This window comes from Martes martes (genome assembly GCF_963455335.1).
Source record: "Martes martes genome assembly, chromosome: 1".
Lineage (NCBI taxonomy): Eukaryota > Metazoa > Chordata > Mammalia > Carnivora > Mustelidae > Martes > Martes martes.
The window spans coordinates 70,978,186-71,050,274 of NC_137888.1; the positions used below are offsets into that span (position 1 = coordinate 70,978,186).

Consider the following 72,089-nt stretch of genomic DNA (forward strand, 5'->3'; position numbering starts at 1 on the left):
TATACACGTGATAAATAAAGTATCTCTTTGTATGTATTTGGAAAGTTTGGCAAGGTAAGCATGCAAGCTGCAATGTCTTAAATTGTAAATACAGATGTGAGACCTTTACTTCTCATCATTCAAAAGTTTCAGCAGATATTCCTGCTTCCTTGAATCTTCCCCTAGAAAGAATTATACTCTTGGTAACCCCCTATTCCTCCTCCATGCTGTTGCTGTAATATGTTTAAGACATTTACTGATGCCCTTATCACCAAGCATTGCACTGTTTGTTTATATGCGCCTTCCCTACAAGATTGAATTACTTGCGGGCACAGTCCAAGGGTTTTCATCCTTACATCTAATGTCAAGCACGATGACTGACAATACTGAAGGAGTTTAATTTCTTGAATATAGAGCAGCTTTCAAAAAAAAAAAAAAAAGAGACTAACTGCATCACAAATGTTGTAGAAGGTCACACAACCTTATGTTTTACATTTGGTAACTGGCATAATTTCCTAACATATTTTTGTTTAAGCCCTGTTCTCATAACTTATGGAATATTTTCACACACACACACATATCTTCTTGTATTATTACAACAAAAACAGATGAATTCAGCCAAATCCAAACCACATGGTAAGCAGAGACCATCATATTCTGCTTATAAACAATAAATATATACAGTTTGCTTTTATTTTATCTGAAGCATATTCTTAAAGCATCTATTTAATTTAGTAATTTATAAAATTATTGAATTGAATTTCTGAATTAAAAAACACTATGAAGGTTACCAAATTATTTTGCCTTGGAGATTAAATAAACTGGTATGACTGAAATCCCCTTACACAAACTGAAGTGTCCAGGCGTGATGTTTCAACATAATTAATGGTCAGCTGTATTAGCAGAAGTAACTATTTCTACTACCACAACAAACAAACCTTTAAAACTCAGAGCCTTCTGACAATAATGGGTTGTTTCTGACTTCAACAAACAAACAAAATAGGTCTACCTGTATATGGATTTTTGTATCAACTTATCTATAATCTACCAAAACCTGGAATCAAGATGTCCTTCAATAGGTGAATGGATAAACAGACTGTGGTAAATCCAGACAATGGAATATCATTCAGTGCTAAAAAGAAATGAGCTATCAAACATGAAAAGATACAGAGATTCTAATTCTGCCATTCAGAGAAGGAGAGAGAGAGAAAGAGAGAAACCAGAAAACAGACTCTTAACTATTAAAGAACAAACTACAGCTACCAGAGGGGAGGTGGGTGAGGGGATAGATGAAATAGGTGATGGGGATTAAAGAGTACACTTACCATGATGAAAAAAAGAAAATAAAATAATAAAAAAAGAAAATACATGGAGGACCCTTAAATGCATATTACTCCTATTACTAAGAGAAAGAAGCCAATATAAAATATAGGATTCTAACTATTTGACATTCTGGAAAAGAATGAGACTGTCTATTGAGACAATAAAAAGGTCATTAGTTTCCAGGGGTTATGGGGAAGGTAGAGATAAATAAGCAGAGCACGGAGGATATTTAAGGCAGCGAACTATTCTGTATGATACTGCAATGGTGGATACACATTACTGTATAGTTGTCAAAACCTGTAGACTGTACATCACCAAGAATGAGCCTTAATGCAAACTATGGACTTTGGATGATAATGATGTGTCAATGCAGATTCATCAGTTGTAACAAATGTACCACTCTGGTGAGGTGCTGATTGTAGGGGAGGTTGTGCATATGTGGGGACACGGACTATATGGGAACTCTGTACTTTTGAAGAATTTCGAAACTTCTCTTAAAAAGAAAGAAATCTAATACAGGCTCACATTTTATTTTACTTCCATACATGCAGAAGGGGGATGTGCTGAAGAACTTACATTAACCTAATAAAAACCAAAATACAAAGGTTCATATTTTCAAAAAACAGTGATATCCACTTAAATACAATTCTCAATCATAATTAATATTACAAGAGGTTAAAGATAATTTTCACAGGGACTGAAATGCAAATATTCTATAAAATGTCTTCATCAGAAATGCTATTTTTAAAAACAGTTATGAAGTGGAAGAGTATTTGTTTTAATATGGCTGCATGGAAAGAATAAAATATTTTCTAATTTTTATTTCATTGACGAGCACTGAGAAGTGTTATAAGTTATCACTATAAAGAAAAAACCTGGCTTTACAAGGTTTGAAACTTAAAATGTGGAAGAGAAGAATGACAGAATGAGAATTTTGACAAATTTTAACAGAATAAGAATTTTGAATGAGAATTAGGAAGTTAGTAGTGATTTGCATCTACATGTGAATAAATGATTTACCATGGACAGAAACTCTGTAAATAATATGAAAGCTGTAAATAGTCTATTTCTTGTAAGCACCATTCAGGGGGAAAACATAGTTAAACTTTTTTCTTTATGAAGTAAAAAAAGTTTCAGATTTTGAATCTGAGAAAATAAATAGGTCTATCCTTCTAAAAGCAGTACATTTTAACAGTTCCATTAATATGCTGTAATTTATAATCACAATCAAGAACTGGCATTAAAAGAATGCTTTTTAAAATTATGAGTTCTCTACAGAACTAAGAAAGCCAAAGGGCTTTTGTTTTTTCTTGCATAATTTGAGGAAATGGAGCAGGAAATATTTGGCAATTACGTTCTTTCAAAAACCCTACTCTGCAATTTTTAAGAATTATTTTACAATATGTTCTGTGAAGTGTTAATAATCTCTAAGCTTTTAAAAAAGATTTTTAGGCATACAGAGATTCCTTAGTATGCTAATTCTAGAAAAGTGCTACATACAGTACAATTTCTATTATCCATCCCTATTTCCACAGATTTCCAATGTAAAATTTCAAACGTGTATTTATTGAAAAATAATAGCCACTAGAAAGCTTATAATGTACATTGTGAATGATGATGACAGACAGGTTAGTCAGGCATGAAGAAAAAACCAATGAAGTGAGAAAAGAAAAATGCCAGGAAATCAAAGGGAGAAAAAAATAAACAACAGTAATAATACTACAGTAAGCACACTTTTATTTCCTGCTTCTTATCCTCTCCAATTTGTTTTTGTAAATACACTCCATGCATAGTAGCGGTCTATACACACTTGGAGCCAGGCTCCTGAAAAGGCGCTGTGCTCCTTTTACTTAAGTTCACTGCAGAAGTAGAGTCAGGGCATGAGTCCAACATCTGCAGTATGGTTCGCGTGACCGTTCTTCTGGGTTTGCCAGGGATGGTTGCAACTTAACCTTTTTGGCCCTGTGTAAGTAATAGCTCCCCTTTTCACTCTAAAAGTAATTCTAATTTAGGTGACATAGGATCACTCTATGTACTGAAGATTTAACTAAGAAAAGCTTAATACTCAGTCACATCAGAAAGAATAAACATAGCCTTTTTGTTGTAAGGTAGAAAAAAGATTTTTTTAAAAAACTGGATTAAGAATTTTTTTAAAAAGGCTGACAAAACTGAAAAATTTAGAGATATTTTGGCTTTAAGTGTGACTGTAGTTGGCAGCCTTAAAATTGTCATCAGGTGTGTGTGTGTATGTGTGTGTGTGTGTGTTTTGCTGCTCTGCTATCTTTGCTTTGTTGAGTGGTTGGTTTCATTCCCAAGCAGGTCCATGAACTGAGGTGCCAAAATGTCTGTCCAGAACTACACATTCATATCTTTATGATTCCAGCTTCAGCATAGAAAAAAGGCTATTTTTCTTCTTTGGGTTTAACCTTGCTTGGCTTAAACTGGACCTCACATCTATCTTCTAATGAATCCTTGTGGCTAGGAATAATAGTGTGATTGACATATGCCCCAATGTAGGGCCTATCAGTAAGATCAAGATCACACAAACATGCACAGAGAATGAAGAAGACCTATTGCTAAGGAAAATAAACCTGAGGAAATATAAAGGAATTTAAAGATGGGTCACCAGAATGGAAAATGGCTATCTGGCCTTCAAACAACAAATGTTCATTTAAGCAGGTACAAACCCACCTGGCTGAAACTTCAACGGTCATTTAGAATCCAAGGAAAACTTAGGAACATTATTTCTACAGCAACAGTTTATTTAATTTCTTACAATTCTTCCACCATTAATGTGACCCAGTTACTCTCTTGCTCTTCACTTGTTTTTCTCCAAATCCCCTGCTACCGATTAATATACTCAGTTACTCCATACTTCCCAGAATACTGTCTATTCAGTTTAGTAAGTAGTAATGATAAGGTGTCACTCGATGAGAACAAAACCATTTTAGTCAGGAACTACCTTTGACAACAATCTCGAACAGGAAAAATAAGTGGAGCCATGTCGCTTCGAAGAAGAAGGTAGACAGAGAATATTTCCATTTAGATACATAAATATATAGATTATATATAGATATAGCCATCTATTGGTTATCATTCTTTATATATTAACATAATATATCAAAAATGTCTGGAAAGTTATATTCCAAGATGAAAACTTCCAGAGAGAACTCTAGAGTTGAGGATAGCAGTCATTCATGATTGCAAAATTAAAAATTAATCTTCTATCTTTGTGTTATATTAAATATTAATGATGATAATTGGAAACATAGTACAGGTCAGAAAAACAGGAAAGACAAATTGTTTCTTTTTTTTAAAGATTTTATTTATTTATTTGACAGAGAGAGAGGGAACACAAGCAAGGGGAATGGGAGTGGGAGAAGTAGGCTTCCCACTGAGCAGGGAGCCCAATTCAGGGCTCAATCTGAGGACCCTGGGATCATGACCTGAACTAAAAGCAGACACTTAACGACTGAGCCACCCAGGCACCCCAGACAAATTATTTCTAAGGGAATTCAAATTGGCTAATTATATGTACTGGCAAATTCGACTTCAGGAGAGAAAGGTGGAAAGGGATAATAGAAAAGCAATAAAAGATTCTCTAAACTTTACTCATCTTAAAATCAGGAATATGGATAAGGCTATTTCTCATGCCACTTTGGAATCATTGATCCATTATTCTATGATATTTCCTTTTTTAATGCATATTTCTATTTGTTACTACAAATACAATCATGTAAGCTGCTGTGGTCTACACTTTATTCTTATAAATATATACAAACATACATTTGCATTCACCATCCATATTTTTCATTATTTTGATTTTTGATTACAAATGTCAATTATCTTTATTCCATCATTTCCCACCTTGCACATTTAAACTTCTCATATCATTTTTCTAAAAATCTTACTCCATTTGTTAACCTTCCTATTTGCGATGGCCAGGAAAATAGTATCATGAATAGTCTATGATTAGTTGACTGAGGTAAAGAAACATGGACGCTGCTTACAGATGGATGTGTGTGATAGGCAGGCACCACCTGAAAGTAGAAAGCTCTAGTACTACAACCCATTTCGGACACTGCATTGAAGGACAGGGCAGAACTCAACACATTTATTTTTCCTGGAAGGAGAAATGAACAGAGGTGCCAGTCTATTCAGTTTCATAGGCTGTGCGTAATGGTCTGGGTGGTTGGTTCAAGGACTTAGAAGGAAAAATATTAGAAAATTGGTGAAAAGGAGGTCTGGGAAGAGATACGTGGATATATCTCTTTAAGAGCAAAATATACAGATATTTGTCTCCCATGTGAAGGCTCACCAAAGAATTATCTCAGCACATAAGGATTTTAATAATCAAATGACTAAGTTGACCCATATGTGGTTGCCAGTCAGCCATTTTCTCAGCCACACTTGTCATTGCTCAATGGGCTAATGACCAAAGCACCCATGGTAGAATGGATGAGGTTATTCATGGGCTTACCAATATGAACTCCCACCTACAAAACTGATTTGGCTATAGTCACTGTTAAGTGCCTAATCTGTCAGCAGCACAGACCAACACAGAGTCCCCAGTATGGCACCATTTCCTGGGGTGATTAACCAGGTATCTGGTGGCATGTTGATCATATTCCTCAGCTTCTATCATGGAAGGGTAGGATATTTTTATTTCTGAAATAGACACTTTATATGGATTTGTCTTACCTCCATGCAAACTTTATGCGAAAACTACCATGGACTTACAGAATGCTTAGTCCACCATTATGGTATTCCACAGCATTGCTTCTTATCAAGAAGCACTGATCCTACCATTTTCAGGATCCATCATCCTGAAGCAGCTGGCTTGATAGGATGGTAAAATGATATTCGAAGACTCAGTCACAGTGCAAACCAGGTGGCAAAAAGTTGCAGGTCTAGGATAATATCCTCCAAGATGACTTGTACATTCTAAATTAGCAGTCATTCTATGATGTTGTTTTTCCCATAACCAGAACTCATCACCAGAAATCAAGAGGTGGAAATGGGAGTGGATCCAGTCATTACTGTTCACCAGTGATCCACTCACCAGTGATGATTCACCAGCAAAAAATTTTCCTTCTCGTCTTGGTCACCTTTGGTTCTGCTGGTCTAAAGGAGTTCTAAATGAATGAATGCTTCCACTAGGAGACACAGTGGTTTCACTGAATTGGAAGCTAAAGCTGCCACCAGGCGAATTTGGACCCCTTATGCTTTTTAATTCAGAGGAAAAGAAGAGGATTAATGTATTGCGTAGGATGACTGATTCTGATTACCAAGGGGAAATTGGACTGCTACTTCACAATGGAGGTGAGACTATGTCTGAAATATGGGAGATCCCTTAGGACATTACTTCGTACTATTGTCCTGTGGTTAGAGTTGATGGAAAACTATAACAACCTAATTTTTGCAGGACTGCTAAAGTCCCACATTCTTCAGGAATAAAGATTTGGCCAAACTACCAGACAAAGAACTAGAACCCACTGAAGTGATTGCTGAGGACAAAGGGAACATGGAATGGTAGTAAAGAAGGTAGTAATAAATACCAGCTACAACCACATGACGAGATGCAGAAATGAGAACTGTAATAGTTATATTTTCCATATGTTATGTATAAATATAAATATACAAAACATATTAACATATATAAATATACATGATTATCCTAAAAATATGTGTGGCCTGATTCAATTAAAATATTTTAAGAGCAGAACTGAGTCCTACTTGAAGAAAAAAAAAATTCACCTGTAAACAGCAGCTTCTGCCCATGCCTAAAATTCCAGCCTTCCATTTCTGACAGCTTGCTCTACAAATTTCAGACTTTTCTTAGCCAGCCCTCACAATCACATAAACCAATTCTTTGAAAAATTTCTTGTAATGTATATTCCCTACTGGTTCTGCTTCTCTATGTGAATCTGAACTGATACACTATTTTTTCCTAAATGTAGAAAAATACACTAAAATCCCACCACTTCATATCATAAGCTGAGCTAAAGCTCTCTGTAATCCTCATTCTGAATACTGTTATCGACAGAGGTTGCATCATGGATGTACTCTATATTTTTTTTGAGAAAAATGAGTGTTTTTACTAAGTTAGAGATGTGTAAAAACAGCATCTTTAAAAAGGAAAAAACAAGAAATAAAAGCATACCTGGAAAAAATATTTTGTTAATGGTTATGCATTTTAGAGGAAACCATGAGAGTTTTTTTTTTTCCATTTAAAAAATATTAACAGTCGGGGGCACCTGGGTGGCTCAGTGGGTTAAGCCGCAGCCTTCGGCTCAGGTCATGATCTCAGGGTCCTGGGATCGAGCCCCGCATCGGGCTCTCTGCTCAGCAGGGAGCCTGCTTCCCTCTCTCCCTCTCTCTCTGCCTGCCTGTCTGTCTACTGTGATCTCTCTCTGTCAAATAAATAAATAAAATCTTTAAAAAAAATATTAACAGGAAAAAGTTGATAAGCAGGACGTTATTAAAATTATAAACTCTGCTCTGTGAAAGACTAGCAAGAGAATGAGAAGACAAACCACAGACTAGGAAAAAATATTTACCAAAAAAATCTGATAAAGGACTATTTACCCAAAATATACAAAGAACATTTAAAATTCAACAGTAAGAAAATGAACAATCTGATTTCAAAATGAGCAAAAGAACTGAACAGACACCTCACCAAGAAGATATACAGGTGGCACATAAGCATATAAAGATGTTCAAAATTACGTGTCATTAGGGAACTACAAATTAAAACAATAAGATACTGATATACACCTGTTAAAAAGGCTAAAGTCCAAAATACTGACAACAACAAATGCTGACAAGGATGTGGAGCAACATCATTGCTGGTGAGAATTCATTGCTGGTGCGAATTCAAAATGGTACTGCCACTTTGGAAAAGAGTTTGACAGTTTTTTACAAAACTAAACATACATTTACTATATGATCCTTGGTAGTTACCCAAAGTCATTGAAAACTTGTGTCCACATGAAAATCTACATTTGCGTGTTTATAGCAGCTTTATTCATAATTGCCACAAAAGGGAAGCAACCAAGATATCCTTAAGTAGATGAATGGAAAATAAACCATTGTGCCTCCAGAAAATGCAGTATTATTCCCTACTAAAAGGGAACAAGCTCTCAAGACATAAAAAGACATGGAAGAATTTTAAATGCATATTACTAAGTGAAAGAAGCCAAATTGAAAGGTCTATACAATTCCAAATATATGACATTCTGGAAAAGGCAAAACTTTGGAGACAAAAATCAGGTGGTTGCCAGAGTTTAGGAAAGAGGGAAAGATGAATAGATGGAGCATAGAGGATTCTTGGGGCATTCTGAAACTATTCTGTATGATACTGTAATGGTGGATATATGTCATTATACAATTATAAAACTAACAGAATGTACTAGTAGAATATGAGCTATGGACGTTGGGTGATAACAATGTGTCAGTGTAGGTTCATGACTATTACAAGGTACCACTCTGGTGGGGGATGTTTATAGTGTGGAAGATATGCATGTGTTGGGGCAGAATATGAGAAATCTCTGTACTCTCTCTTTAATCTTCCTTTGAAACTAGAACTTATACAAGAACAAGACTATTTTTTAAAGATTTATTTATTTATTCTGAGAGAGAAAGAGAGAGAGAGCATGCACAGTGTGGGGGCAGAGGGAGAAAGAGAGAGAATCTCAAGCAGACTCTCCACTGAATCAGCTCCACATACCAGGGCTTGAGGCAGGGCTGCACACAGGACTGGATCCCATGACCCCAAAATCAAGACCCTGCGATCACAACCTGAGCTAAAACCAAGAGGGGGATGGTTAACCAACTGCATCTCCCAGTGCCCCTTTAATAAGTCCTTTTAAAAAAATCTCTGAGATTTTGCCACTGTCACTAAAAAGTATTCTAAATGTATAAAAAAATTGACTATTATCAAGTTATTAAACTTAAGGGGATAGGTGAAGCTTTTTTTCTAATTATAGCTCCTTCTTAATTAAACAATCAGCAAATGCAAATTCATCTAAATTTGCACCACCTGAGATTTCATTATGAATTAAGGAGCTTTATTATCATGAGACATCAAATTAACCATTTTGATAAACTTGAGACAGAAAAATAATCAAAATATCCACTAGATAAATCACTTATAACTACAAAATCACAAACTGTGACCAATAAAATATAAATGGGCTTCGTTAAAAATATGTTATGAACTCATATTAAATTACTACAATGAAATTGCCTAGTGATCATAGAAGATGGTATTTATATATAACAATATATTTAGATATCAAAAAGGATCTGAAAAATTAAAAAAAACTATCAGGAATCATTCAGTATAAGCAAAAACTGAGTGGAGTTTGCAATGCTGTAAGAATGTGACATTTATAATAAAATGAATCTTTGCTTGAATAGAGAGAGTATATTGAATGTTTTGGTTTAATAACCACAGTGTCAAAAAACTGATTATTTAAAAAAAAAAAAAAGACCTACGAGTAGCAAAGATGTCAGCAGTGAACATTAACACAGCACACAGGAGACAGCTCATTGCAGCTTTACACTAAACATAGGCAAGAGAGTCTATTATTTTTTTTTTACACTTCTAAAATTTTAATCATTTCCAAAGTAAGCCATATCATAATTCACTGCTTCAAGGGCCTCTAACCTACATATATACCTTATTGGAATCAGTTTTCATTCTCAATGAGTGACTGAGTCTTGTGAGTGACTGAGTCTTGTGAATCTCTGATATTCACCTATATCTGCTCTTTTCAGTTGTCAGCAACCTATCCAAGTCCTAAGACCCATAAACCTGCCTGAATTAGTTAGGAAACAATGACATAAGCCTCTAGTTAACACCTTTCTATACTCCTATAAATCATATATGCAATAGTAGCCTGACTTTCATTGTACAATAATGAGTTCCTAACTATGACAGAATAGGGGAGGAAAATTAAAATATCTTTGAAATCAAACTCATTGAACAGAGGTAAATAAGCCTACTCCAAAAATGACTATGATATAAAATTTTCCTTTCAGCCTCTCAAGGGTATTTTCAAAGTTTTTGTACACAACTTTGATAACTCTGGGCTTCAGTGCAAATTACTACAGTTAACTCAACCCTGTATGTCCAATCCATCCTTTTCCCTCAGATGATCACATATGTAAACCCTCTCTTTATTAAAAAAACAAAAAACAAAAAGCAAAACCTTCTTTTTCCAATTCACTTACTGCCAAAGGGAAAGAATGATAGGTTATAAAACACATTATTTAAATATAACAGTTTAATACATTAGCCTTTTTATTTCAATTTAATACCACTCTATTAATCCAAGAAATAATATAATGGGTAGACTCCTGGGCAGAATGACAGTTGGGCCAAAGTAATATTTTTGTACATAGGCCCTCCCATCATGTGAGACATTAGCTCATGTTTTATGATCTCAACAGGAGAAAGTATTTTTCCCCCTTTTCCCTAAACCTCAAATACTTAAAATTTCTCTAGACATAACCTAAGTTAATTGTCCTTAAAGTCTTGAGTGAAAGGCATTCCATTGAAATGTGGAGAAAATACATGAATTTCTTGCCCCAGTATATCAAGTACTACATTATACACGACCACCTTATAAAACAATAATCACTTATTTAGCTCATGAATGTGCCATTTAGGCAGAGCTTAATGATGAGAGCTTGCCTCTGCTCTACATGGCATTAGCCAGGGATGCTCAAAAGATGGCTGGGGATTAGAATCATCTGAAGGATTGCTTGCTCACAGGTCTGGCAGTTAATACAAGCTGGGACTTGGACTGCAGCTGCCCGGAAGAATATCTACACATGGTCTGCCAAAAAAGGGATGGGGATCAAAAAGGAAGCATCCCTCAGAGAGGGAAAGCTAGGAGGAAGCTAGATTGCCTTGGAAGTCACTTCCTGAGCACTCTCCTAGTTGAGGCAGTCACAAAGCCCTGTTACTCTAAACAGAAGAAGCATACACTACAGTTTTTGATGGAGGAATGATTCTAGGGAGTATATAAGATAGGAATTACTGGGGCGCCTGGGAGGCTCAGTGGGTTAAAGCCTCTGCCTTCGGCTCAGGTCATGATCTCAGGGTCCTGGGATCGAGCCCCACATCAGGCTCTCTGCTCAGCAGGGAGCCTGCTTCCCCCTCTCTCTCTGCCTGCCTCTCTGCCTACTTGTGATCTCTCTCTTAAATTAAAAAAAATAAATAAACGAATAAATAAAAATAAAAATAAAGATAGGAAATACTGTTGTGGCTCTTCATCAAAACCAGAACTGACCCTTTGCACTTATTTTTACCAAAAAACAAAGCAGATTGCTATTACTAGTATTTCACATGACAATATGGTGCCCTTTCTGAGTTCAGTCCTGATGCTAAAGAAGGGCATGTTATTTACTGTTGGTGAATTATCAGACAGGAAATGTGAAAGTTCTAGAACACAGATATTGAGAGGGTGTCCTTGCTCTTTTCTTCATTTCTAGCCAAATATTATGTATTTGTGTCCCTGATTAAATAGCTTTTCATATGTTATTATCTGGTTTTAACTAAATGATACCTTACAAACTGGACCAGTGATAAGCTCTAAGCTAACCTTCTTGTTTCCATTCTTGCCTTCTTCCAGTCTACCCTCTACAATAATCTTTATAACACAGATATTTAATTGGAATTTTCAATTAATTGAAATGAAAAAATTTCGATGGCTCTGTACCTTTTATGATGAAATTAACACTCATTAGACTATATATTAAAAATTTCTATCTCAACTTTGGCATCATATCTTTCTTGAGCTTCATTAGTTGTTACTCCTCCATATTTTCCATCCATATAAACTTCATTTGTATCCTAAATTTTCAAAATTTCCCTTCTATAGTCCTCAGCCTTAACAAGGAATTTTCATCCTTTATGACTCAGCTCAGGGTTAACTTTCCCTCATTAAAAAAATTCTTGGGAAAAAAAAATTAAAAAAAAAAAAATTCTTGGGGAGGGGGCGCCTGGGTGGCTCTGTGGGTTAAAGCCTCTGCATTTGGCTCAGGTCATGATTCCAGGGTCCTGGGATCCAGCCCCGCATCGGGCTCTCTGCTCAACGGGGAGCCTGCTTCCTCCTCTCTCTCTCTCTCTGCCTCTCTGCCTACTTGTGATCTCTGTCAAATAAATAAATAAAATCTTCAAAAAAAAAAAAATCTGGGAATTGAAAGAAATAAGTCCACAAATTGAAAGTGCTCAATACATGCTAAAAAACGGATTAATATTAAAGGCTCTCCTTCACCTAAAAGATAAAAGAGGCAAAATTTCTGAACCCTAATGATAATGAATAAATTTTAAAAGGTCCCAGGTACCAAAAATCACTTCTGTAAAATAGGCTATGAATCAGAGTGGCCTTTAACTTACCAATGGCCACACTGGACATGAGAAGACTATACAGAAGAGTCTAAAAAACGTTCTGAGGGAGGGACACCTTGGTGGCTCAGTCTTTTAATAGCTGCCTTTGGCTCAGGCCATGATCCCAGGGTCCTGAGACAAGTCCTGCACTGGGCTCCTTGCTCAGCGGGGAGCCTGCCTCTCCCTCTGCCTCTGCTTGCTGCTATCCCCACCCCCACGGGGCTCGCGCGCGCGAGCTCTCTCTCTCTGATAAATAAACAAAATCTTAAAAAAAAAAAGTCCTGAGGGAAAAATAATGTTCAGCATAGATTTCTAAAATCAGGCTTGTCTTTAACTCACATGTTTGCGGTGAAAAGACAAATATTTTGATATATGAAAGTGGTCAAGAGTTTCAAAAATCACAAATTATTCCTAAAGGAAGACTTTTTCCTCATCACTTTTTGACCAGAAATGAACCCATTTCCCACTTTGTAACATGGCAAATGGTTTGTGTTTAGAAGTCGTCAGCCTATTTTATTACAGGGATGTTGACAAAACTTATCCTTTCAGGAATAAATGAAATAAGATGGGATCGGGAGGGAGACAAACCATAAGAGACTCTTAATCTCACAAAACAGAGTTGTCAGGGGGAGGAGGGTACAGAGAGGGTAGTGGGGGTATGGACATTGAGGAAGGTATGTGCTATGGTGAGTGCTGTGAAGTGTGTAAACCTGGCGATTCACAGACATGTACCCCTGGGGCTAATAATACATTTTATGTTAATAAAAAAAATAAAAAATTATTAAAAAAAAAACTTATCCTTTCAATGTTCAGTGAAATTTCAGAATGACCTCTCGTGGAAAGCTTCTAAGATAAATTAAATCCAACTCTTGATTTTAGAGATGAGAAACTCCAAACCCAAGTAAGTGAATTGAATTTTCTAAGGTCGCACAGCTAAAAATTGGCAAAGAAGGGCTCAGAATCCACATCTGAATCCTTGCTCATTTGTAATAGAATAAACTCACCTTGTACTTTTATGAACACTCAGAGATCCATTAAACAATTTAAATATGTTTATATCTCTCTAACATTAATTCAATATAACACCTTAATTATCTCCAATAACATTTTTTCAATATAGACCTCTATTCCTCTGCCTCAATCCTTAAGGAAATCTACAAATGCCTGCATGACTTGAAACCCAAGCCTCCTTGCTGAATAAAACCGTTGCAGCATAAAGCACAGCTTTTGAGAAGTATTCCCAGACAAAAACACCAGCTGCAGCAGGAGTCACTCTTATTTAAATGTATTCTTGATGTTCAATATAGTTTCCCACAATGATTTCAATTACCATTACACATCTACATTTTTTTAAAAATCATAGTTATGTGACTTCATGTGGGAACTTGTGAAAACTATTAATTTCCCTATTTGCAAAAGTCTGTTAGCTTCACCTCAGGATTCAGTTGGAAAAGTAGTTTGAACTGCTAGCTGTTACAACTCATTGTCATGTTTCCTAGTCACTGAAGCAAAGCTGTCCTAAATGAAGACAAAGTAGAAACATTACTCCTGTCAAATGAAGTTACCGGGATCTGACAGAAGCTGTTATTGCCTTAGCACCAAATTTCAAAGTCTTCTATGCATGATCTGTTTCATTATAGGAACCTACAGTCATGGGATTTTTTTTTTCCCCTCCCATAACTGCTAAAAAGTACTTTGTTTTATTCACCTAGGTATAACGATGGGATTAACAGTCTGAATCCAAAAGATATCATCAACAGTGACATTGCCACTGATGTCAGTGTGGTCAGGACAATAACACTGGCAGCTCAGTCACAGAAGTATCATCGTATTTTGTATGAGAAAAATCAAACCACTGAGCATACAAAAAGATATATCTGCCTTATAAGAGTCAGAAAACTTTTTGTAGTTGGATTAAATGAAAAATGGAAGTTATTTGAAATGGGTTACTGGGTTATTGGGAACTTTCATAACAAGTTGCTAAAAATTAATCTGAAAAGAATCTAATTAAAATGTTATGTGATATAGCAAGAGATAAGCATTTATGAGATATTTTATTTTTCTCTTCAAAAGTAATTAAAATAGGAGCACCTTGGTGGCTCAGTCACTTGATTTCAGCTCAAGTCATGGTCTTGGGGTTGTGGGATCAGGCCTCTAGGCATGGAGTCAGCTTGGGATTCTCTCCTTCTCCCTCTGTCCCTCCTCACCCCCTGGCCTCTGTGTGAGCCCTCTCTCTCTCTAAAAAAATAAAATAAAATAAAATAATTAAAATAGAGTATCAACATTTAAAGTTTTAAAAGCTTTATTTTGTGACTCATATCCTAAATCTAAGCAAACATTGGTAAATTTAATCATCATAATCATCATCATAATCTTTTTTTTAAAAGATTTATTTGAGAGAGAGACATGAGCAGGAAGAAAAGGAGCAACAGAGGGAGAGGGAGAAGCAGACTCCCCACTGAGTGGGGAGCTGATGTGGGGATCAATCCCAGGACCCCAGGATCATGACCTGAGCCAAAAGCAGATGCTTAACCAACTAAGCTGCCTACGCACCACAATCATCATAAATCTTTTAACAGTGCTTTACTTCTTTCATAAAAAAATTTATATTTTAAAATAAAGTTATCTATATTTTCCTTGTGAATTTTGCTTTTGATTTCATAAAGACTAGTCCTTTGTGAATAAATATTCATCAACATTGTGTGACAGTATTTTTGACATTGAATATTGTTTTTAATATTTATGAATTTATCTCATCCTTAATTTGTGTTCATATACTCTATGATTAGAGCCATAGTTTTTTTTTCTAAATAATGAGCCAGATTATAACAAGACATTTATTGAATAATTCATTTATCTCCACTGTCTTAAAATGTTACCTTTATGATGCACTAAATTCATCATAGCTCTGGACAAGATTTTAGACTTTCTATTCTGTGACAAACTGACCTATGTGATGGTGTGCAAATATCACAATAAGTTGTAAGAATATTATAGTATATTTAAACTATATGGTTCAAATTTATCTCTCATTACTCTTTTTTTTTTAGTTCATTCCTTCTTAGAAGTAAACTTTATTTAAAAATACCTTTTGCTTATACTGAGAGTATTTATTATGTATTCCAGTACAGAAATGCGTTATGCCTCTCTTACTAAAATCATCACTTTTGTTGCATTGCAGAATTTTGAACCTTTTTGTATAGTTCAGCATACTTCTTTATAAAGTTCTTTTCTTGGTATTTATTATTTATACATTGCTTATTGTTTCATTTATTTAGTTGCTATTATATATAATATTTCTTTCCCATTTTATTTTCAATAGATCATTCCTCATATAGGAGAAATAGGTTATTATGTAATAATTTATTTAACTAGCATGCTGAATTCACTTAAACATTTCAGAATGTTTTAGTGATTCTCTTTAATTTCCTTGCTGGACAGTATATAATCTACTAGTAATATGCTGCAATTTTCCACAAATTAACAACTCAATTCTTTTTAAAATCTTACTGCTTTACCCAAAATTTCTAGGACACTCTTAAATAAGAATGGTGACAATAGGCATAAATGTCTTTTTCCTGTAAGATCTTTGAAGATGGTAAGTAGAAAGACAGATACATACTGTAATTGTGTGATATAAATTAAATATCCCATGATCCCCTTCAAAAAAAAAAGAAAGACATGGTTTAGCCGTCTATGACTCTAGAAAACAGCATTATGTTTCCTACATAGGAAATATTCAAAAATATTTGTTTAAAGAGTAAGTGACTAAGAAAGCAAAGAAAATTTTAGAAATAAGTACATAATGAATGCATTTTATAACAACTACCTGTTTCACCTCAAGTTATATTTGCTTCTTATACCTTAACTATTTTCCCAATTAGTTCTAGTTCTAGTTCTAGTTACTTTCCTTATTCCTTGCTGATTTCTTTCTCAGGGTTCTGAGTTCTCACCCTGAAGATCATTCTCATATCTGGAGGCCTGAAACTCTTCCAGGCTTCCCTCAAACTGAATGTTCACCTGGTCAATTTTCAAGATAATATCTATGGGACACATTTGGTGGCATCTGCCCAGAACAAAGTGATCTCCTTTCTCTGAGAACTGCCCACAATTGTTCATCTATACTCTTTGTCTCTAGCCAACCTGTCTCTGTCCATCAGACTAGAATTGGATAACAGGTCATTGCCGAACAATAGAGACTCTATCCAAGAATTTGAAAGTGGGACTGAGAGCTTGGCATCCTGAGTGGAAAAGATATAAATTTAAAAGAGACTATATTCTACTTGACTATATTCTACTTGACTTGCCCCATGCAAGTCAGACGCCAAAAAACTAGTTTGAGAGAGAATGAAGCAAAAAAGAAAGACAGTGAGAGGAGATAAAGAAGTTTACCATGATGTCTGGTTTGTTTTTATCTTTTAGCAACTTATTCTTTCAGAGCCTGTTGCTTCATTTCTGCTCTCAATTTGTATAAAACACCTTTTTTTTTTTAAAATAAAATCCCTCTTTTTTTAAGTAGGTAGCTTTTGCTGGCTCCTGTGACTGTCAATCAAAGCATCTTAACGAAGACATAATCAATGTGTCTCCCCCATTCTGAGAAACTCAAATTGTCTCTCCTAAGACACTTGGGTTTTTATATTTATTGATTTGGCTGAGCACAACATCTGGAGCCAGACTGCCTGAGTTTGAATGCTTTCTATACCACTTAAAAATCCCGAGTCTTTGGGTAAGCTACTTGACTTTTCCATGCCTTATTTCAGTCATCTGTAAAATAATGACAATAGCACCTACTTCATAGAGTTAAAAGAACTTAAGCAGGCAATATTCATAAGGCACTTAAAGAGTGCCTCATATGTAGTTTGATAAAACATAAATGTTTGGTAAATAAGAAATGTAGTTTTAGAAACTAACTCACAAGGAAAAAAAAGAGAAACTAACTCACTGAGTTGTGACTGGTGATTGTCTTTACTGAATGCATTTTTTTCCTGCTAGAATAAGATTTCTCTCACCATATGTGATTATATCAACTCTGGTTCCACCTACTATTGTTTTTAATGATTATATTCTCTAGGAAATATAAACTGAAAAATGACCCAAGTAAGAGAGGGAAGCAACAGCCAAATGGCAAGGGAAATATGATTCTCCACCATCAACTTTTCTGTGAACAAGCTGCAAAGGAGGAGAGACAGCCTAAAAGTTGAAAAGCTTTGAGAAACTCTATTCTAAAAACAATGCCAACAGAGAACAGCATCCCAGAAAGTGTACCAATATTTTAATTTCTTCTGGGTTTTCTCATTCTGCCTTAGCCCTCACCTTCCTCTCCTCCTCCCTTCTTTTGTTTCCAATTGACCATATGCTTTTGTGTATGTGTGTATGTGTGTGCGTGCGTGCGTGTGTAATTGCATAGAACACTAGCCCATTTCACTTAGAATATCTTGTTGCTATTGTGAGTATTCTTTATTTCTAAGTATATGCTCTACTTTTGTTCTTTGGGCTTTTTCTTTTCCTTTCTTGTTTCCCTCATATTAAATATTTATTTACATTCTTATATCAGTCAGGTCCTGTCAGGGAATAGGTGGCAGGCACATGCAAAAGTGGTGATTGAAGAGAGTGTCATAAAGGGACCATTTACAGAGATTTGGGTAGACTGAAGGAAGCAAAAGGGAGTGGCAAAGCAGCCAGAAACTAATATCAGCTGGAAGTTAATCACCCCTTGGCACTGAAGGGCAAAGAGGAAGAGTAAACACTGGCTCCCAGTGGGTAGAGGATGATAGTAATGGAATGCAGGTGATACCCCTTAAGATGTCCAGGAGGGGGACAATTGCCTCAAAACCCTCTCTCCTCCTACTCCCCAATATTCTGGTGCCCCACTGGACAACCTTAAGAAAAGACCAGAGGGAATATTTGGTGCCATGGTCTGCCAAATCCCCACCCAGTCACCTGGGTATTGGAAGGGAAAAAATAGGTTGGAGAGTACATCTGAAGGGGGATATGGAAAATAAAAGCATGCCTCTTTAAAAATTCATTTTTAAATGTTTTAATAGGATTTTTAGTAATTTCCCTAATTTTACTCTTTACATATATTTGCAGGCTTTGGATTTAATTTCTCAATCATTTACATTAAACTACTTATGCCATTGCTTCTAGCTTTTGAACTTTAGTTTTTTGGGGGGAATGATATCATCAAGGTGGCAGAAGAGATGGTTTCTAACTTCAGTGGCCCTCGCAGAAAGACCAACTAGCAGCAGCTGTACATAGAGAGGACACCTATGTGAAAATCTCATAACCTGGTGGTGAGGCTGAAGCACCCTCTTTGACCAGGAAAAGATTGGAAAAAAGGAAAGGAGGGAGGGAGGGAGGAAGGAAGGAAGGAGGGAGGGAGAGAGGAAGGAAGGAGACAGACAGCAAGGAAGGAGGGAGGGAGGAAAGGAGAGAGGGAGAGAGGAAGGAAAAAAAGAAAAAAGAAAAGAAAAACCACAAGGGAAGAGTAAGAAGAGTCTGCATTGCCCTTTCCCCTGCTGGCACAGAACGGCATAGAGATGGTCCCCTGGACCTATAATTTCTCCAGTGGGATCAAGAGAGCCCAAAGTGAACATCCAGCTTCTCCAGTACTATAGGATGTTTTCTAGGAGGCTTTAGGGATTACTGGAGGAATAAGTTCTGAGTCTAGATGAGACCATCAAGGATCAGCCAGAGGTAGAGAAAGGAAGGAGCCTGCAGCAACCAGAACAGGGATCTCAGTCAACAAAATTTCTTTTGGTGGCAGCACTTGAGCAGAGATCCCAGCCAGGAGTTCTACCCATTTACAGAGCAGAGCCAGTGCCCTAACTGGCCAGGGAACATAGCCAGCAGTGCAAATGGGCTGTACCAGCCACTGAGCCCACCCTGCAGCTTTCCTAGGTAGGGAGGGAAGCCAGTAGCATTGCCCAGTTGCCCAGGTAGTCTCTGTTTCCACCTGACAAAGGAACCCAATCAACCACCCCAGGAAAGCCTCAGAACCCAGCCCACAATCTTTCCCAGGTAGGATCCAAGCACACAGCTTCACTCAACTACTGAGTATAGCCTCTAATCCATCTAAAAGAGAGTCCAGCCAGTGACCCAGGGAAGCCAAGGAACCCATCCAACAGTCATAGTCTGGCAAGAGCCAAGCCCACAGCACTTCTCAACTAGTGAGCATAGGCTCCAGCTTTGCATGACCAGGGAGTCTAGCCAGCACCTCTCAGAACAACAGAGCACAGCAAGTAGCCTGCCCACTCATAGAGAACCACCTTCCAGCTCACCTGATCAAGAAGCCCTGCCTGTGGCTCCACCTGAACACAGAGTCCAGAGCAGCACCATCAGTCCAGAGATCACTGCCTGGGGCCCTACCTGCTCAGGCTGATTGCAGAGCCCAGACTATAGCCCTGCCCAATCATGTCCAACCAGTGGCACTGCTCTGCTAGGGAACATAGCCTGCAACCCTATCCAACCAGCAGTGATTATAGAGCACAGATAGTAGCCCAGCCTGACAGTGGAGCCAGCCAGCAGCCCCGAATGACCAAGAGCACAGCTCACAGTCCCCCTTGAGGGAGACTGTTAAGGGCTGGATTGTGGGGGGGGGGGGGAGTGGAGAAGGGCTGAATTTTGTCCCACTGCAAATTCACATGCTCAAGTTCTAACCCCTAGTACGTAAGAATGTGACCTTATTTGGAAATAAAGTCATTTGTAGATAAAATTAGTTAAGATGAGATCATACTGGTGTAGGGTAGGACCATGCCCTAATCCACTATGACTGGTGTTCATCTAAAAAGGGGAAATTAGGACACAGATATGCACATAGGAAGAATGCCACATGAAGAAAAAAGCAGAGTTTGGGGTGATGTGGCAGAAGCCAAAGAACACCAAAGATTGCTAGCAAACCAGAAGCTAGAAAAGCCGCACGGAACAGATTGTCCAGCATAGCCCTCAGAAAGAACCAACACTATCAATACCTTGATCTTAGACTTCTAGAATCCACTCTTCCTATAATTTGCTATTTACCAATGTTATATAAATGGAATCATATAGAAGTAGTCTTTGAGAATGATTTTTCTCACTTGGTGTGATTGTTTAAGAACTCATCTGTGTTATTTAACATATCAGTGTTTCATTCCCTTTTATTGAACAGTACTATTCTATTGCATGGATGGACTTTAGGCACAAGCTGACTGCTTTTTCAGATACTCCAGTTTTTGACAATTAGGAATAAAGCAAATATAATGTCTAAAGTTGTCTTGGAGAATTAACCTTTGTCCTTCCTTATCAAGAAGTGAAGAAGCAGGTGCCTGGGTGGATCAGTTGGTTAAGCATCTGCCTTCGGCTCAGGTCATGATCCCAGAGTCCTGGGATCAAGCCCCGGGTTGGGCTCTTTGCTCTATGAGGAGCCTGCTTCTCCCTCTCCCTCTGCCCCTCCCCTTGCTCATGCTCTCTCTCTCTCTTTCTCTCTCTCTCACATAAGTAAATTCTTAAAAAAAAAAAAATAGTATTGAGGAGGGACACCTTTTTAAATTTATATCCTTCTTTTAGGCAATAGGCACAGAGCAAGAAGAATTTCTTGTATATCTTGTATATCACTTGCCTTCAGCTCCAAATAATTCTTGTGCCAAAGACATATTTTGAAGGCATATTTTGAAGTGGTGTATTCTGTTAGCCTTCACTACTATAAACATTCATAAAAAGATTGGGGGGGGGTGGAACATATGTCTTGGGTAAATACCCAGGAGGATACTGTGTATATTTAACAAAATACTGCAAAGGTGGCTATACCATTTTACATTTCCTCAAGAAACTGAAGTTCAAGTTGCTCCAGATTTTCTCTAGCATGTGGTATTGTGAGTTTTTTTTATGCTCTTATCTTAACCATACTAGTGGATATGAAATATTTTCTAAATGTATTTCTAATTTGCATTTCCCTAATGACTAATGATGGTGATCATCTTCCTTTACTTAATTTGTCATCCAAATAACCTTTTTTTAATTCAATGTTTCTGATAGGAAAGATCATGATTTCCAAAGACTTGTCTGTCAAAATGGGTAGATATCTGAAACATTTTGTAAATATAGGATTATTGGCAGATTTGGAGGGATTTAACCTAAATGGAAAATCTCTTACCAAACTGATTCATGTACAATTGTACATAAAATAACAATTCTCATAACAACATGTGAAGTCGGTATTATACTTAAGTTTATTTTACGGATAAGGGAAGTGAAAGATGGAGAAGTTATGCCAGGTCTTGTGGCTAGTTGGTAAGGACATTTAGAGCCATCTACAAAAGTGCTCTCATATATCTGAGCTGTAATCTATACTGTGAGACATCATCTTTGATTTGAATTCTTCCAAAATGAGATATACCTGACCAGAGAGGAACTAAACATTTCCAATTCAGTTCATCCTTCACAGAGCCTTCAATCAACCCACCTGCATTCATAGTAGGAATATCACAAGAAAGAACTCTATCAAAATTAGCATTGTACCTGTAGCATTGTCACTGAGGTGGTTGCCTACCACATTACAAAGTCGTCCATCTATGAAGATCCTCAGAAAGTTTTCTTTGATCTCAACACCATGAATAGCTAAAGTCCCCCTGAATATCCTGTGTGTGTGTGTGTGTGTGTGTGTGTGTGTAACACTGAATCATAAATGATGTGATTTATTATGTTCCTTTATGTTACTAGTTGCTACTACAAGATGTCAAGCCAAATTTGTGACTCACCTATATGGAGAATCTAGTAAAGCTCTATAAAACCATTTGGCAACTTTAATATATCCTGACTTCACTCAACTTTTTTTTTTTTTTTTTCTTTTTTAGACAGGGGATGTGGCAGAGGGAGAGGGAGAAAGAAAATCCCAAACAAGCTCCACACTCAGCAGGGAGCCAATGGGGGGCTCCATCTCATCACCCTGAGATTATAACCTGAGCAAAAATCAAGAGTCAGACACTTAATCAACTGATCCACCCAGGCACCCCCTACTTAACCTATTTTTAACTTTATTTTTCTTTGATCCAGTTCTCTCACCTATTTTTAAGTTAAATCTTATGTTGGTATGTTGTTTGTATTTCCATAAGCCACACAACTGTTTTTTTAGAATTAGAAAAGTCATAAATAAAATGCCTAAGTTAATGAAGAAAGAAATACAGCAAAAATTGTTGCATTTATGTCTATTTGTGCTGCCCATTAAATGTGAAACATTATTCTGCATGTTTGGAATATCTCACAATTAAAATAAAAATAGCTCTTTGCCCTACTGGAGCTTGAAAGGAGGCTGAGGGAGAGGGAAGATGGCAGTGAGGTAAACGAAGAAATGAATGAACAGTAAGGCTTCTGGAACATGACTGGTATGCGGTGCCTCCATTATCTATGTTAATGGATGAAACTAACAAGCTCAAGAAGAGAAAACTGTGGAAGTGCAACCAGTCTAACGGGTCTCTGGCTTAATGGTCCCTAATACAATTGCTTCTTACACATCTTTTTTGTCTACATGTCTTGTTTCTCTCAAATATATTCTGAGTAATTTCTCAAAATTGCAAGCCCAGCAAGTCACTCCTCCACTTAAACCTTTTTAATGTTTCCATATCACTTTGTTGTGGCACTTAAAACTCTCGAAGACAAAGCCTCTGTATAATTCTGTGGCTGTATCCACAATTTGCAACCTTGCAGTTCCCTTTAGTATCATACCTGTAGGAACTTACAGTATAAAATATTCCAATGCATATGGACACCTTACAGAATTTTAAGCTTTGATTTTTATTGCCCTAATTGTCTTGCAAAAGATAAGAGAATGAGCTAATTTACTTTTAGGATGTTAGATACGTTTTGCGTTCCAGGATGTTTAAACAAGGTACTTGATTTCAAACACTTGTGCACAAGGGAAGCAATCAGGCCTATTATCCAAAAATGAAGGAAAATCTGCCTTTTGTGTTTAAGTCAAACTAGAGAGGGTTCCTAGTGGCAATGAGGCCTTCCTGAAGAAAGAGGCTTATCTTGATAAATCAATAGGTAGGGAGGGTAAAAGAGTTCATCTGTGCTTTGAATATTCAAATGAAAACAAACCAGCAATGATGGATTTCCTGGAACTAGAAATACTGGCCTTCAAGCAGTATGTTAAAAGGCTGAAGGACCAGTTTTCAACCATCAAGGCAGTAAGGCACTGGGGAACAACTGCCTCACCATCATTATCGTCCAACACCAGGGGTCTCCTGCTTGGAAAAGAAGGGCCAAACAGATGATCCTCCCATGTAAACTGTGTAAATATCAACAACACCCCCTCCCTTTCCACACACACAGACACACACACACACAAACACACACACGAAAAAAATTAATGTTCTTGGAAGATCTGTTAAGAATTGGGCTAATCCAAGAGGATACCACTGGACTCCTACGAAGTCTGACAGGTGGTGGCCCAAGCTGGTTTTCTTCCGATACACAGAAACAAGAGTTGTGACTCTATATATGCTGAGTTGTGGAGAAGTTCCAACCAGTTATAAATGATAAAACTAGTGGATGGAATTCTAGGAGGTCCTATAACCCTTCCTTAACTTTAGCTAATTCCATATCCTAATCTATTTTAGGCAGCAGAGAATATATCTACTGTTTAAGTTCTAAGAAAGAAAGATTCCACTGTACATTTTACAGCATTAATTTACTTTGTATTTTTTCTTTGACCAAAATCAATTTTTATTTTGCTTCACTACCCAAAGAGTGGGAAATGTTGCATTTTTTTTCCCCTCTCATGAACTAGAGTGACAAGTTATTATAAAAAATACTAGGAAAATTAATCTGTTGGTGTTGTTTTAAAAATTACATTTTTAAGATGAATAAAAGTTCATAAAGACAGCTTTTTTGACAGGCCATTTTTTCACTTTTAGTCTTTAAACCACTGACATTTTAGTAAGTCCATAAATGTGTCCAAAGTTTACCAAGTTTTATGTCTACAACGTCTATAGGAAATTTCAATCAAAGCCATGGTTTACTACCCAATTTTTATAGACTGCCCTAGTTTTAAAGTGTATTTGAAATCTCTTTTTGGACTCAAGAAAACAAGCCAGTTGATCACTTAAAAATTATACCACTGACAAAAAAGTGGTTTGGCATTTAAATACTTTACAATATGCATTTTTTTCCTGATAACATTTATTGATCTATCATATTTGAGGCTTTACCAATGAACCATATGACTGATGAGTTAATCCTGTAATTCCTAAAATGAATTCATTGAAACCTAAGGTTGTCCCCTTTTACCCTACTTCTAAGATGTCCTGAGGAAAAAATGGTATATTTGCTCAAATAAATTTTGGGATGCTGCATACTTTCAGAGATACATTATGGGAAAATACTGAAAATGATAATTATATTTTTTCATGTATAGATAATTCAGAATTCTCAAACTTATTTGGCCTTGGAAATAATATGTGAAATATATCTATAAAATGTCCTTTGGTCTGCTGAACATATTTGGGGTAATTCTGAGGACTATACATCTTGCAGTGTGATTAATTTTTAACTAAAGAACAGCAAACCAGAAGACTCCAGCTTGGGATGTTATATTTTTGTCATTCAAATTGGCATAGAGTTTAAGAATGAGACTGCATTGTGAAACTGAAAAGCAATTACTGTATTTCATCTAACACTAGTCTTCCAGCTTGGCCTAAGTTAGCCTTCCTTTCTAATCGCAATTCATTTGGCAGGAAAATGGCATCATATTTAATTTCACTTGCAACTTGATAATTATAACCATTGCCCTCAAAATAAGATGCAAGCAATAAAATAGCCTTGCAATAAGCCACCTGGTGCTTAATTAGCTGTGTATGCAATTTTGGAGGTGAGATTAATTGCAGAAGTAAAAGTTAAAATTTATAAAATGAAATCTACAGCTGAAAACTTGGCCCCATATTCTTTTAATTTTCATTGGCTGATTCAAGTTCCAAACACCTGGATCCCAGATCCTTCCAGTGAAGAATACACTAATATTGCTAAACATGGATATATTATACTTCCACTGGAAAAAATTGGAGCCTAAATAAAGTATGTGGCTAGGCAGTATCAACCTTTGAAAAGTGATGCTGAACAGTTAATATTAGCAGTCAGGGACTTATTTAAAAGATTTTCCTCCACATGCCTTAAATATGTGAGAAAAAAAATATTTTCACTTAACTTATGTATTATTTTTCTCTGGTTAATTTCCCCCAAAGATGTCATATGACACAATAAAGTTAGATATAAAAAGGCATAATGCACAAATATCAATGAACTATGATTTTTTTTCCCACATATTTACAGGTATTTTACCTTTTAACTCTCTCTGAAGTTTTCATATGCTTTGAGGAGATTGTCAGTGAGTGACTGGAGGGGAGTATTTTATCAGGAATACAAAAAAAAAAAAAGAGCTGGATTTTATTACATTAATTTTTAAAAAATCATTTTCAAAACCAAGTTTTATGAAGAATAGATTGACTAAATTTAATTTCCATTTAAATTATCAAAAGTTGAGTCTTAAAGACTCATATCAGAGAATTTATTTCATAGAGTAGAATGTGTTTTCCCCTTGGCCCATGACAGGTAGGTCATAAGGCCACTTGCCATAAGGTAGAAAGTTAACATGACCTAAAAGAAGTAAAATAATCCAAAAGATCTCTTTTATCTAAGGACTCTAGGGAAGAAAACATAGTTTGAAAAAGCAATGGTCAGATACCTGATTGCAATAATATCTTCTTTACCTTTCTTTGACAGACAAAAGGCTCAGAGAAAAGATGGTCATCTAAAAGCCAAGTAGAGAGGCCTCAGAAAAAGTAACCCCACCTTGATCTTGGACAATCAGCCTCTAGAACTGTGAAAAAATGAATTTCCATTGTTTAAGTTACTCCATCCATGTTTGCTATGGCAACTCTAGCAAACTGAAACAAATTTTGGTACCAGGTAGAGGGATGCTGCTGTAACAGATATGTAAAAATGTGGAAGTGGCTTTGGAATTGGATTATTAGTAGAGGCAAGTAGAGTTAGAGGTTCATGGATTGCTTTAAAGAAAGACTATTGGTGGATATATAGACATAAGGCTATTCTGAAGTTTCAGATAGAAAAGAGAAACATTATTGAGAATTGGAGAAGAGATGAACGTTTGTTATAAAGTGGCAAGGAATTTGGCAGAATTATATTCCAGTGTCTTGTGGACAGCAGAATTTGTAAGTAATGAACTTGGTTATCTAGCAAGGAGATTTCTAAGCAAAGTATTGAAGGTGCAGGCTGTTTACTCCTTGCTACTATATAGTAAAATGTAAGAGGAAAGAAACAAATTGAAGAAGGAATTATTAAGCAAAAAAGAACTAGAACTTGAAGTTTTGGAAAAGTCTCAGCCTATCCATATTGCAAAACATGTGAAAGCATGTCCTGAGGAGTATATCAAGAGTATGGCTGGACGGTCATTTGCTAAACAGATTTTGGTATGAGACACTGATCAAGTCAACCATCTCAGCAGAAGCCAGGAATAGAGATACAGTTATCCAAGAAAGATCTGTGGATCTTTTGTCTTATGGCTGGACCCCATGTATTAAATAGAGGCCAACAAAGCTTTTGAGAATTTTATAGCAGCATAAATGCTGCCAGCTTAGACTGAAGGGGGCAGAGATAAAACAAAATGGAAGAAGGCTGTCAGACTTCTGCGATTCTACAGGAGGGACCAATAAAAGTATTCAGCTACAAACATGACTTCTCATTCAAGAAAATGGAAGAATGACTTCAAAGGCATCTCAAAGGTCAGCAGGGCTGTCATTGTCACCAGGAATTCAAATGTAACAGGTCCAGTGGATTGAGGGAGCTATTTCACCCATAGTTCCAGAGATTGGAGACACTTCACTGGTGTCAGAGAGCCAAGTCACTCATGCCCAGGGAAGAAGGGGTGGGGCCACCACATTAGTGGGCCCAAAAGACAAGATCACCTCCCTGGTAGGCTGGAAGAACAGAGCATCAAGCCAAAGAGGATAATTCTCAAGACTTAAAATCTAATGAAATTTGCCTTGCTAGGTTTAGGACTTGCTTGGGTCTTATAAAACCTACCTTCCTTCTGATTTCACCTTTTTGGAATAGAGATATCTATCATATGCCAGTCCCATTATTGTATTTTGGAAGTGGTACTTTGCATGACAGTTCTAACAAACTAATATAGTAATATTAACTATAATATTTAGTAGCAGCCCCAAGGAGGGGGAAAAAAAAAAAGATCAGATAAAGCAAACATTTCTCCATAGATCTTGGCCCATGTGCTCCCCTAAAACAATGCAAGGCCAGGAATTTGTTGCTTTCTCCCAAACACACAAGTTCTCCACCTTCATATTATATTGAAGACATCTTTGTTAAAGATGTAGAATTTGGTAGGAAATGATTCGAAGGAATGAGCATTTAATCCAAGAAGACTATCCATATTAAAATATACTCTACTTGGGGCACCTGGGTGGCTCAGTGGGTTAAAGCCTTTGCCTTTAGCTCAGGTCAGGATCCCAGGGTTCTGGGATCGAGCCCCACATTGGGCTCTCTGCTCTGCGGGGAGCCTGCTTCCTCCTCTCTCTCTTTGCCTGCCTCTCTGCCTACTTGTGATCTCTGTCTGTCAAATAAATAAATAAAATCTTTAAAAAATTAAAAAAGATACTCTATGTTTACAAACATTAAAATTTATTTTTTCTCCTTTAGACTGATTAGAAGCTCATGAAGAAAGTGATATAAATTATAGCAAGTCTACTCCATATTCTTTACATATCTGTCATGTAAGCAAATTCGGAATTTTGCTTTAAAGAAACTGATATACATATAGAAACTAATATACATATGCAGAATGTGGCATAAAATAGAGAAATGAGCTAATTTTAGGAGGAAATTTTAGATAAAAACAGATAGCTTAGCTGATCTGAACACACACACACACACACACACACACACAAAATATTAGAAGTTAATGGGGTTTATTATAAGAAAAAAATTATAACAAATATTAGGTATGAAAAACAGACTTCTACAAAAACTTGCGACTTTTTAAATTTAAAAATGAGTACATTTTGAAGGAAGTAGGCAGTTCCACAGCCCATTTTTAGTGAGAATTTCTAGTCTCGGAGAACACTTGGCTTCTTCCAACAAGAAAGAGCTAAGCCCTTTTGGTAAGGATTATTTCTGGTCCTTGAAGTTATTTTTCTCTTTGAAATCCTCATGGAAACTTTTTTTCATCTTTTTTTTTTTTTTTTTTTTTTTTTTTTTTTTTTTTTTTTACTTTTTCTCATCTTTAAAGAGCCCTTCAGTTAATGTTTTAATGCTTCTGCTCATCCCACTTTTTAAAATCTGAAAGTAAAAGCTGGAGTGGGTTCCAAGGAGTTTACATTGTTTTCATATTTTCTCTGACTGTATTAACAATTCACTTAGCTAAAGTTTTTCTACGATCCCATAGAAAAATTGCAGTGCATATAGACACTGTGCATAAATCAGATGCTACAAAAGAAAAGGTAGGGCTTGTGTAACATTACAGTTCTTTAAAAAGGAAATTTTATTTTCAGTAGACCTTAATCATATGCCAAGACTACCATCAACTATTAAGAACAATAGCGACAAAATGTGAGTGAAGTGGAAAAAGAAGCAAATACCTGTACTTGGCTGAAATCATATATTTATAATGTAATTTGTAATAACAAATTCCACACCAGAAACGTTTCTTTATTTTTTGGACTCATTGTCATAGACACTTAACTTTGTCTTCAAATGTATGGAAACCAAAGTTTAAATATAATTATATTTAGAATATGATTACATAAAAAATACTTAGAAAAGAATTAACAAAAGATATTTAAGATCTTAACACGGAAAACCACAAAACATCACTAAAAAAATAAAGACCTGAAAAAAGATCTGTATGTACCACGTTGAATGGATGGGAATGTTAAAACATTTATTCTTCTGGACTTCTCTTTCCATGGAGTTTGAGTGTGTGTTCCACCTGGCTCTGAGTCCTAGCCCTGTCATGTCAGCTGGGCAGTTGATAGGGAATGCAATGGCTTTGCAGACCTGTCTGAGGACTGTTCCAGTCCCTGAACACTGAGTGTCCTTCCAGTTGTTTCCGGCTCCTTTCATTGCCTTCAGTGATGGTCTGTAGTTCAGCTCACATACCCTGCGCGACTTGTTAAATTTGCTCGTCCTGGCATTGATGTGCCTGCCCCAGACATGAGCACGGGTGAGCAGGAGATGTCCTGGATTGCAGACACCTACGCCAGCACCATAGGGCACTATGACATCAATGCCCATGCCTGTGTTACCGGTAAGCCCTTCAGTCAGGGTGGGATCCACGGGCGGATCTCTGCTACTGGCTGAGGAGTCTTCCATGGGATTGAAAATTTCATCAACGAAGCTTCTTACATGAGTATTTTAGGAATGACACCAGGGTTTGGAGATAAAACATTTGTTGTTCAGGGATTTGGTAATGTGGGCCTGCACTCTATGAGATACTTACATCGTTTTGGTGCTAAATGTGTGGGTGTCAGTGAGTCTGATGGGAGCATATGGAATCCAGATGGTATTGACCCAAAGGAACTGGAAGACTTCAAATTGCAACATGGATCAATCCTGGGCTTCCCCAAGGCAAAGCCCTATGAAGGGAGCATCTTGGAAGCCAGCTGTGACATCCTGATCCCTGCTGCCAGTGAGAAGCAGCTGACCAAGTCCAATGCACCCCGAGTCAAAGCCAAGATTATTGCTGAGGGTGCCAACGGGCCGACAACTCCAGAGGCTGATAAGATCTTCCTGGAGAGGAACATTATGGTGATTCCCGATCTCTACTTGAATGCTGGAGGAGTGACAGTGTCTTACTTTGAGTGGCTGAAGAATCTAAATCATGTCAGCTATGGCCGTTTGACCTTCAAATATGAAAGGGATTCTAACTACCACTTCCTCATGTCTGTTCAAGAGAGCTTGGAAAGAAAATTTGGAAAGCATGGTGGAACTATTCCCATTGTACCCACAGCCGAGTTCCAAGACAGGATATCGGGTGCCTCCGAGAAGGACATCGTGCACTCTGGCTTGGCGTATACCATGGAGCGCTCTGCCAGGCAAATCATGCGCACAGCCATGAAGTACAATCTGGGTTTGGGTCTGAGAACGGCTGCCTACGTCAACGCCATTGAGAAAGTCTTCAAGGTATACAGTGAAGCTGGTGTGACCTTCACATAGACGGAGTGTGGCTGACCTCTTCACTGCCCTCTTCCCCTCTTCATCTGCAGACCCTTCACAAGTTTACATGTAACCACAGAAATATCTCTCTCTCTCTCTCTCTCTCTCTCTCGACTTACTAGATAATGGACATCATTCTCAACAAGTCAGTCGAAATCAGCCCCTTTGAGAAAAAAGAAATTAAGGTTAGGGGATCATATGTAAGCTGATGAATATGGAAGTAGAAATTCCCTAGGCCAGAGAGCCATATAGGTATTTGGCTGTTAAATGAAGGTCTCTCCCGTCTGTCTGTGCTGCTGTGCTCTGCGGCTACTTCCAGTATGGTCAGAGCTGGGGCCAGAAATACACCTGTTGGCCAAGAGCAGCCAGTTGCTTGCTGCTTTGGCTCTGGACGAGTCTGACACATGCTGGAACTTGGCCGCTTCTGAGCCACGGGTGTGGGACATTTTCAGAGGGTGGAATGGTCCTCAAGTGAGTTACTGGTATTTTACATCAGCAAAATATCTCAGTTTTACAGATTGCGACAAAAATAAAAGTTGTTTCTCTTTATGCATTTTATTCTCTTAGAATAAAATAAGTACATGCTGCTGTAATAAAACTGCCTTTAATCACACACACACAAAAAATTTATTCTTCTGAAACTGATTTATAGATACCATACCATCCCATTTAAATCACAGTGGAATTTTTTTTTTAATTGACATACCTATTTTTAAATTCATTTCAAAATGCAATGGACCTAGAAGAGCAAAAAGGATCCTGAAAAAGATGAACAATTTTGCAGAACTAACAGCACCTGATTGCCGGAGTTATACAAACTTCAGTAATCAAGAGTGTTTGATGTTGGTATAAGGATAAATAAACAGATCAGTGAAACGGAATAGAAAATCCAGATAACAAACTGCTCATTTGATGTGGAAAATATAGTCATGTTAAATGTGCTGCAACAACTGATAAATAGTTGGGGAAAAATGGATCACTACCCCACTCACACCACATGCAAAAATTGATTTGAAATCACTCATAGACAAGAACATAAAATCTAAAGTTTCAAAGCTTCTAGAACAGTGGTTGGCAAATATTCTGAAAAGGCGGATAGTAAATATTTAAAGTTTCAGGGCCATACTCTCATTGTCATAACTACTCAACTATGACATTGTAATACCAAAAATAGCTATGAGAATAAATAAATGAATGGCCTAGTTGTGTTCCAATAAAGCTTTACTTTGAAAAATAGGCAACAGAACTATAGGCTTTAGCCACCAACACTTTACACAAGAATATTTTCATGAGCTTGATGGAAGCCATGATTTCATGAAAAAAGATGCAAAAAGCACTAACAATAACAGAAGAAATTGACAAACTGAGTATCAAAATTTTAAAAATAATTTGAGTTCATTGAAGGCAATGTTAGTATAAGAAAAACGCAAGCCACAGACTGAGATTTTTTTGAAGCCAATATATCTGACTAAAAATTTATATTAAAAACATTTAAAATTCCTGCAAATCAGCAATTATAATAAAACAATTAAAAATAATTAAAAGTAAAACAAATAAAAACAAGAAAGCCTTGAACATTGAGAGAAAAATAATATATGAATGGCTAGTAAATACATGAAAAGTTGTTCAACATCATTATTCACACTGAAATGACAAATTAAAACCACTAGAATGGCTATCATTATAAAGATCAACAAGACCAAATACTGACAAGGATGCAGACCAACAGGAAATTTCATTGCTGGTTGAAGGAGGAAGTGTTACAACCCATGAGGAAAATGTTTCACAGGTTCTTATAAATTTAAACATATACTGACTCTATGAGCCAGCACTTCAACCTGTATTTCCACAACAGAAATGAAAATACACATCCATGAAGAGATTTGTATAAGAATATTCATAGACTTTTTCTTAATAGGTAAAAACTGGAAGCTACCCAAAGATCCATTAAAGAGAATGAATATACTGTATATAATGTGATACTACTCAGGAATTAAAAAAAAAAAAAGAAGAATAAATTATACAAACAATATGAATGAATCTTAAAAACATTATAATGAACAAAACAAGCCCAGAAAAAAATGAGAACCTACTGTATGATCTTATTTATGTGAAATTCTAGAACCAGCAAAGTTAATCCTTGGTGACAGAAATCAAAACAGTGACTCCCAAAGGTGGGTTGAGTTTCTGGGGTGATGCAAATATTCTGTATCTTAAGAATGGAGAAACATCATTCAGATACCCTTCAGGAGAACCTTCTGCAGGTAGCATAGTTAAATGATAGCTGTAGCTGCCACTCCTATTCAATGTGAGAATTAGCCAATAAGCAGTCTCTGTTCAGGGACTCTTCATCAACCCAGCTAAAACTTACTCAAAACTCCTCTCTCATCTGAAATGTCCACCCAATCCTTCCTAATTCTCTTCTTTCATAAATGTCAGGTTGTCCCTGCCTACTCTACCCTCTTCCCCTTTATCCTCATAGACTTGTCCCTCAAATTTCTTGCACATCTAATGCCTCTAGCATCTGCTTCTCAGATGATACATAGGTGCTGGGTTACTTGGATATGTATTTGTCAAGACTCAGAACAGCACTCTGTGCATTTCACTGCACGGAGATCTGCGTAGTTCACAGTATGTGAACTTTACATTTAAAAATAAAAATCTGCAGAGCCATTCTATCTTTAAGACTGCAAGAATTCTCATGTAATATGTCAGTAGTAGAAAAAAATATTGACACACTTTACAGGATAGTATTTCAGTCACAGACACCCATACAGAAGCATAAACACACACATTCACAATATGGTTATTAGTTGCTTGACTTTCAGAGAGCAGGTGCATTCAAAAATGATGATTTGGGACCAAAGAATTTAGGCTGAACTGCTGTGCGGTAAGCTAGGTTCACTCACTAGTAGGTAAGCTTTCTGAACAGAAGCCTACTGTCACACAATTTATTTAGTATGCCTTAGTAAGGTACAAGTCATTACAAATCTTGAAACCACAGAGCTACAGATGACTTTTCAAAGTACAAATGATACTCAACAAGCTCTATATGAATATTCCACTGTGGAAGCCTACTAAATTCTTCATTTTTAATTCTTCTCTATTTTCTTCATAGATCCAGAAAGCAATGGATCATTATCTTTTCTAACTCTATTTTTTTTTGCTACTTTCTAAGGTTACATCTGACTCAATATTAGATTATCTTTCCTTAAGTTTGATTTCCTACTACTCTGCATAACTCCAGAAATTAGACTTGTGGCAAAATCTTTCTTCCATGCCTTCTTAAGTGTATTACACATCATCTTTTAATAACTCACCACTACCCTCACCCATCACTGGCTCTTCTATTCATATCCAAACACAACACAATGTGACTCTGACATACAATAAGTGATATGTGTAAGGGTCATTTTTCTATATGAAAACCTACAAACTACAGGGATTTTAATGAATGGCTGTAACTGCCATTTTTTTAATACAGTGAAAGTGACCTTTTTTGTAATCATTCCATGGAAAGGTATGGATACATGAGCTAAGCCTGCTTCAGAGTGCTAAATGGACACTGGGAGGGAGATGAGACATCGTGGATTATCCTCCTCTAGTAAAAGAGAAGGGTAAATACATAGCAAATTCTCACTTTGTCATCATCAAAGGTCCATTTGTCACTGCTATGTGTAACCAGGCACAGCACTGAGTAAACTTGGGAATATAAATAAGACATTTTTCCTAACTCTCAAGCAATTTCCAGTCTAAGGAGGATGACAAAGAAGCAAGTCAACAGTAACAATAAAATATGGTAAGAGCTCTGATGAATTCACTGACATAAGCCCAAGTTGTCAGTGTGGAAGACAAAAATGCTCAGGACAAAGAAAGGTCTCATGTCAAAGTCATTACTGTATTCAAGATATTAGCAATAGAGAGAACATTCATTAATGAGGAACATCTCAAAAAAAAAAAAAGATGGAGAAAACATGAAGTTTTATAAAATAATGGAGTCAAAAGGAAGGGCAAAGATTGGTCTCACCTGAGTCACTGAGGAAGGGTAAAAGTGGGTCTTACCTGAACATGTGAGGACAGGATGGTCCTTTATAAACGCAAAAGGGTAGAATTTCTCTACCACTGCTGCTTTCTGGGAACACAGGCCTCAGATAAAGTTCAACATTGATATATTTTCTTGAATGTCTTACACCTTCATCCTCTTTCGATGTCTGACCACACTCCAGGAAACTTGGGGAGGAGTAGTGTGGGCACGTGGACATTCTTGGGGAGAATGGAAATAAAGACATTCTGCAGGAGATGAGCCTGGACCTGAGCCTGGAAGGTAAAGTGGGAATTATTCATGTAGGGGTCAAGGGCAGGCTACCCCAAGATGGGCTACTTTGACTGGAACATTATTTTCGTTAAAAGCAATCAAGATCCAACAAATTCAGGATAAAGCACTCTTCTTGGTCCTCAACTGCCTAAGTTTACATCAGAAAAGAGAGGCTTTACCAGGAGGAGAGCAATTAACAGAGATTCCCCTTTACCTAAGAAATTTATCTACATAATAGAGTAACCTCTGTCTTTCAAATCATCTGCTTTCTATTCCTGCTAATGGCTTTCCTCCCCTTTGTAACCTCAGGCCTTACCCAACTCCTTAGCTTATAAAAGCTTCCTGTTGGCTCCCTGTCTCTGGAATTTCCTGTCTGTGTGGATTCCCTGTACACAAGCTATTACATTTGATTTTCTCCTGTTAATCTCATGTCTATTTGATTCTAAGTCCAGCTAGAAGGACCTTGTAGAGCAGAGGAAGGTCTTCCTCCCCAATACTCCTATGTGGAACAAGAAAGGGATTCTAGGAGGACAAAACAAAGTCAGGTAATTCTGGGGAATGTCAAGCAATTTGAATGACAGAATTGTAGGATATGAGTCAAAAGATGGCAGACGTTGACACCTGATGTTTATCAAAAAGCACAATTAAGAAAAAGCATTTAAATAAAATAAAGAGTTTCATAGAAAAATAAAGAAGAAGAAGCAGCAGCAGCAGCAGCAGCATCTGAAGGAGTTTGGATCTGGGACTCTGGGTGCTCAGTTGGTTAAGCTTCTGCCTTGGGCTCAGGTCATTATCTGAGAGTCCTGGGATCAAGTCCCACATCTGGCTGCTTCCTCAGCAGGGACCCTCCTCCCTCTCCCTGCTGCTCCTGCTGCTTGTGTGTGTGTTTTCTCTCTCTCCCTCTCTCTCTCTGACAGATAAATAAACAAAATCTTTAAAAAAATAATACAATAAAGGAGTTTGGATCTGAAGATGAAGGCCTGGGAAACCATTTGATTATTTTTAAGAAGGACATTATGTGATTAAATTTGTGTAAAGAAAGATTGCTTAGAAAATTTAGATCATATATACATCATGGAAAGTCATAGCCAAAGACAGACAAAAAGTAGAAGACTGCTTTAATAATTTGTAGGATGAAAAAAAAAAATCTGTTGGATGAATGTTGGAAGTCTGAACTAAGGTTCTATCAGTGAGCACTCGTGGCAGACCATTAACCCTTATATGACAGAATCTCATGATTTATTATTAATAGGTGGCCTGTACACATATATTTTTTGTTCCTCATTTACCTATCAGAACTGGCTATTTGACCACCATTCTAAAACCAGACGTTAAAAGTCACAGCATAGATATCTTTGGAAACTTGAGTCTATTAAATTACTGCACATTTATATTCTCTCTTTGGTCCTTTGTTTCTCTAGTCTCCTATTTTAGTTCTATACTTAACTGTATCTCCCCTCCACCTCTAAACCTCAGCCCCCACAAACTCCAATTGGCAGCTCCTTTAAGGAGAGATCCATCCTGCAAATTACTGTGCGCACTTGGGTCAGCATTTCACCTTTTGTGTACTCAGTAAATGGTTAATTAGCAAGCACACACATACATCATTCCAATGGTAGCTTTGGGTCAAGAAATCAGTGAATTTTAATAACTGACATTCAGAATCTAACATGTAAATTATCTCAATTTACATTTAAATGTAAATATGAGATGCATATTTAAATATATTTACATAATGTATATTTAATATATTTACATTGAAATTCAGCTGGGAGTGAAATCAGAATGCATAAATTGCTGACATTTTTATTTTCCTGGCTTCCCTGTCTTTTGAAAAAGCTCAATGTCAGTGAAAGAGATTGAGTTGTAGGAAAAAATGGCCATTTCTGCAAACGCGGCACCATGCAGCCTTGGAAAGTGCTCATATTAGGATCACAGCTGTAACTTCCTATTATTACAAATGTGTGCATATCTTAGTAAAGAATAAAAAAAGTTTATGATATCAATCATCTTGTAATTCAGGCTGTAGGCATGAAGCTCAGAGAATGGTACCTGTAACCTCCAGGGACATATTCCATCATTAGATTAGCAATCGCTGAGGCAACCACACAGCATTAAAACCGACAAGTGCTGCCCCAGCGACACAAGAATAATAAGCAGAACAACATGTGGTGTCACTTCATATAGGAAAACTGCAGACATTTTGTAGATGTGAGAATCTTCTTTGCTTTGGATAAAATATAATCACCACCTCTAGAGATAAGGATAAAATAGAAGATGAACCAAAGCTATATCGAAGGGATCTATCTTGGTTTATCTGGTTTGTCCGGACTGAGAGCACAGAATGGAAATTGAACACATTGAGGTTAGTGGGTAGATTCTGCATATTCAGTGGTATAAAAGTGGTTTTTCACTCATTTAATTTGAATGTTACACTGTTAGCCTCAAAGAGAGCTTGTTTATAAAGCTGATTTCCTTTGCAGAAAGAAACAGTCCAGGTTAAATAATTTGGATTACACGGAAAATCTATTTTTTCCTTCCCCTCATCACATATTTCCATTTCTAAATAAAGATTGCAAACAGATTTTCCATTGCTCTCCCTTATAAACCTAGTAAGTTACCACTACAATTCTCAGAATTTTTTTATAAACAAATGCATTTCTCTCTAAAGTACTGGGGGATGAGGTCACCCATCCGATCTGCACTGTGGGTAATTAGGATGTACATAATCATGTTATCTGAAGCAGAGCACTTCTGATGTAATCAAAACTGTTCATCTCTTAGGGGTTTCAAATGACGGCCCAATTCACCGGGCCATTCAGAACGTGGCAAAATTCTGTGAGCATCAAATCATAAAACAGGGTCACATTAAGAAAGGAAAAATTTCCATTTTCAATGCTCTATTGAAAACTGATTTATCACAATAGTTAAAAGACAGTTGAGTAGGATGTCCTACAACAACCATTTAGGCAAATGATTTAGCTTCTCTGTACCTCAATGTCCTTATATCTAAAGTGGCAATAAGAATATTTATCTAACGGAAAAGACCAAATTTGCAAAATTTAATTTTAAACATTATTTTATTACATTATTAAAAATTATGTAAATATGGCAAATATTTATAATAGCAAATATGGCAAATGGTAAATATGGCAAAAGGCAGTATTTATGTGGTCCAATAAAAATTAGAGATAAGGAACAGTGTAAAAAATGAAAACCTAAAACGATATGTTTGCTTTTAGTGACTTTCTAAGGTTTTGATAAAGCATCTTGGTTTTTCTTTCTCTTAAATTCAGTGGTTTTAGATTGTTAGCTAATGGGCTGAAAGTTCAATGGAAAGCCTAAAATGGAAATTACATTTGGGTCCAGTCCCAATTCCAATCCTTTCCTAGCTCATTTAATATTATTCACATCCTTTTAACAACAGTAACAACAAAAAATTGGACAAGTATTTTGATATTAATCAAATTAATTCAGGATTTTTGTTCAACTGAAATACTAAAGACCAGAAGAATTGATGCTAAGTGCAATTTACATGAAGTAAAGTAGTTTTATTTTCAATCTGTATTCAAATTTTCTATACTCTAATTAACATTTTGGCTATTCATTTTAGTAACTATGATCTAACTTTGCAAAATAATGATTGTAATTACATTCTACATTTTGATGGAGAATTCTGAGTGCTAATTGCTCCATATTAATGCACTCATTAAGTGTATTTTAGATATAACCACATTTTTGTGGTATCATATTGAATTTTGTATAAAAGAAATCTCAAGCCTAACACTTAAAAATTCACATCATAATTCTAACCTAGCAAGTTAAAGAAAACTGAAACTTTATATTTAGAGACTATGAAGGGAATATTTTTGAAAAGCCTGTAATATTCACATTTCAATTATTTTCTTAAAATCTAAGATTTATTTATCATGACATTTTCCTAAGTAGAGATTTGTCAATAAAAATTTCTATGTATGTTTACCCTAACATTGGTAAGAGTTCACAATCATAATTAATTTTGATATAATTTGATATGATTTCAGTTCTCAGCCAAAAATTAAAAGATCAGAACAGTGAAGTGAAGGTTACACCCCAAATCAATAAAGTGAAACACTTACTTGTACTTAATGTACCATCTTAATTTTTTTGGCAAAATACATGGAAATTTCTGTAGTAGTCTGAATTTAACAGAATGCCCATTTGCCTTATTATCTTATTAAAGCTGTGTTTGTTCATGTACCAAAAAGGACTTTTATTTTAACAATTTAATTTATTTATTTGACAGAGATCACAAGTAGGCAGAGGCAGGCAGAGAGAGAGGGAAGCAGGCTCCCTTTGAGCAAAGAGCCTGATGCAGGGCTTGATCCCAGGACACTGAGATCATGACCTGAGCCAAAGGCAGAGGCTTAACCCACTGTACCTGGGTGGCTCCCAAAAAGGAATTTTAATAAGATTTTATTTAACAAGTATGTCTGTATCTAAAACTAGGTATTCTCAGTACATAGGACAATGTATGGCATATTCTGGGTGAAGAAGTTCAGGATATGCCACCAAAAATATGTGGCTTTGGTACACTGATTATTTTGAGCTGAAGGCATTTGCAAAGCAGCAAATGTGGAAAGTGGACTTCTCTGAATTCCCCTTATCTGCCTTGTGACAGATCCTCCAAAAGGAACTCAATAGTTAGAACTCTCCTTCCTGAGAGTTTCATCAACCAGAGATGACTCATCATATAAGAAGTTAGAAGTCCATACCACAGCCAAACTTTATCACAAACTATCATAACCCTCATTTATTCTTCTAAGGCCCATTAATCTTTCTTAAAAATCATTTACTGGCCCTCCCCTTCCCCTATTAAGATGGTATATAAGCTCTCAAATTTCATTACTTTTTCAGGTATTCACTTGTTTTCCTATGATGCCCCTGTGCACATAATATTAAAAATTAATTAATTTGCATGCCTTTCTCCTGTTAATCTCCCTATTGTCAGTTTATTCAAAGACCCAGCTCTCAAACCTAGGGGAGTAGAGGAACGTCTTACATTTTGAATAAAACAAATACATCCACAAATCAATAAATGAATAGATTAATGAATAAAAGGTATATGTGTTCTTATATATTTTCCCATTCATTGTAAATAGTTGGCTCTTAAGATCAATTAGTTATAGTTTGTTGTATACATATCTTTTCCATTTCTGTGTCTTTTAATCCTGAGGAACATAGTAGATGCTCAATAAATATTGGTAATTAGAAGGTAGGCAAGGGGTAAATAAGAAAAAAAAGGTAGAAAGGGAGATATGGGAGGAAATACAGAGTAGTAAAGAGGACAAGGGAAAGCTAGGAAAATTCAATTGAGATAATTGAAAATTTAGTTGAATAATTCTAGTTGAAATCATTAAAATTATATACTTTATGTTAATATTTAGATATCCTACATTATAATACTAACTACCATTTGTATTTTGAAACAAAATAAGATTCCAAATAAAAAAGAAAATATTATGGTATATAAATACTTAAACAATGAAATGCAGTTCAATTCAAAATCATCCATTACTTGTATACATTAACAGCATCCAAACAAGGAAAAGTAACAGCTAAGAGAAGTAAAAAGAAAAAAAATTCTACATGGTGTAGCTTCTAATTTTATTTATTTGACAGAGAGAGAGGGAGCATAAGCAAGGGGAACAACAGGCAGAGGGAGAGGGAAAAGAAGACTTCCCGCAGAGCAGGGAGCCTGATGTGGGACTTGATCTCAGGACCCTGGGATCATGACCTGAGCTGAAGGCAGCCAGTTAACCAAGTAAGCCACCCAGGCACCCTACAATGGTATAGCTTCTAACCATCCCTCCAACCCATGCACACAGGGAAATAAAGAAAATAGCAAACACCTTGAATGTTACTCATGATCACTAAATTTAGAGATAAGCTCCTGGAACAAGCAATAGACAAAAGAAAGGAAAATGTGGTCAGGTGGAAAGTGGGTTTGGCGAGGAAAGAAGAGGGGCAAAGCAAATGTCAATTCATTTTTTCCTTTTTTAAAAAGATTTTATTTATTTATTTGTTTGTTTATTTGAGAGAGAGACTGAGAGCACATGTACTATGCACCACACTAGTGGTGGGAGGGGCAGAGGGAGAGGGAGAAGCAGACTTCCCACTGAGCAGCGAGCCTGACAGGAAAGGGGCTCCATCCCAGGACCCTGAGATCATGACTTGAGTTGAACTCAGATGCTTAACTGACTGAGCCACCCCAGGCACCCCATCAATTCAAATTCTTAAGGAAGTTCAGATCAACCATCAATGCTCAAAATGTTTAATTGTGTAGAAGAGTCCTAATAGTAGACTTGTTTCTTCCCAGCCGTAATGATGGATTTGGCAGACATGAAAATAAAAAATACATAACAGCCTTTCAAGGAGCAGAAATCCTGGGAAAAGCCATAAAGCAAGCCCCACTTGAACTCTCCTCTATACTACTGTCTTGCCCATAGAACTGATTAACACCATAACCTTGCATTATTCATCACTTTGTTCTTCTCCCTGCAGATTCTGGGAAAAGAAAGGTGGAACTTATAAGTGCATAATCTGCCGTGGCTCTTTGATCTCTGCATCTCTGATGCAGGCTTGGACGTGCATGCTGAATTGGGGCAATGATCTGATGCTCCAGGATATATTACCTTAGTAGGGAAGATACAGTTTTCAAACTAGGTGGTATAAATCCTGGTACAGAACATTTAACAGAAGCAGCAGCAGCAACCAGGACCTCATACAAAGCTAAACCTTCTTCCCCCCGATTGCCCTTAGGTTACAGAGAATCTAACAGATGGGAACACTTCATTCACACACTGTAGCTATGAAATAAGCTGTGGGAAAAACAATGCTTGTGTCCAACATCAAGACAGATTAGAAGTCTGTATCACAATCTTTCTATAAAATCTTTACAAATAGTCTAATTCTCTTCCTAAATGTTCTGCCCTTAAGATGTTGCTAACAACTATAGGGAAAATATTAGTCAAAACTGCTTCTTTTTAAAAATTCTTACACTAAAAAGACTTATATTTCTCTTCATTCATTATTATATACCCTGACCCCCACAAATTCACTTCTTTCTGTATGTTGATCTTTTAGGTTATTCTTTGACATGGCCTTATTGTCTCTTATAAAAAGATTTAGATTTAATTTACTAAAAGTCAAGATAGCAATTACTATCACAAAAACTTTTGAAGTTATAAATCATGTCTTTTTGTTTTATATAATCAATAGAATTTATAACTAATTTATATAGACTCTACTAGCACTTGCGGATCTTGATTATTTTAAAAGTCAGGGGTGCCTGGGTGGCTCAGTTGGTTGAGTGACCAGCTCTTGATTTCTGCTTGGGTCATGATCTCAGGGTCATGGGATCAAACCCAAAAGGGGCTCCAGGCTCAGTGGAGAGTCTTCTTGAAATTCTCTCTCCCTCTCCTTCTGCCCCTCCCCCTGCTCGCATGCTCTCTCTCTCTCAAATAAATAAATCTTTTAAAAAATTAATAAATAAATGTATGTCAAAGTATTCTTTAATTGCCATTATATGGTAAAAATAATCTGAATAAGTTGTTTAAATACTAGAAAGATAGTAGGAAAATAAATAATAAATTTATAACATGATGCATAATTATAAATAATGTACAAAAAAAAGTAAAGCTGGTTTAAAGCAATAGGGAATGCCAGGCAGGGTAGACCTAGAATTATTGGTGGGGTTGGAGTAAAGGAGTTAGATTTTACAAGGTGTGATTGCAGTGACAGATCAAGGGGGATGAGTGATGGGGTGAAAGAAGCTGTTCCTGAAATTAGGGAGCTGGCTTGGTACTATCGGCTAGGTTGTAGCGTTTTCCTGTTGAACATAATTCCACAGAACACTAGTATCAGATAAGGTCACTCAAACCATGATGGATCAAGACAAAAAGACAATTTTGTAACCATGTCTAAACACAGACAAAACTGAAGTTGTTCAAACCATAAAAATATCCAAACATCTTCCTGTCCTGGGTAATATGAGCGACTGTGGCTCCATTAACAATTATAGCCTTAGTATTGATTCATTCTTCCTACCCCATAGGTAAGATGTATTCAGAAATCCAGTCATAGAATGCCACATGCCTGACAGCATCCAAATGCATAGTAAAGTCCTGCTTCCTAAATCCTTCCTAAAATTATGGAACATGAGCCCAACTCATAGTAATCAGTTTTTGTAATGCACGCTTACCCAGATGCCCCTGTGGTGTGCATTGTCCCTCCTCGAAATGAACCTTTAACCCAACCTGTTCAACTATAGGTTTATTATTCCTGGTGTTTGATAACTGAAAGACACTAAAAATGGGAAGCAAGCACCCATGAAAAGGTGGCAGAACCAATGGATTGAAAGGTCTTAGAGGAAGGAGTTGAAATGACAAGAAGTAGAAATCAGAAAGTGAGGTATTTCAAATGAGATCATGGAGGAGGTACAGTTATTCACAATGTCAAGGTCTCGAGAACAGCCATGAGAATAGACAGAGTGGATGTGGAAGAGAAAATACTGAAAGAGAAGGTATCCAGAACTATGACATCAGAACATTACAAAGATCACACACATGGACACTGCAACCACTGTGACTTAGGAAAAGAGTACTGTTAGAGACAGAGACATTGAGCCAAAAATTAAAATCATTACTGAGACGGAATAGCCTTTGAATAAGCACAACATAGAAGTATACTACAGACTGGGAGCAAAATCCTCAATGACAACAGATTTTAGGGAAAAGAGAAAGAAAATTGGTTTGAAAGTATTAAGGAAGGTGGGGGAAGACGCCTACTCCACCCACAGCCTTGTGCAGTGTGGAGAGACAGGCTGTTGCTTGACAGGGCTGCAAGAGAGACGGATCTGTAGGAGAAATTCATGTTTCAATAAACTGAGAAGGTAAAGAGGACATTTAAAGAAAGGAGAGGGCATACATCATTTTTAAATGATGGACTAGAAACTCAGAAGTCACTATGGAAGCAAAGAGAAGACAGGGATGAGGAAGATCTGGCAAAATACGGAATCATATGGAGATGTGAATCTCTATGAGTTCTAGACAAAGCTGTGTAAGAAGGCATAAGATTTTAAATGTTGTCACCAAACACTTGATATTTTCAGGTTGCTCTCTCCCTGTCCTTCTTCATCTCCTCCCCCACCTGCTGCTCTCCCTTTCTCTCTCAAATGGATAAATAAATCTTTAAGAAAATAGCTATAGTTTTTAGAAATAGTCCATTTTCTTAATGGCATACCACATTTGCTCCCCCAAAATCTCTTCCACATCAGTAAGTAGCATCTCTATCAACTAAGTTCCACAAGCCCCAAATCTTGGATTTATTCTTTTCTCTTTCATGTCCCACAGCTAATTCATTTGACAAAATCTGTTCACTGTATATTCAAAATATTATCCAGATTCTTCTCTTTCCTTCTACTTCTACCATCTCTCCCCAAGTCACCATCATCTCTAGCTCAGTTTATTGCAATGCATTATTGTGCTGAATAATTTCTGCTTGTTCTTTCAGATCCACTCTCCAGCATCTTCCATACCTCTTTGGACACTGGAACACTGACCTGCATGGATTCCAAGAGATTCTTCCCCTCTAGGCTAGTAAGATTCTAGCAGGATCTCCTAGTTTATAAAGAAAATGCACTCACAGTATTTATTTGCCTAGCCCATCTTTGGGGCAGGGAAAAGGGGAGATCATGGTATATTGGTTATGTCCCTCTACCATAAACCACAGTTTATTTAAGGCAAATCCATTTTGTTTAAAGCAATCAATAGGGTATAGCAAGAGAAAAGGAAAATTCTCTCACCAAACACTACCAATGACCATTTAACCCCAATTTGTGAAGGTAATTCTTTTCTCACACTTGAATAAATCTTCTGCTGGGCCTCCTATTTTATTGGGCACTTTCAGATCATAAAAAAAGCTGTCTAGTCACTTCGAATCGATACAAAGAGAAAAATGACATCATGGTAATAATTAAAAGTTTCAATTCTCTGGTAGGTAGACTGTTTACATGGCCTCCTAGAGTTTTGCTATACTAATCCCTGGAACATTTGAATATGATGAGATATCACTCTTGTGATTGTGTTATGTGATATGCACAGCTGACTTTTAGATAGGGAGATGATTTGGCCAGGTCTGATGTAATCACAGGAGGCTTTAAAAGCAAAGAGCTTTTCTCAGGCTGAAGCAGAAAAGGATTGGAGAGAAACTGCAAGCATTAAGAAAGACCAGCCTTAAAACATTCAGGAGGTTACATGAAGAGCAAATGAGTGTTCTCTCATTCTCTCTCTCTCTGTTTTAAGATTTATTTATTTATTTTAAAGAGAGAGAGCAAGCAGGGGTAAGGACAGAGGGGGAGAGAGAATTCATAAGCAGACCCCCCCGCTGAGCACAGAACCTGATGCAGGGCTTAATCCCAGGACCCTGAGATCATGACCTGAGCTGAAAACAAGAGTCAACCGCTTAACCAACTGAGCCACCCAGGCACCCCAAGGAATTAGGTGTTCTTAAGAGATGAGAGAGGTCCCTGCTGACATTTAACAAGGACAAAAGTATCTCAATCCTACAACTAAAGAAAGTAACCTCTTCCAGTAACAGTCATACTTTTGCAATAGGACTCCAAGCTCCAAATGAAAATGTAGCCCCCGTCAACACTTTGATTTTGGTCTTATCAGACCCTAAACAGAGAACTCAATTAAGTCATCTTGGACTTCTGACCTACAGAACCGTGAGCTAGTAAATGTGTGTTGTTTTAAACCACTGTATGTGTGGGAATTTGATGGGCAGAAATAGAAAACCAATACAAATCCAAGGTCATTAAAGTTCCAAACTTAAAGTTTAAGCTGCTCTCCTCTAGGCAGCATCCCCTGGAAACTTAATAGAGAAAAGGAAATAAGAGGTGTGTTGTCAGTATCTTCTCTGCTTTGCTGCCTTGTACTATTTCTTCTTAACTCTTGCTAGTCACGGTGTCTGACCCCACTAGGGCAGGAGCAGCAATAGAAAAAAAGGTAAGAAAAGGCCTCACTTGACTAGTACCACCATGATCTGCTGGTGGACCTCTCTGACATTATTATTGTTTAATATTATTTATTGAGTTTCATAAATAATCAGGACTAATTTCCCTTTAGGGGTACATATCTTTGGTTTCTTAGATTTTTTAATAACCTTCTCCATTGCCCAGATCCCTGATATAGTCTACTCTCTAACCAACCACTCATATCCTACCCTACCTGAGTCATACATATCCTGAAAGGTATAAACCCCAGAGACCTTTCCTTCAGGGTTACTTTGCTTTGGAAGGCTGCCTACTGGGGCAGGATATTTTCTAAATGGCTTCAGCTTGGTTAACTGTTAGAGTATTCATGTGGCCCAAATAAGGTTATAAATCCAGGTCAGGAAAATGGTAGAAGAGCTTTTGTTCTCACTGCTGTCCTCCCTCTTCCTCCTTCTCCATCACAAAGACATGGGACCAGATTTTTGCTTGGAGATATTTTCAAGTGTGAGTCCAGATGCCACTTGATAAATATCAAGTTCTCAAGTGGTCTCATTGAAGGAGAGGTGAGGGAGAAGAGGAGTGCCCCTTTCCCATGAGAGATGGTGATGGGTATCAGAGCATGCAGACAGCTATCTTCCAAGAAATTCTGGCATCCTTTTTGAACTCTCAAGTGAAAATTTTGCTAAAGTGGACTCAAAAGCTTTTTGACCACCTCCTTTCAATGCCCTGCAATAGTCTAAAACCTCATTTTTTAATCTGGGAGCACATCCATATACTATTTTGTCCTAGGCATGTTGGAGCTGAGGGAAATATAATCTCATATTAACATAGTACTAACATTAACTTCATTTCTGTATTTTCTACAGTTCGACTCTAATAATCTTAGAGGCAGAAACTATGCTTTGAAAAATTAAAATAAACACTATTCATTAATTGTCTATATGTCAGACAATATCGTTGAGGTAGTGTTTCCCTGACAACACTTTGCAGTAGATAGCATTCTTCCTATAGGACAGACAAAACACTGAGAAGAAGCAAAGTTAAGTAAATGTACAAGGTCCCCCAGATTTTAAAATTACTAAGTCTGAGTTGATATTTATATCTGTCTTAACTCTACAACCTATTTGCTTTCTGTTAGGATAATGGTCTTATAAAGAAAATCCCTAGAATAAAAGGCTCCGTCTTCCAAATGTTTCAAATACTTGTGGTTGCAGCATTCCATCCTGTTACGATGTCCTGCTATTTTCTTCTCATGAGACTCCACCTTCATTACACACAACCCCAATCTGAAAATATGCAGAGTGTGAATTCCCAAGGACCTGGAATGAGGAGTTTGACCTAGGTTTTCTCCCACAGCACAGCAGCAGTGTGGTAATCACACCCCCACAGCCCCTTCTTCTCCTTTCTCTGCTGCTCCCTTAGTTGCCTGTTCTAGTTTGGTTTTTTTTTTTTAATGTTAAAAAAAAAAAACTTTAAAAACCCCCAAAAAACTGGATAGAGATTTCTCTAACAGTTCATATATGGAAAGAGAACCGTTACCTCTAGAACTACTTCCTAACAAGCTCCAAACGTGTTTTTTTCAGGAACACTATCTCCTTTCCCCACAACTCTTTCTCATTTTCTTCTTAGAAAACTCAAGAGATATTCCTGAATATCTTATTTCAAAGTAAAGGATCACAGTGCACAAATGCTATTAGTAAACAAGCAAATGAAAGAGAGAAAAGTATTACTATTCTTTTTTTTTTTAATATTTATTTATTTATTTGACAGACAGAGATCACAAGTAGGCAGAGAGGCAGGTAGAGAGGGGGGGGAGCAGGCTCCCCGCTGAGCAGAGAGCCCGATGGGGGGCTTGATCCCAGGACCCCAGGATCATGACCTGAGCCGAAGGCAGAGGCTTTAACCCTCTGAGCCACCGAGGCACCCCAAGAAAAGTATTACTATTCTTACTCTGACCACGGTCACCAGTTTGGTCAGTGACCACAGAATCTTTTTGAGGGGTGTGAGTTATTTGGTAAGATGATTTTCTGCTGTATAAATGCATTCAGCTTCTCTTTTCTCCTTCTCAAAGACAGTTTGAAATCAACTCTGTAAAAGTTAAAGGTCTCAGCTGAGATTTCAGACAATCATAGTTTAAATCCTAGCTAGTATCCTTACGAGCTGCTTGATTTAGGACAAATTACTCAACTTCTCAGTCTTTTCGCTCTATAATAATGGAAGATTTAAATCTTAAAATCTCTTGTCTTTAATTATTACAAAGAGATTTAAAAGGATAATGCAAGATAATAGGAAAAAGTATACAAAGCACTCATCACTGCAGTTAATACTAAGCATCATGGTACTGGGATCCTGGGATCGAGTCCTGCACTGGGCTCCTTGCTCAGTGGGGAGCCTGCATCTACCTCTGCCTGCTGTTTCCCCTGCCTGTGATATATCTCTCTCTCTGTCAAATAAATAAAATCTACAAAAAAATTATAACTGTTAATCCTCCTCTTCATCATCATCATCACTATCATCACTGTATTAAAGAAGTAGGCTAGAGAAGAAAGCATATGTAGGTTTTGAATCAGAGAAGAAACAGGTTGGAATCCTGGCTTTGACAAACTACAAACATGTTCCTAATATTTACAATCTTTGGTGCCTACATCGTAAAATCGTTTTGATGATGATACTTACCTTACAAAATTGTTGTGAGGATTAAAGATAATCTATTTTAAGTGCCCAGCATGGGCACTTTGTAAAGGCTAACCTATTACTCCTTTTAGGTCGGTGTGTATCTATTCAATATTTGCCCACACAAACGCAGGGATGTACCATTCAGAAGCTCAATAAGGGCTTATTGATGGGTGGTTGCAAGCAATCCATGATACTTAGGACATTGACAAAGAATATCATTGATTGCTGTCTGCATGTTTTGGGTATGTTGCTTCAACACTACCTGTAAGAAAACAGCCAAACAAGATTTTATAGTATATTTTGCCCTTAATATTGCTATCCTATGTGACTAAATTGTTATGTGAAAACCTGATAGGAGGGCTATTCAACAACGTTCAATTTTTTCCCCCTATTTTATGAGAAATGTCTAGTAACTATCATGATTCTTTAAAACATCCAAAGTTATGCATCCAGGCAATTAAGTGAAAAATATTTATAAATTAGACCTACTAACTGTGTTTCTTGACTTTAAACATGTTTTACTTTTGGTCTGCTTTTACCTTTTTATTATTTCTTTATTTAAATTTGAGCTAGTTAACAGATAGTGTAATATATTGGTTTCTGGAATAGAATTCAGTGATTCATTACTTACATACAACACCCAGTATTCACCACAACAAGTGTCCTCCCATCCACATTACCCATATAACCCATCACTGCACCCACCTCACTGCATCAACCCTCAGTTTGTTCTCTATAGTTAAGAATCTTTTATGGTTTTCCTCCCTCTTTTTTTTTTTTCCTTTTCCCCATGTTCATCTGTTTTGTTTCTTAAATTCCATGTAAGAGTGAAATCATATAGTATTTGTCTTTCTCTGACTGACTTATTTTGCTTAGCATAATCTCTACTTCCATCCATGTTGTTACAAATGACAAGCTGTCATTCTTTTGATGGCTGAGTAATATTCCATTATATATGTGTGTGTGTGTGTGTATATAAATGTATGTATATGTGTATATATCTATATGTGTATACACACACAAATGCACCATATCTTCTTTAGCCATTCATCTATTGATAGACATCTGGACTCTTTCCATTGTTTGGCTATTATGGACGTTGCTGCTACAAACATTGGGGTGCATGTGCCCCCTTGAATCACTATGTTTGTATCCTTTGCTGGGTCATAGGGTACCTCTATTTTTAACTTTTTGAAGAACCTCCATACTGTTTCCTGGAGTGGCTGTACCAGTTTGCATTCCTACCAACAGTGCATGAAGGTTCTCCTTTCTCTGGATCCTCACCAACATCTATTGTTTCCTGTGTTGTTAATTTTAACTGTTCTGACAGATATGAGGTGGTATGTCATCATGGTTTTGATTTGTATTTCCCTGATGATGACTGATGTGGAACATCTTTTCATGTGTCTGTTAGCCATCTAGATATCTTCTTTGGAAAAATGTCTATTCATGTCTTCTGCCCATTTCTTAACTGGATAATTTGTTTTTTGGGGTGTTGAGTTAGATAAGTTCATTACAGATTTTGGATAGTAATGTTTAACAGATATGTCATTTGCAAATATCTTCTCCCATTCCATAGGTTGCCTTTTAGTTTGATTGTTTCCTTTGTTATGCAGCAGTTGTCTTTGTTTGTTTGTTTTTATCTCGAAGAAGTCCTAATAGTTCATTTTGTTTCCCTTGCTTCCAGACATGTCTTTTTTTTTTCATTTAGTTGATTTTATTTTATTTTTTTTTTAATTTTTAAATTTTTTATTAGCATATAATGTATTATTAGCCCCAGGGGTACAGGTCTGTGAATCACCAGGTTTACACACTTCACAGCATTCACCATAGCACATACCTCCCCCAATGTCCATAACCCCACCACCCTCTTCCTACCCCCCTCCCCCCAGCAACCCTCAGTTTGTTTTGTGAGATTAAGAGTCTCTTATGGTTTGCAGAGACATGTCTTGTTAGAAGCTGCTACAGCTGAGGTCAAAGAGACTGCTGCCTATGTTTTCCTCTAAAATTTTGATGGATTCACATTGAGGTCTTTCATCCATTTTGAATTATTTTTGTGTGTGGTGTAAGGAAGTGGGCAGGCCAGATTCATTCGTCTACATGTAGCTGTCCATTTTTCCCAACACCATTTGTTGAAGAGACTGTCTTTTCAATCATTCTTTATTCCAATATTTTTTCCTAATTTGTTGAAAATTAGTTGACCATATAGTTGTGGGTTCCATTTTTAGGTTTTCTATTCTGTTTCATTGATCTATGTGTCTATTGTCATGCTGCTACCATACTGTTTTGATCACTACAGTTTTGTAATATAGCTTGAAGTCTGGAATTGTGATGTCTGCAGCTTTGCTTTTCTTTTTCAAGATCACTTTGGGTATTTGGAGTCTTCCGTAATTCCATACTAATTTTAGGATTGTTTCTTCTAGCTCTGTGAAAAATGATGGTAGTATGTTGACAGGGATTGCGTTAACTGTATAGATTGTTTTGAGTAGTATAGACATTTTAACAATATTTGTTCTTCCAACCTATGAGCATGGAATGTTTTGCCATTTCTTTGTGTCACCTTCAGTTTCTTTTGTAAGTGTTCTATAGTTTTCAGAGTACAGCTTTTACCTCTTTGGTTTTAGGTCTATTCCTAGGTATCTTATGGTCTTGGGTGCAGTTGTAAATAGGATCTATTCCTTGATTTCTCTTTCTGCTGCTTCATTGTTAGTGTATAGAAATTCAACAGACTTCTGTGTGTTGATTTTATATCCTGCCACTTTGCTGAATTCCTGTATTAGTTTTAAAACTCCAAATTTTAGGGAGCCTGTGTGGCATGGACCTTCACTATCCTCTGGTGGAGGGTTTCACAGCACTGTGGCTGGTGCAGATTTGTCCCAAAAGGGCAGTCCCCAAAAGCCCCAATATGCAGGGGCTTGGAGTTTATGGTAAAATGCAGCAAAAAAACAGTATCCAGGTTAGCTGCCCTCAGCAGATGTCTCTGCTTCTGGGCTAATGAACAGGCCACCTCAGTGGCACCTGCTAACTCTTTTGTCCCTAGAGAGGCAGTACCACCTCTCCCAAATGCAGTCCATCTCTCCCAATGTGAAACAGAGGATCCTCAGACTGCGCGGTTGGCTCCTGGGCCTTTACCCTCCTTTTCCACAGGTGCACCTCTATACCCACCAGGCTCCACCCAGCAATGGCGTGGACTTCTGAAACTTTAGTCTTTGAGCTCTGTTGCTTATAAAAACTTGCAATAATCAGCCCTTCTCATTTTCCCCATTAATGGTTTTGGGGAGTTGTTTTGCTTGTGCAATGCCCGGCACTCTGTTCACTCTCTCTCTCTGTCTCCTCTCTTGCTGATTAGGACTCCATCCCTTCTGCAACACCTACAATTCTTTTCTCTCCCAATCACATCTTCCCATCTCCTACCTCCACACAAAGTGGCCTCTTTTCTCCCTTTAGTTATGGAATTTGTTTTCTCAGTCCTCGGACTGATTTCCTGGGTGTTCAGAATGACCTGATATTTACCTAGCTGTGTGCAAGGGTTGAGGCAAACGTAGGGTCCTCCTTACTGTTTTACCATCTATACCTGTTTTATTGCTTCTAACTTTCAAACAAAGTCACAAAATGTCCTAGAAAAAGTCTTGTGGTCCAGTTTCTTTCAGAAGAAAGTAGTTATGTCTCTGGGTTAATCTAAACCTTGCAATCTCTGTGGTTCTATAAAATAGGAAAGCTAGCGTCATGATAATTCATACCATAAGATAATGTAATTCTTGTATATTCCTACTTCCCACCTATACCTTTAGCTCCATTTTTAACTTCCTATATAATTAGTTTTGATGTTCATACTTTAGCCAGGAAGTCAGATGAAGTTGAAGGATGTCATTATGAAAAAGATAAAAAGAAAATAAGAAATGCTTAACTATTTTTCATGTTACTCTAAAGATGATATATTATAATTATATAATGGTTTTATATAAAGTGAAAAAATAACCACCAACACATTTCATTTGTATCACATAAATTAGAATTTCATGATTTGCCCTATAAAAAATCCGATGTGAGATATTTTACCAGAAAAGGTTTTAAAAATTATAGGTAAAAAAATAAATTCCAAAAGTTTTGAAAACAGTAAGATAATATAACCAACACAAACCAACAAGTTGTAATAAAAATAAAGGGGAATGGGGAAAAGTGAAAATTGATTATAAAATAAATTTTAAATTTTCAAGACAATTAGAAAGGCAAATCTTAATTTTTTATAGTTGAAGTTATAGGCATTTCCTAATTATTATATTTTATACTCGGGAAAGAAATGTGAAATATTTCATTTTAAGCAAAAATCATATTTTCTTTGAGGCTAATATCCCACTAATTGAGTTTTAGTCATGATACAGCCTTCCCAATCAAGTATTATTATTATTATGTTCTTTTCTGCACATGAATTATAGTTGGGGAGCAAGAATTCCTGGTTCTTCTAGCTGGACTAAGAATTGAATTGACATTAGACAGATTAACATGAGAAAGTCAAATTTAACAGAGTACTTACATGGAATCCACACAGACAGGGAAAGTCCGAAGACAGGCAAAATGAAGTATATATGTCATTCTGAACTAAGGAGAAGGGGGCAGGGGTCTGGGACTTCAGAGGAAAGGAATGCATGTCATGGGGACATAAGAAGAGCAGATGTTTGCCCTGCCATACAGATGAGTCACTCAGATAAAATGTATCTCTACTAATAACCGTTATTTTGGGAAAGACCCCCAAGCTAGATTCTTCTGTGTAGTTAATGGAGGGACAAATGTTTCTCTCGAGCCCATAGAGTCCTGATGCCTTCAGTGCAGAATAATCTTCATGCCCAAGTGGCCCATCTTATAGTGGCCTACCCTTAGATCCTACATTATCATAAAGGGGGAATGAAAGAGGTGGTATTCTAAAGGTTATTAATATTTTTTTCTGTGTTCCCAAATGAGGGCTTTGGGATAAAATATGTAAGGAATGAAAATTTTTCCCTTCTACCCTACTAGATTCTGTGGCTGTCCTAAGAACTGCATTGACATAAGTCAGATTAACAGGGAAAAAAATAATTAACGTACATACACATAGGAGCCACACAAAGATATGAGGCTCAAAAGGCAGGTAAATAGTTGAGACTCACATACCATCCTGAGCTAAGAAAAAGGATAGGAGTTAGGGTTTCTGGGGAGGTGATTCACTAGAAAGTGAGTGGAAGAAATGTAATGTAAACAAAGTAAAAAAACAATCTCTGGTATTAGCTCTTTTTCCTTGTGTAGAAATGTAAATTTCTAACAAATTTCTTTTATAAATGGAGAGTTCCCCCACCAATGAGGAAACGTTTACATTTTTAGGCATTTAAGTAGCAGGTAAAGAGCTTTTTCTGAGTCTGCTGGGTCTTGACTGCCTTTAGTTTAAAATAATTGTCATACCAAATAACATACTTTGGGGTGGCATGTTCTATACCCCTTCAACTGTTATTTCATCAACATTATAAAACCTGAGTTTCCATTCACAATTTGATGTTATACTCAATTTTGCAAACAGATTCTTACAGAATATTTTTAATAAAGATTCATTTTCTACCTTTCAAAATTCAATAAGACACAGTGGATTTGCCAAGGATTTTCTTTACATTTGGAAAGAAATCAACATTTAAAAAGACTTAGCAGCTGGCACTAAAATAAAATTGAATTAACTCAATGAAATTGAATACAGTCAATGAAAACAGGGCCACAAAATAGCATCAGTTGGTCTTCTTACTGAATTAATGTAATTTTGAAAATATGCTTCACTGTTTGTTATGTTTTGTTATCTTCACAATGCCAAATTCCACTGAAAAATTCACATTCTCACTTTTTCAGAGAAATCCAGGACCACAGAATATAACTCCTAGATTCAGGAATATTCTAAGCTATGCACTTGTTTATGCTTGTATCTCATGTCATTTTATTGAAGTGCTCTTCAGCATATGTGGCATGTAGTCCCTGTCAGGCAGTAGGTGTTAACTAACGGTTGATAATATTGTCATTACTCCAGAGGATAACCAGGTATTTGTCTGGCTGATTATAGTTATGCTATCTTCTTAGTCCGAGAGTCCATAATTACAGGCTTATTTTGGAAAGTACAATATTTCTCAAGGCCATCATATATACACTGAAAATATTAAGAGATTTAAAATTTTAACACATGGGACTTCCACTCTGCTGTTTTAGTTTTATTCAGCACTTGAACTGAAAACACTATATCTAAAAAAACATCATGTCCATGGTTCTCAAAGAGATGAAACTAATTTCCTTGTCATAAGAAATCATCACAAATCATAATCCATGAAGATGAAGAGTACTGTCTCCAAATGGTGGGAAAAAATGAAGACCTTATGATAATATGAATTTTACTTTAAAGGCAAATTTCTTTATTTTTCCCATTTTGGATTAATCTTCAAATAATTTTCAGGTCTCAGGAAATTTGTATTTCCACTTGCATAACAGATACTTCCAATATAGTGGTTTGCAATAACAAAGTAACGTTTTCCCCACAATTCCACAATTTCGCAGGTTCAGTAGGGAAGTCTTTCTCTGTTTCCGTGTAGCGTCCACTCATTTAGGGGCTAAAACACCTACTTACAAGTTGGCTCACTCACATGGCGGACAAGTGGGTTCTTTTGGTCAAGGGGCACTTAATTGGGGCCAGAGACCTCAGTTCCTCTCTGTGAGGGCCTCTCCCTGAGTTCCTTGGCTTGCCTAGTGGCATGGTAGTTACATTTCAAGAGCCAAGTACCCCAAAAGAACATGGCTGAAGCAGTATGACACTCATGTGACCTAACCTCAGAAGTCAAAAAAAAGACTTTTACCAGAGTAAACAGCCTATCCAAATCCAAAGAACCCATGGAACAAAGATTTCAAATCAAGAAGTATCAAACTCATGCTGTAATAAGAATATGTGAGGTGGGAGATACTTTGGTAACCATTTTTGGAAAACAAAATGTCACAGTTTGTCCTCTAATCACAAAACCTTAGATTCCTCCCACAAGCAAAATATATTCTCCCTTCCCCTTAGACATATTCCATTAGAGCATCATTAGCTTGAAGTCCACAATTTGTCATCTCAATCAGGTCTAGGTGTGGATGAAGTTTTGGGGTAGATTTACTTACGTACAACTTTTTAAGTACTTTGTCTCTTGATCTAAAGAACTGAGAACCTAAAGATATATTATTTACCTACGACACACATATTGGTGAAATAGGCAACAGGGATAGGTAGGATCATTACTATAGATGCTCTCATTCTAGAAGGGAAGATACTTAAAAGACACAGCAGCTATAAGCCTATAAAAATTCTGAAATACAGAAAGGAATATACTGTCAATTCCATGATTAGGACTCAGCTTTACTGCCTGAGAATTGTTCTCTGTAGCTCTCATTTTCACCCTCCAGACTATTGCTTCTGGTCTCTGAGTCACTCTTCCTTTTCCATAGGAAACAGTCTGTGTTTGCGGTAATTTTCTCTGCCTGCTTCCTGCCCACAATCATTTCAGAATCTAAGGAATCATTTTATTTTATACTCTTTTTGATATTTTAGTCCAAACTGGTATAATTAAAAAAAAAAAAAAACTTTTAGGCTTGTTGCCTATCAATTTATAACCCATTGTACCACACAAAAGCCATATCCATAATTTAAGGTAAGCCCTTCTCTACCTCTGTTCCATGTGAAATCTCTATGGGACAATGGCTTTAAGATTCCTAGAAGACCACTGTAATAGAGTCTGTAAGACATGCTCTTGTATCTGAGAGCTCCTCAGAAAAGGTCTATGAAGCAATACTCTAAATGTTTTTCCCTGAGGTCTTCAAGGATCTCACAGGTCTATTCTGAATAGGGTTTATCCCTAGAATCCCTTTCTTTATTTCAGATTAATTTGCTATCTGGGCCATTTGGGAATAAAAGAACGGTGTTCTGATTTAATTTCAAACCCATTAAGTCCTGATTCATTTATATTTCCTGGAAATGTCACCTAAAGATTTGATGGGTTTTTCTTAAGCTCATCTCTATCCTCTTGCATTTTCCTGTGGACATCTAGAAGAAGCAAGTCAGCACTCCCAATTATTTTTCTCAAAATTTCTTACCTACATCATCACATTCACGAAGTACATTTCCTTTGGTTCACTCTGCTGCAGGGAATGGTATGTCAAACCTCCCACCACTACATAACAAGGCTTCCTTTTCTTTCAGCCTCCAGTAACATTCTCCTTACTTTCTTTTATGCTCTAACTATAAACACTGTCCCAAAGTCTCCTTAGACCTTTAGTAGTAATTTTCTAGAAATTTTTTCGGACATCACCTATCATAGTTACAAAGCCAATGCCACTTCCAGAGATTTCTGTCATAGCAATATTCCACTCAGTGCAAAAATCTGTTCTAGTCACTTACTTCTGGGAAGCAAACTGCACCAAAACCTTAATGGCTTAAAATTACAATAATCTTTGTTTTGTTTACACATTGGCAACTTGGGCAGAGCTTGGTGGAAACAGCAAGAAGATGCTGGCATACAGCTGAGAATTTAGTTAGAATTTTGGGAGTGGAAATTTCATACAGATTTCTTCACAGGCTTCTTGGGCTTCTTCATGGGATGGTTGATGAACTTAAAGAGTAAGCATTCCAAGAGAATCAGGCAAAAAAACAAAAAGAAACACACACACACACACACACACACACACACATTTCATGATTTGGCATGAAAAATCACCCCACATCTCCTTTTGCTGTTGTCACAAATATGAACATAAAACATGAAGCCTTTGCTTATTTCAGGCAGTGATTTACAGAAGATAAACTTTTCTTGAATTTTGCCATCACTTACAAATCTTACAGATGCTACAGCACAACACTTATTGGGGAAATTTGGTCACTTATCAGCGTGGATAAGGAAGCTCTCTTTGACATGTCATCAGTGTGACTTCTGGAGCTCTTAGAGAGTGGAATCATATCAGTTCTTGTTAAGTACCCTTCAATATGAAGACAGACTGTTACTGCATTCCCTGTTGTACTATTGAATAAAATGACTCAAGACATTATAATTTTTCATCAACAACTTAATCAGAATTGTCAACAGTCCTAGATATAGAACCTTTCTTTACATCTCACGTTTTTCAAAAATGTTCACACTGGATGACCAGACATGTGTCTTAAACACAGATGAATAGCTAAATGATAAATTTGCATAATACTTTAAAAAGTCATAATACAATTCATTTCTAATCTATACAATCCATACTTTGCAATGATTACAACAGCAAAATATGAAGAAGACTCACTGAGTCTTCTCACTGAGACACTGAGGTCTTTACAATAGAAATTTCCCTCTGATTTCCTGTTATCTTAGTAGAGTTGGTTTACTGTTCTAAGTCATCTGGATATCCAAGAAGGTACTTGATGTCCTCCCTTGCACAACCTGTACTCTTTGCAAACATCAGTGGCTTCTATCTTACATTGAAAAATGATAACCAAATATATTCAATTCTGCTCATTGCCATAAGGACTGAAGGATTTTTAATGAAATTGCTAATAGGGCTGCTCCATCAAGGTCCACCATGGTGTGAAAGTGCTAGCATTGTACAGAATGTGAAGTTTAAAAAGATACATTTTTGTTTTGCTTTTTTAAGTCATGTTACCTCACTGACTGAACTCATAGCATTGAATTATAAACACCCAGGATTTCACAAAATCCCACTGAAAACCATGTTCTAGAGCAATTTTAAATCGTATCATGAAGTAGCATATAAATGCTTTCTGGGTGCCTTACTCATATTTGCATGTATATGCTTGAGTATATGTATTTGCTTAATGATTATTTAGTGAGTGGGAATTAAGTGGAAAGTAGAGAGAAATTTCGAAAGCCAGTCTTTGCTTTTAATGAGACTAAAATCTAACTGAAGAAAAGATAAATATGGTATAAAAATTAAAGAACTAAATGTAGCAATGAAATCAAGAAAACAAAAACTATCAGAATTTAAATACAAATATTTGAGACTCAAATTTGACAATTTTGAACTTTCTCAGAGCCCTGTGTTCCTGAAAAACAATGAAGGTTAAGAAATCCTCCCACTATTTTCTGTTCTGGGAAATAGCTTACTGCAAGCACCATCCTTGATTAAGATAAGATAGACTTACAGATAACCCCTTGGTTTACCTATGAAAAGTCTGGACACAGACCATCCAAATTCCTTTTTTTTTTTTTTGGTCTTCTAAATGATTAGCTGAGTGATTTATTCCTATTAATGAATCTGGACAAACTGGGTACTCATGTGGTTTGACCAGATTTTAGCCAGCCTTCTCCCTTGGTCACAGGCCTTGGACCTTGAATTATCTTTCAACTTTAGCAAGCACTGCAATGTACAACCACCCCTCTTAAGAGCCCCTCCAGAGAATCTACTGACCTCAGGTGAAAAACTTCCCCAATAAACTTCCTCTTGGCTCTGTTGGAGCAGGCAGTTAGACAAGAGCAGGAGGAGAGAAAGGAGTATGACAGACAGACAAAGACAATTGCCGGGGATCACTCGGTCTCCACCCAAAGACCATTCCGTCTCTCTTAGGCCGACTCCTTCTGCGGTGTAGCACAGAGGATACCGGCTACAGGGACTTTCCCAACTTTGGAGCACGCACACTTAAGAAAGACCGTTTCAGCTAGTAACCCAGAAGCTATTAAAATATTATTATAATACAATTTGCATTGAGGTTTGCTGCCACCCCCTACCACAGGCTGCACTTAGGCGTTCTGGGGAAGATGACTAACCCAAACTTACATAGAATGTTGAAGGGAAAGAAACGAAAGAAGGCCCAAGAGTGACTCAATAATGACAAGGTGGGGGTGGGGGGACGGGGACCACATAAAGCCAAATAAAAGAACACAGTGAGAAACTCAGTCAGCCCGCTCCTCTATCTCTGGAGTGTTACTGTCACTTTTTTGCTAAATAAGAAACTTTTGCTACTTTAATTTCTCTCCAATCTCAACTGAATTCTTTCCTCTGAGAAGGCAAGGATCCAGGCGTTCCACCTGGTAACACCTCAACCTGCTCTTCCCACTGCACTGCCTCACAACCAATTTTTTCTAGCCTAGTTTAATCCTCTTGGTCAGAGAAAAGTCCTTTTTGTCTGACCTTTGAGACACCTAGAAATCTCAGGTTGTGGCTTCTTCCTGTGTTGCAATAATTCCCTTCCTTTTTGTGTAAGTTTTTTCAAATAAAGTCTCTTCAAGTTCAGCTTTTTTTATTAGTGGACAAATTCTAGTAATATGTCATATAAGAGACTGAAATCGAGAAAGATTTATGTACAAAATAATCATTTCAATATATGTAATAAAAAAACACTGGAACAACCTCAAATGCTATTAAAGGATCGGTTTAAAAATATGTGATAGAGCTATGCAATTGGGAGAAAAAAATGAGGAAAACCTACAAGTATTAATAAGGAATATACCTCATATACATTGTTAAATAAAAAACAATGTGCATAAAACTTTTTTTGTGGCCTAATATGTGATCTATTCTGGAGAACGTTCCATTTGCACTTGAAAAGCGTGTGTATTCTATTATTTTAGGATGCAATGATCTGAATATATGTTAGATCCATCTGGTCTAGTGTCTCAAAGCCATCGTTTCCTTGTTGATTATCTGTTTGGATGATCTGACCATTGATATAAGTGGAATGTTAAAGACCCCTACTATCATTGTATTACTCTCACTTATTTCCTTTATGTTTGTCATTTACTGTTTTAGGCATTTGGGTGCTCCCATGTTGGATGAATAAATATTTATAATTGTTATAACTTCTTGTTGGATTGTCCTCTTTATTATTATATAGTATCCTACTTTGTCTTTTGTGATAGTCTTTGTTTTAAAGTCATTTTGCACCATATAAGTATTCCTACTCTTGCTTTCTTTTGACCTCCATTTTCATGATAAATGTTTCTCCATCCTCTCACTTTCATTCTGCAGGTGTCTTTGGGTCTGAAATGAGTCTCTTATAGGCAGCATATAGATGGGTCTTTAGTCACTCTGTCAGACTATGTCTTTTGATTGTTTAGTCCATTTACATTCAAAGTAAATATTGATAGATGTGTAATATTGCCATTTTGTTACTTGTTTTGTGGTTGTTTAGTAGTTTTCCTCTGATCCTTCTCTTGCTCTGCTTCATGGTTTGTTGGCTTTCTTCAGTGATAACTTAGATTCTTGTCTCTTTATCCTTTGCATATGTATTACTGGTTTTGTTTTTTTTTGTTGCTGTTTTGGTTTTTTTTTTTAAGATTTTATTTATTTATCTGACAGAGAGAGATCACAAGTAGGCAGAGAGGCAGGCAGGAGGAGTACCAGGGGTGGGGGGTTGGGGGGATGCAGGCTCTCCACTGAGCAGAGAGCCTGACTCGGGGCTCAATCCCAGGACCCTGAGATCATGACCTGAGCCCAAGGCAGAGGCTTAACCCACTGAGCCACCCAGGCACCTCTATTACTGGTTTTTGATTTGTGGTTACCATTAGGTTTGTATATAAACTCTGCACATTGTAGTCTATATTAAGTTGATGCCTGCTTAAGTATGAACCCCATTCTTTACTCTTCCACCCCCACACACATTTTAGGTATATAGTATCATATCTGACATCCTTTTATTTAATGAATCCCTTGACTGATTTTTATAGAAATATTTATTTTTACTGCTTTTGTGTTTTTTACTTAGTATACACTCATTTGTGTAAATATTCATACACATATTCTTATATACTGACACTTTATATTGTAGAAGAGGGGAAAAATATATTTTTCCTCTATCCATCTTGGTTCTCCAGCTGGTGCTCTGAAAATTAGACTGGTAAAAGACTAACAAGAGAAAAATAAACAGAAGTTTAATAATTTGTGCATTGCTTATGTACACATGGGAGCACCCATTAATGAACAATCCAAAGGAATGGTTAGAACATGGATTTATATATCGATTCAGGCTAACAAAGAAAAAGGGGTTTGGGGCTTCTGAAGGGAGGAGGGAGGTTTTGGAAAGAGAACCTGGAAGAGAGTGGTAAATAAGGGTTTTTTCATAATTTTTATTATGCTGTTTTAAGATTTTGCCTTCTCCACTGATAAGAGTTGTTAGGAGTCTTCCTCTTCCTGGTGTGGGAGATGGAGACACCTTTACAAATGGGCATTTCCTTTGCAAAAAGAAAACTTTTCCCCAGTATTTAGAGCTTTTCCTCAACTGTTGCTTCTCAATGACCTTTAGCTCAAAATAATCCATTTGCCAAAGAACCATATTTGGAGCAGCATATTCTAATGCATATACTTGAATACATGATGCCTATTTCTAAAATGATAGTTGAATGAAGATATGATTTTCCTCTGGAAATAGGGGTAAGGTCTAGGTACAAGGGAAATTTAATTCTAGAATTTTGTGCACTAGAATTTTTTCCTATATGCATGTATTATTATTCTATTTCTTTTTCAGTATAGTGCCAGTTAAAAATTAGTGCACTAACTTGTGATAAGCACCAGGTATTGTATGGAAGTGTTGAATCGCTACATTGCATACCCGAAACTAATATTACACTGTATTTTAAGTAACAGGAATTTAAAGATTTTATTTGTTTACTTGACAGACAGAGATCACAAGTAGGCAGAGAGGCAGGCAGAGAGAGAGGGGGAAGCAGGCTTCCTGCTGAGCAGAGAGCCCGATGTGGGGCTCGATCCCAGGACCCTAGGATCATGACCTGAGCTGAAGGCAGAGGCTTTAACCCACTGAGCCACCCAGGTGCCCCAAGTAACAGGAATTTAAATAAAAACTTTTAAAAAATAGTACACTATAATGGAACAATTTTTTAATAATAATACTAATAGAACTGTCTAACTTCAAAACTTTTGTTATTCCCATTACTCCACAGTGTGACCTGGAAACTGAAGACCTTAGTCCTTCTCCCTGATCTCTTAGGGCCTCCCAGGATTAGGAACAGCTATAAGAGTTGGGGAAAACTATAATCCTAGGGAGTGGGATCCAATCTCATACTTCTCCTTACTCCATCTCAGAGTTTTCTGTACACTTAGCAGGTATCTAAGAATAATTTGCCAATGCAATTAAATAGTAATAGTAGGTAAAATTTATACAGAACTATAGAAAGTTTCCATTTGTGTAGTTGAAATGTTTTTAAAGAAAGTATTCTTTTCTGCCCAAAAAACAAAGCCTTCTTGAAAATCAATTGCTTTGATGATAGTAATAATACAAATATTTTTCTAATAGCCCTAATTACCTTAGCTTGTGCAGTTCTTTGGACTAAATATAGGTTTTTGGTTTTTTGGTGTTTTTTTTTTTTTTTTTTTTGACATTTTATGGGCTAGCTAAACTCCCTGAGGGGACATTGTCTCTTTCCAGAGATTTATGTGGCTTGAATGGTAGGGATGATAAGCACTTGCTGTTCAATAGTGTAGTTAATACTCAGCCCCAGGGTAAGGGAGCAGTGAAGCATTCTTACTCTGAGGTACAGTGCTTCTGCAGCAATCAGCCATACTATTTCTTTTTCTGAGGAAATTTGCATTAAAATGCTCAATCCACAGGGAGCTCAACACTCACTCACTGCTCACTGCCCAAGGAAAACAGCTATTATGGTCATTTCCCAGTCTTTTAAGACAAAACAAAAAGCAAAGCAAAAGCAAAGTAAAAGAAACACTACTGTAACAAGAATTGCAAGAGAAACAGAGCTATCTTAATAGGAACCTCATTCTGCCTTAATGTTTACTTTACTTGAAACATATTAATATCTACCAATCATGGATTATTATTTTCCTCATAGTCACCATCTTTAATGGTAACATTAAATATGGGGGAGGGAAACAAACCTATCTTTTTATTTCTTACATCATAAAGTACCTTTTCTTTTCTTTATCTTATTTGTTTTCACTTATTCAATAAGGGGAATTTGAAGAGTTTCAGGATTTGTTACAAGAAAAGAAATGAATGAATAAATAAAAAGGAGGGGAGAGGGGATTAGTTAAAGTGGACTTGGACTTTGTTTGCAAACACATTTAGGTTAATGCTGAAAATTGTACTGTTCTATTTATGTTTAGAGATCACAGAGGTAACATTTTCTTTGCTGCAATGCAATTTCCTTTTCCAAAAACATCAACAAGAATTAAAACCAGAAGATGAAATAACATATTTGACGCAACTAGAAACAGCTCCAATGTGATGCCATAACCCATATAAAAGGGTTGTTAATAACAGTGAAAACAGGATCAGGTGAAATGAAGTTACCCATAGGGAATGCTGCAGATATTAAGTAGAAACCTTGTTTTGGGGAGGAAAAATTTTCTCTATCCTTCAAGGTCCTTCTAGCTGGACTAAGCACTAAATTAACATGAGACGGGGAGTCTTTGCTGGCTCAGTAGGTTAAGTGGCTGTCTTCGGCTCAGGTCATGATCCCAAGGTCCTGGGATTGAGTCCCACATCAGGCTTCTTGCTCCTCAGGGAGCCTACTTCTCCCTCTGCCTGCCACTCCCCAACTTGTGCTCTCTCACTCTCACTCTGACAAATAAATCTTTAAAAAATAAAAATAAATAAATAAATAAATAAATAAATAAATAAATAAAATTGACATGAAACAGATTAATAGGAGAAAATAAAATTTAATAGCATACAAATAGGGAAGCCACACAGACATGGAAATTACAAAGACAGTTAGGCAATATGATGTGTATATGAACTAAGGAGAGGGGTAGGGGTCCAAGGACACAAAAGGGACAAGGACTATTAGCAGGAAGGTAAAAGAAGATGTTTGGAAAACAAAGGTGCCCTGTTATGCAGATAAGTTTCCAAGGTAAAGAGGAATCTCTGCTGATAGCACTTTTCTTAGTAAGGCATGGGGTTGAGGAAGAGGTAAAGAGCCTTATCTGAATCTGCTGGGTCTGGATTGCTTTTATCTCAAAATAGTATCTGTGCCAATGTGGCCCATCTCGGGATGCCCTACCCTTAGTCCCTACATTCGTTTCCAAATAGCATGCCAGTCCAGAAGCCCCAAACCAGTATGCTGTCTCTTGTTGCTGAATGCAAGGGGAATGGAGTAGAAAATGAAACTTTCAGACACGTCAACTATAAAACAATAAGGCTCTCTTTTTATAGGACAGAAGAGAAAATACGGGCAAAAAGAATTCTGCTGTTGATTTAAGATAACTGGAGTCTTCCTGGTTTGTAAATACAGAACTTCCCTGTTAGTTGGGTGTCAGGTCATATCAGCCTGGAGGGAAGAGATGAAAAGGCAGAATATGGGAGAGAATGGGTTTGTGACAGACCAGAAAGCAAGTTCTTGGCTGAGTGGGCTCTGCCTCACATTCCCCCTCTTCCATACTTTCTTTCAGTCACTTGTGGGACCATTCAAATATGAGTACTAACTTATATGGAACCAGCATGAGAACTATATCCAGATGGAGGAAGGAAAGAGATATTAATATATGAACTGTAGAAAGAAACATTATAAAAAAATCTAAGCCACAAGGAAATTTAAAACTATGGCACTATTCAGTTCTATTATAGAATTTTTAAAAAAATTATTCCTTCTAAAAGAAGATCTCAGGGAGTAGTGTCTGGAGGACACAGTCAATTAAGCATCTGCCTTTGGCTCAGGTCATGATCCTGGGGTCCTGGGATCTAGCCCTACATAAAGTTCCCCGCTCAGTGAAGAGTCTGTCTCTCCCTCTCCCTCTGCCCCTCTCCCCACTCATGCTCTCTCTCAAATAAATAAATAAAATATTTTTTAAAAGATCTCAAAGAAAAGAATGATGGGTTCAAACAAGGGATGGTAAAATAACAGATGTGGTGAAATAATTTTGTAGTACCAAGTAAAAAATAGAAGAAAAAATAAACTATAATGGAATTACAGTTAGAGGGGGGAAAAATGATATACACTTCCAAAACAAAATCAGGCAGTAATACTGACATCTAGATATTCTGAAAATCCTCTCACTATAAAACATTTATAATATTATATATTTGAATTATAACATTATATATTTAAAAATAGTAGCTAAAATATGTCAGATGAATAACTGAGCTTGAAAAACAGTAAATTAAATATTCGTACCTGAAAAAAAAATTAAGGAAGGACATGATTCCAGCTACTAGGCTGATGTTGAACCCTAAGGGATTTTGTCAGAGCTCCATAACCTAGAGCTTTGGTTTTCAAAAGCTACATGGAGTATAAGTTCTTCTACCTTTGTAAAGTAAAAAGTTAGAACTAAGTCTCCAAAAGAAGCTAAAATGCAAGGACTAAAACACACAGACTTTTTAATTCCAAAACTGTAACTTAAAAAAAAAAAATTCATACCAAGATGAAAGGAATGAAAGTCAAACACTACTTAAAAGAGGAAGTAGGGGGGCGCCTGGGTGGCTCAGTGGGTTAAAGCCTCTGCCTTCGGCTCAGGTCATGATCCCAGGGTCCTGGGATCGAGCCCCACATCGGGCTCTCTGCTCAGTGGGGAGCCTGCTTCCTCCTCTCTCTCTCTGCCTGCCTCTCTGCCTACTTGTGATCTATCAAATAAATAAATAAAATCTTTAAAAAAATAAATAAATAGATAGATAGATAAATAAAAGAGGAAATAGGGGCACCGGGGTGGCTCAATGGGTTAAAGCCCCTGCCTTCAGCTCATGATCCCAGGGTCCTGGTATCGACCCCCACATCAGGCTCTCTGCTTGGCAGGGTGCCTGCTTCCCCCTCTCTGCCTGCCTCTCTACCTATTTGTGATCTCTGCCTGTCAAACAAACAAATAAATTCTTAAAAAAAAAACAAGGAAATAATTTTCTAAGTTTCTTAAAAGCCCTTGATGGAGGCCACACGGTCATATAAATGATGCTACTTGAAGTGGACATGTGGTAGAAATACATGGATAATTTGGAGGAATCTGAAAATACTGTAGACAATAGCACACTTTTTAAAGCATAGCTTAGCAGAAGCTTCAAGCCTTCCATTCAGGCATTCAGCATGGTAAGAAACAACAATGTAGCATGTTTTGGAAGGACCTGCTAAGATAGCCAAAAGTTCCCATGCATAGCTGTATAAGAATTGCAGCATATCCGGAACATCCAGTGTATCACAACTGGAATGGGGTGGCACATGGATGTGGTGAGAGGACCAGAAGACCAATTGAAATCTGGAACCATGATAATGAGAGCTCAGTGTTCAAGGACTTTAGTCAGAGACACCCAGCTGCCACTAGGGTATAAAGAGCTTGACAAGCTGCAGTGTTCATCCATTGTCTAGTAGGACAGTCACAGCTTTCAAATCTCACTACTCTCAAAGTAGACTGCAGCTACAACTGATACCTTGATCAGAGACTCAGGACAGACTCTGAGCTAAGCCGCTATCGGGTTCCTGAACCACGGAAGCCACAGAATGATAAATATGTGTTCTTTAAAGCTGCTAAATTTGGGGACAATTTGTCACACTGCCATAAATGCTAATACATAGGATAACTCACAGGGGCAGGGCCTCTATTTAAAACATGGGGAGGTACCAGGATGGCTCAGTCCTTAAGCCTCTGCCTTTGGCTCAGGTCATGATCCCAGAGTCATGGGATCCAGCTCTGTATTGGGCTCCCTGCTTAGTGGAGGGAAGCCTGCTTCTCCCTCTCTCACCCACCCACCCCTGTTTGTGTTCCTTCTCTTGCTGTCTCTCTTTCTCTCTGTGTCAAATAAATAAATAAAATCTTTAAAATAAATAAATAAATAAATAAATAAATAAATAAAACATGGGGAGCCAGGACTGGGGAAAGTGGACATTACACATGGATGCTGATCTGTAAGATACACAGTCCACCCCTCTTTTTTTCAGCCCTCTTATGTATTCATCCCACTGAACACCCAGCTATAAAGAGTCAGGTAAGTACTGTTCATGCTGACTAACATATAACAAATGCCCCAAACTTAAATTAAAACCATATCTGATTGTTAAACTCTCCAGAGAGACATTAAAACCCCAAAACAAAGTCATATTCCTTTATAGAATTAAATGATGGAATAAATTCATGTAGAACATTTTCTTCTCCAAAATTTCATATTTTAAACCGACCAGCTTAAAACCAAAATGAACAAAATTCTGACGACTGCCTTTAAGTATGGCTCTTTATTCAGCATTTATTCCAAGTTAACTTTTACAGACTGATGCAGTTAAATTTAAATAAATAAAGTTAACTTGATCTTGCTTTGTTTCATTTTGCCTTAATTACCTCTTTAAAGGCCCTCCAAATATACTCATATTCTGAGGTACTGAGGGTTGGGATTATGACTAACGAATTTGGGGTAGACACAATCCAGCCTCTAATAGTACTCAACCTCTCCATAGTTCTAGCTGGATAGTAGTACACAGGAACATATCAAAACTATGGCTCCTATCATTACAGCTGTAATATCTGAAACCAAACATAACCACTGCAGCAATAAAATGTCCTAGGAAAGGATTTTGTTATTTCTAGTCATAGGTCATAGGAGAGCTCTAAAAATAGCTAGACCAATTGGGGTCTAAACCTGACAGAGAAAAGAAAGGTTAAAAAATATGTATATATCTTGGTGGTTTTAGTCTTACTAAGATGTCAGTCTTTTGTTGCCCAATCTTCTTTTCCTTTAGCTATGAATTTAGTCTAACCAGGAGAAATTTCCTACCAAGATACTAATTTTACCTGGTATTTTCCACAATCTTACAGAAAATCAAACTCAATGATTTGCTTTGTCCCTCCCAGATCTTATTCTCAGTGCCCTAATGGGAAAAAACTGTCGCAGTGTGCTTTATTCACATTTAAATTCTTAGGGCTTGGCTTAGTGTTACCCATCCACAGAAACCATACACATTTCTTCCCACAACCCATATTCCTGAAACAGTAAGACCAGGCTTGCCTTGAAGAGCATTAACAGTCTTCAGCACCAGGTATGAAAACATCTGAAGAGATTATTATTTCTGAGAAAGCCTCTTTTCAAGCGACCTTTCACTAAAAGCTCTCCCTCTCTACATTGTAATGTGAATATACAAAGAATCAAAACTGCTTCTGCAATCAAAGTTCCAGAAGCAGGTCTCCTTTCGCTAGAAATAAACCTTTAGTTCCAACTAAGACCAGATGCTCACTGGGTATGAGGTCTTGAACAGAAACTATGCTATCTTTCTTGATTGCGATAATTGATTCCAACCATAACTGTTCACACTAGCTCCCCAAATCAAGAGATTCAATCTCCTTATGTGGAATTCCGCCCTACAACATAAGCCCTCCTCTCTTCCCCATGAAATAAACATGGCAGGTTTATATGAGATGAAATTTCTGTACTCATTAAGTGCCAACAATTAAAATGTCATGAGAAAGCTCTTGGTGTGGATGTAGAATGAAGAGAACACTTATAAACTGCTGATGGACCTATTTATTTATACAACCACTATGAAAATCAATTTTGCATTAGTAAATCCAGATTTAATAAATCTAAAGATGTGAACACCATATGGCCCAGCAATTCTATCCCTGGTTGTTTTTTTGCCCTGGAGAAAATCACTAGGATGTTCACTGCAGCATCATTTGGAAGGGCTAATACTTGAAATAATACAAACTTCCATTGATATGGGAATAAATAAAATATGCTAGAGACCATAGTAGGATATTGCACAGGAATGGAACTTATTCAATTAACCTTCCTCTATTGATAACAATAAAAAATACAAAATTAAGAAAAAAATCACAGGCTATTACTTAGAATATAATTCCACTTCTATAAAGTTTATAAAGTAGGCAAATAAACAGTGTAATATCAGGGATACATTAATACATGGTAAAACTATTTTTTTAAAGAATAATAAACACCAAATTCAGCAGGTAGCAGTACAGACAGATCTGGAAAGGGGCAAACAGCTTTCAAAGATGGAAATAATATTCTATTTTTTAAGCTGGGTGATGAAGAATGCTCTATGATTTATTATTTTAAACCATAAACATTATACTATGTATATATTTAGTATCTTTGATATACTTTATAACAACTTAAAATTATAGGGGTGCCTGGGTGGCTCAGATGGTTAAGCCTCTGCTTAACCAGGGTCCTGGGATCAAGCCCCACACCAGGCTCCCTGCTCAGCTGGGAGTCTGCTTCACCCTCTCTACTTGCTCATGCTCTCTCTCTTCTCTCTCTCTCTCTATCTCAAATTAATACATAAAATCTTAAAAAAAAAAAAACACCTTAAAATGATAAAAGGTGGATATGTTTTAAGGAACTAAAAAATAAATCAAGACCTTTTGTTTGTAATGTAAACAAACTCAAAGTTCTGACTTGAAACAAAGTTCTTGCCTTATCTTTGCAATATAGCATCAAGGAAATAACTTATTAATCTATGTTGTATAATTAAACTAAAGCTCTGCATTGTATTATAGCGAAAATGTTTGAAAAGTTTTATAATTAAACAAATTAAACCATTCACATTTGCATACAAATCTACAAAGCTGCTTTTTAGAAGTTACTAATTTTCCAATTTTGATAATATCTAAGTTTGTAATAATTCCATACTTGGCCAACTTTCAGACTACTTTTGTTAATCATCTTTTCATGTATCTAAAAACTCTGTTATATGTGAAGAGAAAATTATTAAATAAAGAGAATGAGAATATATAAATGAATAAGCTCATTTAAATAAGTAATTTAAAATATTTTAGAAGATGAAATTTGTTAAATAACAATACTAGATTGTTCCATTAGAAATAGTTAATTATATAACAATAGCTTCCTAAGATGTTTTCTAGCTGGGAATTTTGTAATGTTTGTTTAAATTGTTTTAATTTATGACACTGTGGGGGAAAAAGGATAATTTATCTCATTAAGTTTTATTTTTCCCTATTTCATGAATGGACATTTCACTATAATACCTTGAAAAATAATAGAATACCTATTCTAGAATATCTATTCTGTTAAATGAGTGTTTTGTATCTATTTGTTATCTCACAGATATAAAATATTTTATTTGCTATATAATAAAAAGTTATACTCATAAATTACAAAAGAATAAATTAAAATGAGAATTATCATATGAAAGAGTTGTAAGAGTAAGATTATTGGGAATAATCAGATACTTAGATATTTTATTTTTCCTTGTCCTAGGATATATACTAATTTGTAGATTGCTAATATGATTAGAAGACTGACAAATTTTAACTTTTAAATCATGGATTTATCATTTCGGAAGATGTCATCGAATAGTTCTTACCTTCTCATTTTTAATCATGACGTTTCTAAAACCCAAAGAAGGAACTGAATTTTCTATCAGTGTTGCTGGGTTCAGTTTGAACTATTCTGTCATCCAGTTCACAGTTCTTTGGTCAACAAGACACTGTCTTTCTACGATTTGGCCATGAGTTTTTCAATCATGTTCTCTATACCTTATGCTGATGTTGCTATAATCAACAACAATGCTAATATTTTAATAAAAGTTTCTTCATATATAAGAGTTCCACAGAAATACATTTACACAAATATTTACCCATATTGTAAAGGCAAGTCCAGAATAAATGTTTACATTTTAAGATAAAATGTTATTTAAATTGAATTTAAGATTAAATTAAACTTAAGAGAAACTAAACTGGGAGGAATTTAGTGAATGAAAAACAGTGACATGGCATATATTATTACTATATAACTCAAATTTTAAGAGCACCATGTTTGATAAACAGACTTATCTCGTACGATTATATAAAATGTAATGGCTATCAAAAAATGGGCAGAAGATATGAACAGACACTTCACCAATGAAGACATACAAATGGCTATCAGACACATGAAAAAATGTTCATCATCACTAGCCATCAGGGAGATTCAAATCAAAACCACATTGAGATACCACCTTACACCAGTTAGAATGGCCAAAATTAGCAAGACAGGAAACAACGTGTGTTGGAGAGGATGTGGAGAAAGGGGAACCCTCTTACACTGTTGGTGGGAATGCAAGTTGGTACAGCCACTTTGGAGAACAGTGTGGAGACTCCTTAAGAAATTAAAAATAGAGCTTCCTTATGACCCTGCAATTGCACTACTGGGTATTTACCCCAAAGATACAGATGTAGTGAAAAGAAGGGCCATCTGTACCCCAATGTTTATAGCAGCAATG

At 36.7% G+C, this 72,089-nt stretch overlaps 1 protein-coding gene across 1 annotated transcript; it reads left to right on the forward strand.

The window, feature by feature from the left end:
- Positions 1–6,572: 6,572 nt before the first annotated feature.
- Positions 6,573–31,286, forward strand: LOC308341279 (glutamate dehydrogenase 1, mitochondrial-like; the record flags this gene model as incomplete). Its single annotated transcript, XM_080801113.1, is given in 5 exon segments — positions 6,573–6,624; positions 13,583–13,604; positions 14,416–14,531; positions 29,850–30,061; positions 30,065–31,286. Coding segments are annotated over 5 exon segments (1,257 nt in total). The 3' UTR covers positions 30,920–31,286.
- Positions 31,287–72,089: the final 40,803 nt, after the last annotated feature.